Source organism: Aythya ferina, assembly GCF_964211825.1.
Source record: "Aythya ferina genome assembly, chromosome: 8".
Lineage (NCBI taxonomy): Eukaryota > Metazoa > Chordata > Aves > Anseriformes > Anatidae > Aythya > Aythya ferina.
In genome coordinates, this window is record NC_140304.1 from 15,700,462 (window position 1) to 15,772,550 (window position 72,089).

The following is a 72,089-nucleotide window of genomic DNA, read 5'->3' on the forward strand; positions in this document are numbered from 1 at the left end:
AAGTGAGTGTGACACCCAGAAGCCAAATGCAGTTGGCAGGCAGAAATGGCTGTACTCTGTCATTTTAACAGTCCAAGTCATTCACTCCAAATCTGTGCTCTGACAGGTAATCTCCTCTTTTACTCACTCCTCCTCTCCTCCAGAAAGAGACAATGAACAGAGTGGAAAACAGAGAGTTCCTGGCAATGTTCAACTTTTTTTTTTTTTTTTTTTTTTTTTTTTTTGAGTGCAATTAATAGAAATATTCCTTCTGCAAAGAGTAACACTGGTAAAAATATATGGCCCTGCTTTTAAATGCCATATATGACTTAAGTGCTTATTCAAGTGTTTCCTGCTGCGTTCTCCACTTCATATGTGTCTGGATCAGTGCACAGTATTGTGTGGCTGAGCTATGGTTTCCAGAGCTGTTTATTTTGGGATCTAGCATGCACAATGTAGGAATAGAAATGTTGTTTTTGCAGAGTTACTTTGTTTAGAAGGAAGGAATGTGGTACTGAGATATGCTTACAGTGATAAGATAGCTTAAGCAGGTGACCTTGTAAAATGCTGACAACCAGACTCCTTAGGACAATTAGGTGAAAATCACGGTGTTAAGTCAGATAAGTGAAGAAACATTACCACTTCAAACAGTAAAAATGGCAAAAGGAAATTGAAATTTGACAGGCCAGCTACTGAAGGCCATGCATTGTTTGTGAAGCATCAGATAGATTGTGAACCTGGATTACCCACTCAGTGGGGAAACAGGGGAAGGTCCTGTCATCAAAAAGTATATAAACTGTATTTTGGAACTAGTAGACGTGCTCGCTCCTGCTTGTGGGGCATCCACCATTGCAATCGCGAATAAATTACTACTTCACTGAGGTCCTCGCCTGAGCCTAAGTTATTGACTACGGAGTGTTTCTCACACAATAAGCACAGCAAGAGCTGCCATTTCCCCAGTGAGTGAGAAAACCTCCATGTAGCTTTTGATTCTTATGTATGATCACAGCAAAATTCATCTGGGATCCAGTGTTTGTATTTGACAAATTTCCTCTTATCAACAATCTTTGCATTGCAAATACAATATATGTGTAGATACATCAAAGATCAAAGTTTCTAAAGCAGAGGCTTAAATCTGAGACCTGCTATATTTTCCTACCTCAGGTCTTTTAACAAGGGCTCAGAGAATATGGTCAGGGGCTCCTTGCACAGTTTAAAGGAAAGTGAACATCACTGAAGCCATTGTAAAGTCTGTTATCTCCTTCTCAACCAGGGCTATCATCACCTAAAAGCTTTTCAAGCTAAAATAAAAGTAGCTTGGAAGAAGTTGCGAGACTGCTGTGAAAAAGCAGCTTGAAAATAGATTCTAGCTGAAAGAAAAATCTCTCCCGGGAAACTTTCATCTGCTGATCTCAAACAAATCCAGAGAATTTGCTTTCAATACCTGCTGAGACCTTAAAGGCATTGCAGGTGCTAATGATCTCTGTCACACAAACATGCTGATGTTGCAAAATAAACCCGGACCACTCCCCCACTACCATCTTTTCAGCAGCAGAAAAGATGACAGGTGAGGACAGCCCCTCACTACAACTAAATCCCAGTGGCAGGTGCCCAAGTGGGGAAGTGTCTTTTCATAACCCCCTCCTCCTGCCACCAGTCTCACAGTGTTTGAGGGCTTACGAGCACCAAATTCCTATTTACTGCCATAAAACTCAGTTGAGCCAAGCCCAGTTCTCCCCTCTAATCTTTCTACCCTAGGGCTGCTTTTTGGGAGCTGTGTTTCCTTCTCCTCACACTTTGTGGTCAAATTATCCCCTCATATATAACACATTAACCCCCACCTGTCAGCTTCATCTCAAGCTCCTTCACTGGCTGCTACTCCTTATCTCCTCCAAACCTAACCACACCAAACCAGCTGCTGTTCCATCTTCTCTCCATGCTTCTGCTGGCCACCAGATTGTGTGATTGCTAACCACTGATCTCAGCAGTGTCCAACAGTCTGGATCTCCTCTTAAAACCTTCAGGTGTATCTTGAAGGCTGGAAAAAAAAAAAAAAAAAAAAAAAAAAAAAAAAAGAGGTACCGACTTAATCTGTTAGAAACCTGCATGGATGGGGGGCCTGAAATGATACATAGGAAGCCTTTTGCAAGTAACTACCAGCAGCACTTACAGTGGGGAGTGTTTTCACGTGAAGATCACATTAAGTTAAAACAACATCACAACTATCACACTTGGAGCAGTGCAGAGGTAAAAAGCCAGACAGGCCCATACTTTTTGCCCATTTGCTCCTCTTCCCTGTTCTTCAGCCCCTCTGCATATCGAACGGCACTGAGCTGAGTTTTACTGGAGGAAAATTAGAGCTTCTCAAGGAGCTCATGTCGGAGCAAAAGCCACAAAGCTCTGAAGGAGCACAGAAGTTTGAGCAAGAAAAACACTTACTTCTCAAGCAATTTATTTCCCTGTCCCTTCAATGTTACCTTATTTCATATGTGTTTGACACCTCCTTTTCCTCTGCAGAAGGTGCAAAAAGTGTCAGGGCAGAAAAAAAAAAGAAACAATTTGTTCCAACTTAGAGGTTGTAAGTGTCACTTACTGCATGGAAAATAATTGAAACAGGACTGTGTTAGAAATGTGGACGTGGGATTCATTGCTTGGCTACAAGTTCACATGTCATTGCTGCCATGCATATAGTGCCCTTCTGCTACTTCAGGTAATGTATCACTTCTGCAGTCATTTGTACAGCACTTTATTTTTTTTTTAATATTCTCTTACAAACAAGGCTCTGCAAAACATGAAAGCAAAATAACTGTGATTCAATTCTTCTTACATTTTTGCCATGTGAAAACCTATATGTGGCTTAATTACTGAACCTGGCAGCATTATGGTTTTTGTCAATACATATGAAGTCAATAACACAACTATGTTGCTTCACCAGGCACAACACCATCAGCTTTACAACAGATCTTCCAAGTTCAGCCTACAAATAAGCTGAGTTTCATTAATTAGCCCCAAAATCAATGTAAGATCACACATAGGCACTACAGATTGAAGAGCAAAGTCATGCAACTCCCTCCAGCAATAAAAGGTCTGCCAATCAAACCTATGTGAACAAATCATATGAACCTATGTGTATTGTTTTTTGTTGCTCTTGTTTTTCTTGGACAAGGGTTGTTGTCCCTTCCTTCAGACAATCTGCATTCACACCACTACTCTGGCAGCTATCCATCAAAAAAAAACATCTCTTGCCACTACCCAAGACCCACCGGCTGCTGCAGCCCAGCCAGTCAGGCAGAACAAATGCTGTTGTTTCCCAAAGGACTCTCATCTCTGCAACCTGTGTGGATAAGGGTGGGTAATTTCAACCATGGGCTCCCACGGGAATGGCAGAGCCCTGTCAGCCTGATTACTTCCTGCTCTAAGTGAAAGTCCTGTTTCTTTAATTCCCTTGAACAAAGCCTTTCCTTGAATGTGTTCTTTTCCATTGAGAAAGGGTCAAGGATTACACCTATGGCAGCTATTGCTCATGTTGCTCAGTGCATAAGCAAGTGCCTGCTCTGCAGGCACTTGAATAAACAGTGTGGCAAACAAAGAGTTACAAAGTGTTGGCACGTGAAGTTTTGGAGGACTAACATGTTCAGCAGAAATTTGTCCAGCACATTGTCCGTAGTAACCTGCAAAAAAAAATATGAAGGAGGTTCTGCAGCGTGATCAGTGTTTATGTATAGAAAGAGGAAAGATACTTTAAAATATTCCCCCTCCCCAACCCCTTCTCGATTTTTTAACTTTTCAACCTGAAAAAGAAAATATATTTCTTAAAAAAAAAAAAAAAAAAAAAAAAAAAAATCATGTGGGAGGGATATTATTCCCATAGGACATATCTGTTAATTAAATATCATGTTTTCCTCTCAGAAAATCTAAGTTTTGACCACTGATTTCCTAACAGTATCTAATGGCCTCTGACCATGAAATGACTGTCATGGGATGGCTGCTAGTACAGAGGGACGAGAGTTTGAAAGGTGGTCCCTTCCCTCTTCACTGCATAAAAGGGAAAAATTGATACTGAGAACGATTGCATTGTCTCTTGTTTTCTGTCTGTTTGCTTTTGCAGTGTGTACACACAAACCAAACGCTGACAAAAGGGTCTCAAGAAGTCTTTGGACAGCAAATGAACCAACAGGGCATATCACAGGCTTTCCAATGAGCTTGGGAGGCCAGGGCTTGCTGCATGAGCTCCTCATTGACCATCTCTCCCCAGTTCCACTGGGGCAGCATCACCCCCAGCTGCAGGAGCCCTGGCTGTATGGTACAGGCTGCCAAGTGCTGGATCCACTGCTCCAGATCCACTGTGATCCTATGAGTTACACCAGATCCTATGAGATCTTCTGTGGAGCAGGAGGAGACATCACTATGGACTTTTCTCAACCTTGTTTTATTGTTTACTTCAGGATTTTTTTTTTTCTTTTTCTTTTTCTTCCTCTTCCCACCTCTCCCCTCCCTTTTCCTCCTCTCCCTCCCCCTCCCCAGAAAATCTTTCTTTTTGGAGTGATTTAAAAGTATTTATAATAACTTCACACAAAGTCCAGGGCCAAATTTCATTTATCTTTGAGATATAAAAAGAGGTTGTTTATTCTTTCACTTGAATCAAATATGCACAGTTTCTATAGCAACTCCAACACTTCATAGCTCTAACTGTTGCACAGACAGAAAGTGTTTAACCCTTTGAAGTGCACAGATCTGAATTTTTCAGAATCAATACCAAAATAATTGCCCTTCATGACATTGACAGACTGCATCTCTCAGCAAAGGATGAGACAGATTTTTTATATTTATTTTGATAAAAATAACCTGCCTAAGTATGTAGCTTATTAACTCATGTGAACAAGAAAAGCAAAGATCCATGACTAATGGCTGAATTCAGGTAATGACTGAATTTATGACCAGTGTGGTGCATCAGTGAAAAAGAATGTTTCAGCATTGAGAGTTTGCTGTGATAAGCTTCTAAATATAAGAATTTCATGTTTATGTGTGGGATTCTTAGCAATAGATATAAAACCCATCAGGATAACTTCATTTTTAGAATACCTTGATATAACACAAATCCCAGGTTTGATACTGCAATATGTGGAAATGCTGACCCCACACTTTATTTATCCTTTACCAAGTATTTATACTAAGATAACATCTTCTTAAAAACATGCTCCTTTCTTATTTCTCCTATCTTCATCTGCATAACCCCATTCTTCCAAAGCAGGATCAGGAGCACTTCATGGCAAATTCCATTTCCCTCTGGTTAAACCTTTCCTTATAACCCCAGCTGGGTAGTACAGGTGTAAATAGCTTCCAAAAAGATATTTAAATTTTCTTACCTTTTAGGATAGTTGTGTTCTGGATTTAAATGCTGTGATTAAAGAAATGGCTCAAATGTGTGGTATCATACAATATGTAGTGATGAGAAATTCAAGGCCAATCAATCTGAGACTTATGATGCTGTCTTCATAGTCAGAATTACCTGCTCTAGAAATCAACCTCATTACTATCCTTGATTTAAAACTGAAGGTCTGATGAAGTGGGAAATTTGCAATGTTTCTGTATATACCACTTTATAATTTCAAGAGCAAGGGTTTCCATCTACTCAGACTTTACTTTGCATGAATCGGGAACATTTTTTTATGAGGCATTACTAGAAAAATGCTTTAGTAAGAGCATGAAGTGAAAAAAGAATAAAGAAAATCATTAAAAAAAAAAAAGTTAAAGCAAGCTGTTATATATAACATAACAGCAAGAGTGAGTCATGAAGAGTCCTTTTGTTTCTGAGCTAAGCTAAATGTGTGTGTAAATACACTTGAAAATAGTTTCTCCCATAAAAGATGTGTGTTTCACAGGATATTTTGTACAAAACAGAATTATTTTTTTTTAAATATTAATATCTTGTCACTCATGTTGTATTTTTATTTTTATTATTATTATTTAATTGCATCCAGATCTAGGACTCAGAAAAGTTGTTGAAGTTACTAACAGTCCAATTCAATTCATGGCTAATATGTGAGATGCCAGAAAAGAAAGTATCAGTAAAAACCTATGTGGATTATAAATGTTATATCCACATCTTCTGCTATGTTCATACATACAATACAACTACAGTTCGCACCACAAGATGTTGATCTATGTAGGTGGCATCTAGACAAGTTCTCACCAAAGCAAACTCAAAATGGTCCTCAGCACAGATTTATCAGGAACTCATGCCACAGGCAAGAGACTATGTAGTCATATCATCAGTCTTGTTCAAGATACAATCCTGTTTGGTCTCCAGTACTCATTGGTTTAAAGCTAAACAAATAGGGATGGGTCCACCTGGCAGGCTCCACTTTTGCTTCGGTCAGCCACATGCCCATACCCCAGTAACTGCCCTACTCAGGTCCAGGAGACTATGTTGCTGCCTTCCCACATCAATAGGCACGTTTTGGAGACTGATCAAATCATAATCTGAAGGTGAAAATAATAATAATAAAAATGACAACAACAACAAAAACAGAACAACATGTTTGCTGCAAAGAAAAAAACATTATGATGAAAGCAAATGGGTTTTGGTTCAGCCTTTCCCAACTTTTTAGTCACAGTTTGAAGCTTCTAGTGTAAGCCGTTGTGCAGAGGGAGAAAATGCTGCAGAAACCACTAAGGACATGGCCTCTCTTATACTGATTTATAGCAGGAGTTATGAAAGGACTAAGGCAGCTTACGGATCTTTTCTATGAGGATTGCAGAGGTTTCCATGATATTTTTTTCTACTGGTCTATAGGTAGATGGCCAGAAGCCATAATATTGATTGACCTAATTTTCCCTTGTGTAAAACATGCCATACGCTGTACCTCACTAATTTCAGCTTAATTTCAGTTACTGCTCTGCTAAGGAAAATATAATTTTCTCAAAGCTAGACATATTTGGGGACATATGATTTGGGGAAATGATTTGCTTCCTTCAAAATTACTGGGAAAAAAAAACTTCATTGAGAGGGTCAAGGAAGAAAAAAAAACAAGAAATGGTGACAGTACACTCGATAGGAGCTTTGCGATCTGCTCTTTCAGCTCAGTTGTGTCATTTCTTACTCTTTATGCTCATAACTGGACTGATTTCAAATATATATGTGTATATTTTACATGGCAACTGTGATGTTTTAAATACCTTATATTTCAGAAATAAAGTAAGCAAGACAATGAGAACAGATATTCAATACACAAAAAACAAGCACTCCATGTCACAACATCCCAAATATATGTTCACATCATGAATATACCACAGAGCATAATTTTGATTATTAATTGGCAGAGAAATCTCCCACTGAGAATCACAGCACCAGTTGTCAGGTATTCCTGAGGCTTTCTTTTCCAGCATTCAGGCTGAGAAAGAGTTGAAACATATAAATTACACTTAGCAGGCCTAGCAGAAGGGTTCAGTACATCAGTGAGTGACCCTTCAGATTGCAATGCAGAGTTCGTGGCCAAGCACTGCCATGAATGTGAGGATTCAATCAATGTGCAGAACAGAATGATTCTGGATTTTGATTGCACCTGGCAGGGGTCATGATGAGAAACAGTGGTTGTTCACCCATGAGAAATTTGAGAAAAGCATCCTGTCCACACACCATATCTGAAGCCATATTATTAGCATTCATGGGAAAGCTTACAGGGAAAAGGGGAGAAAATGAAAGTAAAATGAATGTGTAAGTAGCTGCAAAGCCCAACAATGTATGCCTTTTTATGGAGTAAAAGTGAAACTGCATGTGGGTGCAGAGGTATTCATGAAGCATCCTTCACTTTCCTTGCCAGCAAAGAAATCAATGTGAGACAAATAAGGTGTCAGAGATTTAAATAAAGAAGATATTACTACCAGCCATCCTTAAAAGCTAACTAACTAAATAGATAAACAAATAAATGAAAAGCAATACACATACAAGCAGTAAAGTCACAATGCTAACACCCGAACAACAAAACAAAATTGCTTTCATCACTGAAAGTAGACTTGAATGTTGTGATCCTTAAGGATAATAAGAGACATATAAAATGAAGCTGGCAAGTCATAGTCATATTAATATAGCATACCTGTCTTTAAACAGTTTTCTGTATGAAAGTTTATCTCAGCCAAAACCTGTGCAAAATTTTAGATATATTGGTTCTCAGATGGGATCTATGCAAAATTTAGATATATTGGTTCTCAGATGAGATCCTTAAGATAGATTTGATTGTAATATTTATTTCTGTCAAGTTTAAAAAATAAATGGTTGTGTGCTAAGCATGTTTTATATTCTACCTCTGGGTTCATAAAAAAAAAAAAAAAAAAAAAGTTGATTTGATAAATAAATAAATAATGGTGTGTGACTAAAACATGTTGCTGCATTGCAATTTTTTCATTGAAACCAGACTTATTGAGCTTAACTATCTATACGCTAATTAAAGCATCCCTCATCCTGTCCATCTTATTCAGAATTACACTGCAAACTTAAAATGAGTTTCACAAGGCTAAGGCACTGATATGCCTTAATATTATTTTATTATTTCTCAGGTGTGAAGAAGATATTTCTTTGGCTGCTGCTGAGCAGCTTTAGGGACAAAGAATGCATTAAGAGTGGGAACATATCCGTGTAGCATCACTGCGTCACTGTTTTTGCTCTGAAGTCTAACTGTAAAGCTTTTGACTATCACTCATGCAATGGAAAGATGTCCATAAATGTGTCTAGTAGCTGCCTTTATGCATTGTATCCATCTACAGTGTATTTTGAGAGATATGCAAGCAGCTAAGTGAATTATTGAAAGATCATACAAAGTGACATAAAAGAATGGTCAATTAAGTTTATTCATTACACGATCACTTGGAGCACAAATAGCAAACATGGTAATTTTTTATATCAATAGGAGCTTTCAGAAGGAGGTGGTGGTGACTCAAGCAGATCTACATGAATGACCCCTTCTGGCTATGGAAAGGTGGCTGCCAGTGGAGCCTCAGTAACAATACTCAGAGAGGATGGAGAAACTCAGAAGGAACAAAAAGAGCTTTGACATTTTCCTTTCAACTTCATCGTATTTTCACATTTGGCTGGTCTGCATTGTGGTAGCACCTCTACTCTGCACAGGATATGAGCTGCTGGAGGAGGCAGAGGCCAGATTACATTGTTCCCAGTTCAGACTTTCTGGCATCTGTGGAGACCTTGCTTCATTTTCCACCACCTTGCTTCTCTTGTATCTGTAATAAGGAAGCAAGATTCAGTTTCTGTATGATCAGCTGAGAATATTGTTATATAAACACTAGACACTGACTATTAGAAATTTCATAAAGAATCACATTAAAAAAAAAAAGTCTCAGCAACTCCACTTCAGCTCCAAGTAAAGAATTGGAATATGACAACATCATATTATTTTCCACAATAATTTAGAAATTTGTTTTAATTAAAGCTTATGTTCTAGCTAGATTATCAAACAAGCACCTGGCAGTTACAGGGATAAGTAATTTCTGTCCATCTATATGTATGAGATAAAAGTCCTGTGTTGATATTTATACAGTGCTGTATATAAGACACAATTTGAGTTCAGACAGTTGCTGCTGGGATTTAATTGTTTTCTCTGCCAGGCCACTAGTTAAATCCAGATCAGTTCCCAGGGGACTCTAAGCAAGCTGTATAAACGGAATGATATTCAGAGACCAAAGCCTGATGCTTATAGAGTGATCCAAGACTGGATGGGTCTACAGAAATATTCACCTTGAGACTCTGCAAACCTGAACACCTTTTTTTGGGCCTGACATTAGTAAATACCAGAGTTTCTGAGATCCCTCTGTTTTTTCACTCTTTATGCTATTTTAATAACATTTCACCTATGAGTTTGTAAAGAGACATGTAAATGGTAAACCTGGACCTTCTGCATATTCTGCAAAATCCAAGCAGTACTACAGTACAAGTGTCCAAACAACACAGCTCAACATCTTCAAAATTAGATGCCTCAGTTCTGTTGCATGAAGAGCGGCCTCAGGCCCTACTGCTGTATTTTTCCATAGGTATCCGTCATGTTCCATAGCTGGTCTTTGTAGAGGAATGCTTACCAACTTCATGTGCACAAAACCATGCTCCAGTCATGCAGTTTGTTTGCTGACACAAGTCATGCATTAAATTCACCCACCCCAGCAGTGAGCTACTTGCAGCCAGGTGAAATCCATTTCCCCAAGAGCCCTCCAAGTGCTCTACACAACTCTCTGATACACAGACATAATCTACACTCAGCCTTGCTCTGTCAGACTCAACACTACTATGAATTGCAGAAATTTGCAGGAAAGAGAGGTCATCTTATGCTGTACAGGCTTAATGCCAAACTAATCGTCTACAAAGAAATGTATTATAATTCCTGTGCAAGACAAAAGCCATACCTTTGTAACAGAGCCAGAAACAGACTGTGGTTCTCCCACCTGCTATCTGAGCACTTCACCTATCTAGTCGTTTTCCCATCACATCCTGGAAATAAAACGGACATTGGTATTTGACTCCAAATAAATACATATTATTATTATTCCCATAAAAGTAAATGAGGCAAAGGAATAACCACAGTTCTGTTGCCTATAGCATATGAATCACATTTTAAAATCCTTCCAGCTCATACTAAAGGCTCATCATGACTTAAAATGGTAGAAGATGCAGTCTTTAAAACTTTTAAATATTTGATTTGCATCTTTTTAAGTCCAATGCAAAGTTTGGATTGCAAGGTAGGATGAGGAAGGGGAATATTTTTGTTCTGGTAAACAGAAATCTAGCCTGTTTCTAATGAGTAGCAATCAAGAGGCACTGCAGGGACACAGAACATAAAATAAAACAGCGAGAGAATCCAATATGCTGCTATTCCTGGCAGTTCTAAAAATTAATTCAGAACTGCATCCATTACAAGAGTAATGGAAAAGTAGAGTCCCATGCCTGAAAATATTAGAACCATGGCTGATAGCTTCATTTCCTTCCCCATCCCAGTTAAATACAGCAGCTTACAGCTAAATTACACAATGTGGCCACAGTTTGTAAACAGAACAATCAACATTATAAATGTATCTACCTAATAAACAGATATACTGTTAAAACTATGCCCTTACAATAGCTGTTCACTTCCAAATAGGTATATCTCTCGTTTGATTATTAATTTCTCCATTCCCAGTGCAAAATGGTATAACAGAAAGAAGCCTTCTGCTGTAATGTCTTTTGCAAATCACACCCAAAATCTTAATAAAGTAGCTCCCAATGTGTTTCAAATCTAATCCTCTCAGACAATAGTATTTTGTCAGCCTGACCTGGATGCTTAAAATGCATTAATGTTTATGCTTTAAACTGGAAAAAATAATAATTGAGTACGATAATCCTAGAATCAGCCTGTGCCCCATTGCACCTCAGTGGATTTGACTGCCTGATCTTTTCTCATCCTTGTGTAACCCCAGCATCCCTGGCTCATTTAATTCCTTAATCTTTAATTAAAAAACAGCAATGAAAGCCAGCAAGACAAAGCAGCTGAAAATTCCTTTATAGCTTGCAGAACAACTAATATCACTTCAAGAAAATACAGCAAACACCACATTCAAATACAAAGGTAGCTTACTGAAATTTAATCTCTTCTGTTTTTTTTTTGGTTTTTTGTTTTGTTTTGTTTTGTTTTGTTTTTTCCTGCTGAGGAATACTCTATAGAGTTTGTCTTTTTATTCATATTCTTGCAACAGGGGAAGAAATTTGTGCATCACATTTGCTATTTTTTTACCTTTTGCCTTCTCCTATCTTTGAATGGTGATGCAGCAGTCCATTTAATTTAGCACAGGAGAATAAGAACAAAATACTGCTAAGGATGAACGTTTATAAAGCATGACGCCCCTGCCTCACTGAAGGCTGCAGGGAGACTGTCATAAAGCAGGAGAGAAAGGGTGCTGCAAGAAGTGGAAATGGAAGAACCATGCCAGGGCAAAGTTTCCAGAGTGACCGATGCTAGGAGAGACCAGCTGACTATCATAATATAGGTGTATAAAGAGCAATGTGGATCAGCCAATAAACACCACCAGCAAATCTGGTGGTAGGGATTAAGACACCATGACTTGGGCATGTTACAAAGTCCTGTCTGCTACGGCCCCTTGTGCAAGAGTCTCCTTTGACAAACCACTCATTAAGCCATTGCTAATGTGAGCTGGCCACAGAGGTTCGATGCCAAGAGGGTGATTTTGCTGAGAAAATTCAATGCTCCAGTCTCTCTGCAGCTTATTGTGAAAGACATGTGAAAGATATGCTTCCTTGTCTGAACAAAGCCCTCAGAGCCTGGAAGGACCAAAGCATAGCATTTGCTCTTTCAATAACCATCAGACCAAAGACGTTCACACACTCTTCATGAAGCAGCAGCATACTCAGGTGCCAATCATTCCACCTGACACAAAGATGAACATCGGCACTTACATTATATGCTCCAGTTCAGCTGTTGTATACCTTTATTTAAAGCTCCAGGAGCTGGAGGAGACACTTTGATCATGCTCTCAGGGGTTTTCATTGTTTCAGCTGAAGCAGTGATCTCTAAAGGTGGGTGAGGAATGTTTTTCTCCATTTCAGGAGCCTTTTGATGATTTTAGAATTTGTCTTTTTATCTAATCAGACAGATATATTTTTATCATCTGTAAGTTCTCTTTCCAACTAACTTTAGGCCAAGTGAAAGGTTTTGTTTTAGTGTGAACCTTCTTTCATATACTTCTCGTACATGAACTAAAATGAGCTTATACTTTAGAACAAAAGCATAAGTGAATCAGAAAGATGTGTATTATTTTTTTTCAAATATTTTCAAGTAATTCTGAAATGTAAAAAAATATCATTAAAGATATTCAAAAGCAGACTTTGCCACAGAAAGTCTATTTTGATGAACTGGCATATTTGGATGAGAATAGATAATATAAATAGCTCCAAACAATTTCAGGATCTTTTTTAAACATATATGATATTACTCAGTGTGCTCCTGAATTTCAAATAAATAAATAAATAAATAAATTGTATTGTAAGCCTTTTTGGAAGCCATGATCTCCTTACCCACTAGGACCATTAGGACTAATCCTGTCTAATACATTAGAATCATAGAATCATTGAATCATCTGGTCCAACCATCACCCGACCACCAATGTCACCCACTACACCATGTCCCTAAGCACAACATCCAACCTTTCCTTGAACACTCCCAGATCCACCACCTCCCTGGGCAACCTGTTCTGATGCCTGACTTTTCTTTCTGAAAAGAAATGTCTCCTCATTTCTAACCTAAACCTCTCCTGGCACAACTTGAGGCCATTCCCTCTAGTCCTATCACTAGTTATCTGTGAGAAGAGGCTGACCCCCATCTCCCCACACCTTCCTTTCAGGCAGCTGTAGAAAGCAATTACGTCTTCTCTGAGCCTTCTCTTCTCCAGACTAAACAACCCCAGTTCCCTCAGCCACTCCTCAGAGGACTTGTGTTCCAGGCCCTTCACCTGCTTCATAGCCCTTCTCTGGACACGTTCCAGGGCTTCGATGTCCTTGTTGTATTGAGGGGCCCAAAACTGAACACAGTACTCGAGGTGCAGCCTCACCAGAGCTGAGTACAGGGGAACAATCACCTCCCTCATCCTGCTGGCTGCACTATTCCTGATACAAGCCAGGATGCTGTTGGCCTTCTTGGCCACCTGGGCAGGTGAGCATCAACCAGCACCCCCAGATCCTTTTCCTCTGCACAGCTTTCCAGTCTCTCTACCTCAAGCCTGTAGCACTGCTGCATGGGGTTGTTGTGACCAAAGTGCAGGACCTGGCACTTAGCCATGTTGAACCTCATCCCACTGGCCTCTGCCCATTGACCCATCCTGTCCAGGCCCCTCTGCAGGGCCTTCTTACCCTCCGGCAGATTGACACGTCCCCCCATCTTAGTGTTGTCTGCAAACTTACTGAGGGTGCACTCAATTCCCTCATCCAAGTCATCAATAAAGATATTAAAGAGAATGGGCCCCAACACTGACTGCTAGGGAATACCACTGGTGACCAGTAGCCAGCTGGATTTCACTCCATTCACCACTAGTCTCTGGGCCTAGCCATCCAGCCAGTTTTTAACCCAGCAAAGAGTGGTTTAGGTAATAAACATCTTTTGCACAATCAGAATTAAGATCACCAAAGCCAGAACTACACATGAAGACACAGTCTTCACTGAAAAGTGAATAATATTTAATGTCAAAATAAGAGCCAAATAGAGGAGAAGACCCCAATGTCTTAAATATTCTCATGCAAGCACAACTATGGATTACATTGGTAGATTCTGACCTTTGACCTTCATTCCATTCAAATGTTAGCCTTTCCCAGAAATTGGTGGCCATGCCTTAGATCTCCTCTTCTGGTGGGATTTTAGCTTTAATGTGCTGACATTGAAGTAAAGTATATTTCTGCATTGCATTTTTATAGAGTTGACTTCTTTAGTTCAGTAGTTTTACGGCTTTCAATTTGACTTTTTAAATACAAGTTTATAGCGTTTCACCTTTCTCTCAAATGGGTAAGCCTATAAGAACTTTGCTGTTTGATTAAGTTATCATGCATGAAGAACCAGAAAAATTTAAGACAATTGTTCATTTAAATGGCTGTTAATTACATCCTCCTGACATAGTTATTGTACTATAAGCACACTTTGGATAAAACTGCTATACTATCTAATTGAACTCAAAAATATTTCTGACATTTTAATGAACACACCAATTAGTTGTATTTTACAAGACTTTCAAATGAACCACAAAGGATTAGAAAATGACATTCAAGGTCTGCATATAATTAAATTGCATAACACAGAAGGGAGAAAAGTAGTGTTGTGGTAAAAAAAAAAAAAAAAAAAAAAAAAAAGAGGAAGAAGAGGTAAGCATTAGCATTCAGGATGTGTTAGAGTAAATAAGGTCGTTGAGAAACAAAAGCAATTCACTCTTACTACCGAAGCTCAGAGAAGTCAATGTAATGACACAATGTTGTCACCAGCCAACATTGTATGAGTATGAGCCTGGGAACTCCAGGGCAGTTATCCTTTTCCTTCTCTGAGAGCCCATTTTGATTTCAGTTTTATTAAATATCAGATAATTATTTGCATAAGCCAAGTGGAACATCAAAATCCAGTAGAGTTACACTGTAATGAACTAGGCATGAAAAGACAAATAGCTGTCTGGACTTCAAAAATAATCATGAGAGGTGCAAAGGAGTATTTCTACATGAGACACCAACTGGATAGAAATAGAAATTGAAGGCAGATAAACCAGTTAAATCAGACATATTTCACAGTTTTCCAACCATCTGGATGCATTTGACTAATCCACTAAAGAGAAGGGCTAGATCACACATTTTCCATGGAGGTAAAAAATTTGATATCAGGACCTCTCTCTACAGAAGTAAAATCACGTAAAAGGAAGGAGTAGATGCTCTTGAGCAGCTTGTTTTCTAATGATCAATAGCTCTGTAAAATAATAATAGGAATGAGGAAAGTAAATGTACTCAAGTGGATGTACACAATTTAGTATGCAGCAAATTCTGCACATATAAATCTTTCTTTTCTATAGTCAGCAGTTCTTCAAACTCTTTAAGCTTTCTGCTAAGCCTCTAGTCTCCCTAAGTGCTTTCCATGTCACAGACACTAACACCAAATGCAGTACTCCAGATACACTCTGAATAAGTGAGACAGGGAAAAAAAAAAGCATTGCTTTCCTGATCATAGAAGACATTCTTTGAATTTACCACAGACTGACTGGCATTTGCTTCCTTTATACGAGAATAACTAGCATGCTAATGTGGAGTTCCATAGAGTTCCTTCACTGTATTAGTCTTGCTTTCACCATGACAGGTAGAGACAAAATAAGGGAAGGGAAGGGAAGGGAAGGGAAGGGAAGGGAAGGGAAGGGAAGGGAAGGGAAGGGAAGGGAAGGGAAGGGAAGGGAAGGGAAGGGAAGGGAAGGGAAGGGAAGGGAAGGGAAGGGAAGGGAAGGGAAGGGAAGGGAAGGGAAGGGAAGGGAAGGGAAGGGAAGGGAAGGGAAGGGAAGGGAAGGGAAGGGAAGGGAAGGGAAGGGAAGGGAAGGGAAGGGAAGGGAAGGGAAGGGAAGGGAAGGGAAGGGAAGGGATATCTGTCTAAACAAAATTGTTTTCAGCAGCTTTTGTTTTGCATATTATAGGAAAAGAGATGAATGTTAAGTGATCTTTTAAAACTGTTTATCTACATAAAATGGGGATTAGAAAAATGAAAATTCAAATGGGGAAATATTGCCAATGTCAAAAAAAACTCTTTTCAATTGAAGACAGAACTTCCAACTTTTGCCCAGTGAAAAATACAAGCTCTTGTTCACGAAGATATGGTTTGTTTGCTTTAGACAGTGCCTCTTCACTTCCATCCCTGAAAATACAAAAGAAAGGGGAAAAATAAAAAACACAGCACTGCTATAATTTTATCTAATGGATGGATGGTTAGTATTGTCTCTCTTTCAGGTCTCTTTTTCAGGTTTTAGGGCAATATCATAGCCTTGAAAAATCTTAAAACTCTCACTCTCATCTGTCTGAACAAGAATTTAAAAATTAATAGAAATTTGTCCTTGAGGTAGTAGAGAGAATTTGGTACAAACCAGATAAGGTAAAATAAATCAATAGTTGAGTAATCTCAGAGAAACACAACTGATTCGATTTCTCCAGAATTTAGGCATCTACTATCATCTTTAATTTCCCAAATCTGATACAAAAACAAAATAAAAGTCACTAACGCAAATTCATATCTAATTCTGATAATTTTATATCATTATAACTATTGAGTTTTGTATCATTGCTCCCAGTCTCCCTCAAAAATTGGAGAACTAGATCCTCTATTTTAATAGTTATCTGCATTTACTTTCCTAAGTTGTTTGGTCATTTCCTGTGTGTGAAGGCAACTGTGTAAATTTAGAACTGAATCCTTACTCAATGTCAATCAAAATAGCACCACTGGGGGAGAAAAATTAAAAGTGTTAAAAAAAAATAAAAATTAAAAGCACCTTACTAAGGAAGTCTCTCTCAGTAGGTGCATCGTAATGTCAAAGACTGCCAACAATGTACTTATTAACACTTTAAAAAATTCAGAACTTAGTAAATATAACTGATGCATGGAAAACTGCCTATAACTTTCAAGATTCAGTAAACCAAATATAAGTTTTCACTTTGGAAAAACCTAGCTGCAGCCAGAAACAACAGCATTTCTAAAAACATTTCCTAAACTTTAAATGTTTTATTCTTTATGTGTGGTGAACAGATCAATATAGATTTTAAAGATATTTTGAATTCACTGTACAGAACAAAGAAACACTAAAATTAGATAATGTCTTACCTATATCAGCATATGCATATTTAACTTTATTTGGTTGTGCTTTGGCATATTTTGTCATTTTATATGCAATGCAACATCAGTTGCCTAAAACTTAATGTCCCAAATACATTTGTGTTTATTTCTTACGCTTATTTCAACATCTGCAATGGAGTAGCAGAACATTTAGTCTACTAGCAACTTAACTGGACAATACGTATTTACCATATAGAGTGTAAAGTCTATAAAATATTTCTTGACCCTTCTTATTCACTGCATAAAAGATGCTTATACCTTCCAAGAAAAATCTATCTACAATCATATTCTTTTTACTTGGTTACCATGTAACTCTATATTGATTATAGAATTACCATGTAACTCTGTGTAACTCATCACCAGAGATCTACAAATGCAATCTTCTCTCACTCTTTTCTCTTTACGCTGAAGACAGTCTCTGAGAATAATCCCACCCCACCAGGTTGAATACTGCTGTCTTCATTTTCATCCTGAGAGGAAAAGTATGGGAGTGCCTGTACCATGTTATTACTCCAGACCCCTGCCCAGCTTCCACCGCCATTTAGGGTTCCTTTGCAGGCTATATTTCACAGATGCAGAACCTGAGGTCTTGCACGAGCAACTCTTGCTCTGCACTTCAGGTGTTTAACAGTTCACACTGAGAAGGCTGACTTCATGTCTCACAGTAATGAAATCTGAGACTGACAGATTTTAGTTGGGTTCCATAGGGAAACGAGAGCAATTGCAAATTGCTAGAGGCTGCAAAAGTATCTTGGGAAATTGTCATTAAATGCTCTTTCTATTCTTACCTCCTTCCCCAGACGCCTGTTTTTGGCAGCAGTTGGAGGCAGGACACTGGGTTAATTGAATCACTGATTTGATTGGAGTTAGCTGTTCTTATGAGATGGTCATGTTGTGCCTTGTGCCTTCCACTGCACCCGATTAGTGCTTGAACACTTTGCCTGACTTACTCTGCTTTTGATGGAAGGTTCTCAAGGTGAAGTTTCCAGTCGTGTTTCATTCAGAACAAAAATAGGATTCTGAGGGAAAAAAGCACATAAGTATGGTTATATGATATCGAAGACAACCAGACTCACACAGGGCACAGGCACACACCAAGCTACCATTTTCCACACAGGTATTGGACTAACAAAGACACTCAAAAACACAGACATCACTAGGCTCCTGATCATTCTGCCTATGCTAGTGGTCATGAGATCTTACTGAGTCAAAAATACCACTTGACATAGAATCATTTAATGGTTTGGGTTGGAAGGGACATTAAGGATCATCTGGGTACAAGCTCCCTGCCATGGGCAAGGACACCTCCCACCAGACCAGGTCGCTCAAAGTCCCATCCAGCCTGGCCTTGAGCACTTCCAGGGATGGGGCATCAATGGCTTCTCTGGGCAGCCTGTGCCAGTGCCTCAGCATCCTCCTAACAAAGAATGTTTTCTGAATAGCTAATTGAAATCTAGTCTTTCTTAGATTAAAGCTGTTACCCCTTGTCCTGTCTCTACCCTCCCTGAGAAAAAATCCCTCCCCAACTTTCCTGTAAGTCCCCTTCAGGTATTGGAAGGCTGCTATAAGATTTCCCTGGAGCATTCTCTTCTCCAGGCTGAACAACCCCAACTCCCTCAGCCTTTGTAGGAGAGGTGCTCCAGCTCTTTGATCATCCTTGTGGCCCTCCTCTGGACTTGCTCTAATACTTCCATGTCCTTCTTCTGCTGAGGGCCCCAGGGATGAACACAGTGCTCCAGGTGGGGTCTGATGAGAGCAGAGCAGAGCGGGACAATCCCCTCCTCCACTCCGCTGGCCACGCTGTTTTTGGTGCAGCCCAGGATACAGTTGGCTTTCTGGGCTGCAAGCACACACTGATGGCTCTTGTTGAGTTTCTTGTCAACCAACACCCTCAGGTCTTTCTCCTCAGGGCTTCTGTCAATCCATTCTCCACCAAGCCTGTATCTGTCTTTGGGATTGCTCTGGTCCAGGTGCAAGGCCTTGTACTTGCCCTTGTTGAACCTCATGAGGTTCACACCATCCCCCCTCCCAAGCCTGTCCAGGTCCCTCTGGATTGCATCCCTTCTCTCCAGTGTGTCAGCCGCACCAGACAGCTTGGTGTCATCAGTAAATTTGCTGATGGTGCACTTGATCTCACTGTCCAGTTCACTGACAAAGATGCTGAACAGCACCAGTCCCTAATACTGACCCCAGAGGAACACCCATCGTCACTGATCACCTGGACAGTGAGTTGCTGACCGCAACTCTTTGAGTGTGACCATTCAAATAATGGCTTACCCACCAAGTGGTTCACCCATTAAATAAATGTCTCTCCAATTTAGAGACAAGATATCATGGGGGGCATAGGGACAGTATCAAATGCTTTGTAAAAGTCCAGGCAGATGATGTCAGTTGCTCTTCCCCCATTGAACAATCAGTATTGGTCCCTCTGTTGAAGACCACCAGATCTGTCAGGGATGATCTGCCCTTAGTGAAGCCATGTTGGCTGTCACCAATCACCTCCTTGTTTTCTGTGGGCCTTAGCAGAGTTTCAGGAGGATCTGCTCCATGATCTTGCCAGGTACAGAGATGAGACTGACTGACCTAACAGATGCACCCCACCTCCAGCCCATGGAGATGCTCTTGGCCTGGGCACTTTCCCTCCTGACACATGGGAAGGGTCATGGCTGTGGACACAGACCACTGCCCCTGAGGCCAAAGCTGTCAGCAAGAGCTAGAACAGCAAATTTGATTCACACATCTTCCAGGCACTCTGCCACAAGCCTGTTTCTTACCTTGTATAGCAACAGCCCAAGCTTTTGAAGAGAGGAAGGAGAAGCTGTGATGAGGACAAGCAAAAAAAAAAATATATCAGAGAGGAGGAGGCAGCTATGCAATGCAGAAGCAGTGAAGGAAGGAATAGAGTCCTTCCAAAGGAATGTGCAATGTGCTCTATCTAGGTAATCTTGCTCAGCAGGCAGTTTGGACTAGATGATCTTCAGAGGTCCCTTCCAACCTCATCTATTCTGTGACTCCATGATTCTCTGAAAATTAGGCTGAATAGCTGGAGATTAGAAGGGTCAGGGAATAGGCTTCACCCATTTTCATCAGACCTTGGAAACCTCCACACTCACCAGTCACCACTTGTATACCATTTTCTCTCCCTTCTTGGCATTTTCCTAAGCTCCAGTGCTTTTTTCCCAGTTTGATTCCTCTGTTCTGATGTGGCAGAGCCACAGTGACGTCACCCCTCCTGAAATCTGTCTCTCCTTCTCTGATATGCTGTAAAATTGAATTTTGACTATACTGCCAAGCAGCATTAAATTGCTGCTTCTAACAAGACAATAAACTGTCAGAAAGCAAGCCTCTTTTGTGATGCTCATAAAGCTATACATTCAGTAGAGAGCAGGAACAGAAGACAACGGCATGAAAAAATCTTGGCTCATTCAGTCCTCCTGAGTCAATCTCACAATTTTGAAGGGCTATGTCTATATAAAGATACCCAACTGTTACAGAGCAAAAAATCCAAAGACACACTGCTGTGAAACCTTGATAAGGAAAATAAAAATTCCCATAAAACTAAGTCACTGAATGCACACACAGCAATGTTGTAGCAACTCTGGCACTAAGGTTCAAAATAGCAAAAGAAAATTTATGCACTCAGGCGATCCTCAAGGGACATTGTAAGAGATGGAGTATCATTAATATGATATGATATGGGTAATTTCCTGTTCCACACTCTCATCCTGCAAGATAGTAAGGTCCTCGAGATTTGCTGCCAACTGAAGATTAGATGAGTCTGAGTTTTGGAAGATAGCACTCACATTGGTGAAAAGAATGGCTTTGTTTAAATAAGTGATCAGTGGTATCTCTCTTCATGCTAACCCACAAGAGAAGACAGTCTAGCTTTAACTTCAGGCCAGAACAATGATGGATATTAGTACCTGTGCTGAGCCCATGAATAGATGAATAAAAATACATATAAAGGTCAACAGATGTATACTTGTCAAACACTCAAATTAATAATACAAGAAGAACCAGGAAAAAAATCCTAAACCATACAGTGTACATTGGCAAAGGGTGGGAGGATATCTGATTCTTGTCAAACAATCCCACAAAAAAAAGATTTATTTAAGAGACAAAATCTGGAGGGGAGAGGGGAGTGTGATTCAATTGCAAAGGTACTGAAAATGGCAGTTTTTGAATACAGCCTTTAGTTAATGTTTAAGAAATCAAAGTTACTGTATTATTAATATGCCTTAAACAGCAGGTAAACTAGCAATTTCTTCCTCTACAAGTACCTGGTTTTCCTCACAAAATAACATTCTATTTTGACGTCTTTGTTATTTGGCACAGGCTGTCAAGAAGAGGAGCTGACAACAAAGGGATTCTGGTGTGTCTTGCACACCTGTTGTGCAAAACACAAAAAACAACAACAACAACAACAACAACAACAACAACAAAACCTTCATCTTTATGGATGCTGCCACCTTTGTTGCAGCAGCTACATGGGCTGTGGTTAGCACCACCCTCTGTTCTGTCTCTCTTTCAAAGGTACAAAGATCCCAAGCTAGCTACAGGAGTTGAAGAGGAGGGCAGGACTTTAAACCCTTAATCCCTGGCTGTGCATGTGTTCAGCAAAAAATAAAACACAGAAGCAGTGCACAGAGCAAGGAAAACATCTCCTAACACAATAAAAGAGAATTTTAAAAACTAGGATGCAGACATGCAATATTTTTTTCATCCCCTCCAGCACACTGGTATATCAAGAGACCTGGGTTTTACAGGAATAAAGTACCTGGTACTGGTACTCTCCAGTTTGCAGAACATATATGTTTGAACCTTATCAATACCAGGAGATCGCTCAAGTCAGACAATCACCTGAGCACTTAAGTTCAGCACAGAGAATGCACCAACAACCACTGTCTTTGTGAGTCCAGATCAGCATCTTCAAAAATGAACTTTCTACTCTCAAGAATAATTCAGGATGCCATCTGAAAATAAATAAATAAATAAATAAATAATAAAAAAATAAATAAATCAATATAGTAGTCTTTCTCAAAAAAAAAAAAAAAAAAAAAAAAAAAAAACCTCTATTATTTTTTCAAATAAATTTGCAGAAACCAGTGAGTTTCCCTAAACACTTCTCTGCTGGACAATACTGGATTCTCTATGAAAAGATTGTTCCTTCTGAGGATATTAACCTAACCTTTCAAAGGCACATGAAAACATTTTCAGATACTGTTATATCTTCACCTTCTTTAAGCATCTAACTACACTTTGAAATCATAATTTTCTTCTTAAATAAAATAAAATAAAATAAAATAAAATAAAATAAAATAAAATAAAATAAAATAAAATAAAATCTAGATGCAATTACTTTCATTTATATAAAAGCCTTTCAGAAATGGCTTCAGATGGGCATGTCAACTCACTAAGTGACAGCAAATTAGGCAATACAAATAACTGTCATGATGAAAGTTTTCCTTCCTTAGTGCTGAGAAATGCAACTATTAAATTAACAGGGGCTTTAACAAGGATACTTTTCAATTGCACCTGCATTTAATTCTATTAATACATTACAAAAGTATAGTCAGGCTAAACTAATATGAATTCTGCAGTGAATTGCTCACTGTCCTCTGGCACAGAAGTAGTTATCATAATAAGAAAATTCAGAGGAATTTTCAGTTAAAGACACAAAAAAATCATTGTTTCAGTTAGTGGCAATACACACATTGAGATTTATCCTGCAAGAGGCACCTTTCATTTTAACAATATACTTCTCCATTTGTACTACTACAGGAGAAGTGTGTTTTGATGCTTGAATTTGGTCAGCATGTTCCGACCCCTGCAGTGGCTGAAGGGTTGTGCAAGATGTAAAATTTGAAGCCTTCAAGGATGTTATTCTTCCCTTTGTTACTCACTTGGATTAAAATGCTAAAAAAAAAAAAAAAAAAAAAAAATTAAAAAAAAATCCATGATCCTAAGAAATCAACTTTTTCTTTGGTGAAGTAGCTGCCTTGCCTTCAAAATGGAAAGTTTTATGGGGGAAAAGAGAAGATGCCATAAACTGAAAATTTAGCTGAAAGAGTTTTCTCAAGAAAAAATGTTTTCTAATTTCTACACCAAAAGTAGAATCAGGAGAAGAGGTGCAGAGAGTCAGCAGGACTGTATTGTGAAAAAAAAAATGGAACCTGGGCAGTTTCAACAGGTCCGTTTCTACTATTTACTCAGATTATAATGCTTGTTCCTGAGAGTCAGATTCCTTTTTCAATTCATCACATCTAATTGTTACACTCCAAACAAGTGAAACTACAGTAGTTTATTCTTCCCTTTTCTTTCATATTCCCCTTTCATCTCTGCAACATTTTTTTCTATCTATATTCCTTTAATTGGAAACATTCATTTTTATTTTGATTTGCACAGGAACAACAGTTTGTCTTTAATTATGATGGGACAGCCTCCATTAAAGCCTGTAGAGTGAAAATATACAAAGCCTAAAACAATTTATCTTATCTGAATCCCTTTTCAGTCACTCATCACCTAGAAATTTGGAACTGTAGGACTGTGGAACATCGGATGAAGATAGATAGTTGAATTTTTAATAAGCAGTCAATATTTACTTGGTTAAAGACAGTGGATACTTTATCTTGCCTGCCATAACAAATATGTTCCTCCTGCCAACTCAACTTCTTGTGTTTAACACTACTTTGACAAATGTACATCTTCCCCTTTTGTGGTAAATATGGACATATTTTTAAGGATACAGGTCTTGCTTTTTCTCTTTTTTACTTTTAATTTTATAAATGCAGTGCCTATCCTAGAGCCAAAGACAACTCTAGCAATTTAAATTTAAATCGCCACTTCAAAGTCATGTCAATACTCTCCCTATAAACTCAGGTTCATGTACTGCTCAACTGTATAAGTCAATTGAAAAATAAAGATCAACGCAAAGGTCCTGAAGGCAGGAAATAAGGACGAGCTTCTCACCCAGCCTTGCAATCCAAATTATATTTGTCACTATAATGATGAGGAAAAAATGTGCTTTCCTTGTGTATTGGGTGTATCAAAGGGTTTCTCTATCACATTCCTCAGCACCATCTTCCTTGTAGACCCCTCCTAAAATGACCTGAATGGGCTAAGAATATGTAAGGATGGTAAAGGAAAAAGAGATATGTCCTCACTTTACTTCCTGTTCTCCCAGAAAGTTTCTTCTTCCTAGTGTAGTGTGTTACATGACCTGGAGTAGCTTGGTCATACAGATGTGGCTGCAAGAAAGGACAACAGGAAGTGTTCTCTGCTTTTTTGAGACGTCTGGACAGTGATGGAAGGGCGTCACATTTCTTGGTTTATCTCCCAATATTTCACATGGATGTTACTGACCAAGTCAACAATTAGAGTAGAATCAGTGAACAATGTTTTCTCCTTTTAAAATCCATCTTAAGATCATAATACAATCTTCATGTCAAGAGAAAATTCTTAAATTATGGAAAAGTCACAAATGACGTAATAATGTATATGGGACATGGCAGAAGAAGGAAAGGATCTGGTATAGGTTTTGTGGATGAGAGACACTGGATATGACAGAGAGAACAAATATAGTGTGGGAGTCACAGTGAAGCCAGGTAATAGTGTGTTTGCTTGTACCCAGCTGGCTCTGCTTTGCTAGCAGATCACACAAAAATGTATAGATATTCACTTCTTCAATCTTCTGACAGCGGTGATAATATAAAAACATATCTATGAGTATTCCATTTTCCCTCAGTCAAAGTCCAGCCAGATTCACTATTTATCATCATTTATTCCCATAAATAGAAACCACACCCAGGGCAATTATCTCACTGTCACAGGTTGTAAATGGTGTTTTGGTATCATGGGATTACAGTACCAGAGCTTTGTTTTGATTCTGAGACGTCTAATCTTTATCAGATATTACACACCACTCATCACTGTCAGTATCCAAAGCAGCATCAGCATCTGTGGCATTGCTAAGAGGACCATCTTCAGCATGTGAATCATCCTGCAGCTTATGCTCTGGATTCACATTCACCCCCAAAATCAACTCTGAATGGCTCTTCAAGCTCCTTTGCAGCTGTTCACTACCCTCCACAGAATATAAGAGCCAGGAACAGTTTTATGAGTAATAAAAGTAATTACTGAGATGCCTTTAAAAGGTTTTCATAGCAACAGCATTGAGTGTGGCCCAACAAACTCTAAACATAGTCGATATGCAGAGTGCAATTCCTGCTTATTCATGAAAGAAACAAACATATGACAGTTTTGGAAATATGCCATAATGAAAATTCCTACTACGTCACAGATTTAGGTGCAGGGTGGGAAGTAACCACCATGCCTGGCAAGCTCTCACCTTGCAAAGTAATGATCTCCCACACAGTTCAAATGCACTGAATATACAGTTCTGCTTTGCAAGGCAAATTACAGTGTACAATTCAAAGTCTAAAAGCCTTCATACATCCTGCTTCAATAAAATAAAACTCAATGTAAATGACTCCTTGCAAACATTTGATGCAAATACATGCCAATTTCCAAACCACCTTTCTTTGTTTCTGGCCATCCCTTAGGCTTTATTTCCGCATCAAAGTAAAACTGCTTTATTAAAAAATAAGTGATAATTACAGCAGTGCCAAAGACTGCTGAAGCACAAAAAACGTGAGATTAAGGTGACTGCTGGCAGAAGGTATTTTTTGTATAGGAAATAAATATACTTCAGATTTTAAAAAATGAAAATAAATTAAAAAAAAAAAAACAACTGTCGATAAGCATTTTTCACTTTAATATCCTTTAGTAAATGAGTAAAATTTACTCATTTACTCAATGAGTAAGATCTACTTATTTACTCAAAACAGGTGAGGGAAGGGAAGGGGAAGGGAGGGTAGAGGAGGGAAGGGGGGAAAAGTCCCAGGTTGAAAAGAAAATGATAAAATATATTTTCAGTTCGAAAAATATAAGCCCATAATTCTTGCCTTGGATTTAACAGGTTAACTTTTCCCCATCTTTTTCTCACTACAAGAAATACCAATGGCCAGATAAAGTCTCCAGGATGACAAATAAGTTTTAAAGTAGCACCTTAAATTGACAGATTCTTCACTGATTATATGAGATTTGCAACTGCAAAAGTGTCTATGAATTATATAAAAGAGAAACAATACAACATAGACCCCTTGGGCTTTTATTTCTGTAGTACTTTTCCTCTTGATAGTGCATTATGATCGCTTAATTTGATCCTATTATCACATGTAGAGTAGACCTGAATGCAAATAAGCAGCAATTTCATATGAGTAAAACCTATGTACTGACTCAAATCACCATTAAACAAAACTGAGCCTGAGATGTCTGCTATAATCAGATCAAATTGGAGGGTGATATTGAAGGTACACAGCATGGCAGTCCCAGGCATTATCACTTTAAACTACCTAAATGTAGCACCAAAGTAACTGTTCAGTAGTGAACCACAATTTACACTTCGCCATTGTATTACCAACACAGATTGGGTTTGTAGGATTGCCAAAATGGCTCCCTAAATTACAAGCTTTCTCATATCTGATTGTAAAGCACTAGTCAATGGAAGAACATTAAGATAATATTTTCCAGCCATATTTACTTTATGCAAATTTTGTAGAAACATAGCTCTATTTCTCATCCTTCTCTTGTGGCAATGCAATTCCTGAATCTAATTTCCACAGCCTGCCTAATACCGGGTACCCTTATTTCAGATTAAACTTTTCCAAGCTATCTTTCCAAGTGGAAACTTCCAGTCCTTGCCCTACCTCTCCTTCTTTCAAAGCTAGAAAGTTCTGTTTGTGTAGCATAGAGGAACATTGCCCTTCTAAATCACCTAAGGTGGCCAGTGCATACAGGCAGTGCTTCTTCACCTACCACCTCTTGAAGGACCTCTCCTTTTGGTCAGTGTCATCTGACCAGTGAAAGTGTCATTTGGCCAGTGAAAGTGTCTCCAGTTTCCTGATGCTCCTCTGATATTCACACTCATGTACAGGTGCATGGATGATTATTTGTTGGATAATTACATCATCTTTTATGGACATCTTACACAACTAGAAGTAAGAGGACTAGAAGTAAGGGAGGCTGTAGATTTTATGGGGTATAATGGACCATATAATGAATCCTCTTTGCTAGCAATTAGCAGTGCGGCATTGAGGCCATAAAACTACGTCTGCTCAGCTACACAACTTGTAGGGCTATCCTGATCTCCCAGAAGTGTTAGCCTCTCTGCAGCATGCACTTTTACAGGTGCCAGCTCATGTTCTCTCAAAGCACAAAACAGAAGGTGCTGCCAAATAATCAAAAAGATTTTTAAAAAGGCTTAAAAAAAAAAAAAAAAAAAAAAAAAAAAAAAAAAAAAGAGAGCAATTCTCCAAATTCTCCGCAGGTAGGAAATCAAAACAAGAAAATATTTTGGTGGTCAAAAATTTAATCATTTCATAAAATTTTTAGAGTCGGGGACAAAAACCCTTGTGCGTAACAGCTGTGCAAGAAATCACTGATTGTGGGAAGGCAACAAGGTCCACCAAGAGAAGGAAAACTGTTAAACAGTTGCTCTGCAGAAAATTGATAGGATGCTTTGTTCTCTCCCACTCTTGATGTCTCCTAATTTAACTCTTCTAAACTCTCCTGGCTGCAAGGACATGGGGGAGCTCACGATAACCTGAAGCTCACAGTGTCACAGCCATCAGGGTAGAAACAATTATCTTTTGATCCCATCAGTTTGGCCAAGGAGGAGCCCTTCATCCTCCCCACAAGAAAGATGATCTCAAGACACACAGCTGCAATTTATATTTCAGTCACATCAAATTGTACATTTTCACATTAGAAATATGAACTATGGAAGAGGTTTTTAGAGCCATTATTTATTAGACAAGTTCTCTAGATTTTTATCATCCATAACTCATACCTTTGAATGGATTTGCTACTGATTCCCCTAAGTCATGTACAGAAGGTCCTGACGTACAGTATTTCTGAGATACCATTTTTAAAATTTCACATTTACATGCATTCCATCTGCACACTGAGAACATTAAATATCATAAATGTAGAGTTAATGTCTCATTTTTTAAAATGATGTAGTTTTGTAATTACATTAAATGAGCAGATACTGACTTTTAGAAACTAAATTCCAAGTCTCTTTCTATTGCCAAAGCAGTCAGGAAAATCTTTAAATAATTTTATGCTATAGGGACCCTTTAATGATCCATCTGCTGAAACTAGGAAGAAAAGAAAAAAAGTAGCAGAATCATAAGAAATGAAACTTCAATTCACCATACATTAATAAGAAGCTCAGCTATTGATAATCTGCAAGACTGTAATGAAGTTTTTCAAAGTTATATCCATGTACACTCAAGAACAGTCTTCCAATAATTCTATTCGACACAAAAAGAGAATTAAATATATGAACTAATAATTTCTTACACAAGTCTATCATTCATGCCTCTTGTCTAGAAAGCCAAAAAAAAAATAACAGAAAGCATTTTTTTGGTGATTTACATTAATTATTTTTCAGTTTTCACCTAATCGTATTAATTTTCACAGACACTAAGACTACATGGATACCTGTGCTTGACTGATTTTACTTAGCTTCATTTTTCATGACTTTATATGTATCTACTGAATTTACAGTAAACCAACGATTGTAAATTGCTTATCTCTTGAAATCTTCAAGAAAAGTCTGGATACAATGCAAGTATGTAAGATTTAGCTAAAATCCGGTTACTGGGGTTAGTGCAAGGGTAATTGGTGGAAGTCTGTAGATGATCTTAGAGTTATTCAGAGACTGCCATACATAGTCCACTTTAATGCTGCAGCATAATTTTTATGCAGAGTTTATTCACAGGTTAAATATAGTTCATGCTAGATATGCAGGTTTGTACTAGATATGTACTATATAGATAGGTACCGGTTATGTACTATGTACTAGATATGTACTAGGTATGTACTTCATGTTACTGTATGAACTGTTCCCACTCATTCTTCAAAATAAAGCTTCACTACAAAGTAAATGTTATCTCACAACTGTGGGAAGATTTACAAAGCAGCAGTTTCCCCTAACTGTTTCTCTACCTAAATATATTCTCAGACCAAAAAGAAAAAAAAAAAAAAAAAAAAAAAGTTCATGCCATTTAGCAATGCTGCCATGACAAAACAACACATTTGACTAAAAGAGAAATAGTGACAATCAGTTTTGATAGTGAAGCAACAGCTGATGGTGTCTTAGCAATGTCATAGCAATCTCATTGCAATGCCACTGCTTTTTATATTACTAAGAATGCAAGTTACAACCATCAAAGATGAGGAAGATAGAAAGGTAATTCAGAAGGTTAACAGCTACCACCAGTTGTCAAGTTGTCAAGCAACCTTACTTAATTGGTAGTCATATGTCTTTCACATGGATGTGTATACATTCGTGTGTGCATGCATGTCAATGCCAGCTAGAAGAAACAGACATTTCAGCTGAGCTGTATTTACCAACTATAGACATTACATCCCCAAAAGTTCACTGTTCTGCTGAAAGAATCACATGTTGTAGCCACTCTGTAGGTAGATATCTAACAAGGCCAACAAAAGCAGTAACAACCAATTCCAAATACTACAAATATATTGAGCAAGATAATGGAATTAATGCTGAAAGTGTTTGAGTTGCATTTGGACAAAAGGCCTGGATTTCTATGCCAGAACTAATACAAGTCTAATATTTAATGCACTGTAAACAAAAACTAGGCTACAATCGCTGAACTGTATGTCAAAACAAACAAACAAACAAACAAATGAATAAATCAGGTTTTGTTGTGTGTACCTCCCATTTCCCCGTCCTTACAATCAACCAAAGTCCTTAACATCACTTTTCCAGCTCTTGCTATTTTGTTTTTCTCAGTGCTGCTGCCAACATTACCAGGAATATTACCTACAATTAAAGGATGGAAAATACCCAAACTGGAAGTTAAGATTAAGATAATGCTTTTCATTTAAGAGTAATTAAGAAAACATCACTTGTTACCATAGACAGATGAATAGAAAAATACAACGATAAAACAGAAAAAGTTCATTTTACCGAAGAGCAAAAAATGTAGTGTGCAAGGACAAGAGAGGACTGCTTTTATGATAAACAAAAGCAATTTCATTATTTTTAATGAAGACATTCTCATTCCAGTTTTACAACCTCAATTTTTTTTTACATGTCACACAAAATGGTGCACACTGAAGTTATCATTTTGCCAGGTCTATGCCTGGAATGTGCTGTGCCATAAAGAGTGCTTTTAAAAGAGTAAAGAAATATTATTTATTTATTTATTTATTTATTTTTAACAGGGAGAAATGAAAGTTTTGTAGCCATTTTTCTAAGATGTTTCGTATCTGCAGCTCTCAATGAAGTCAAACAGCAGCAGGTACCTACCACCTGAGGAAAGACAGGAATGGAGACAAAGCCCCCCCCCCCCCCCCCCCCCCCCGAAACCAAAGAGGGCCTTTTCACAAACTTCAATGGCCCCACATCAGGCAAGTTCTTTGAGTGTGAACGGTTGATGATCTGCCATTGAAACAAAGGTTTGTCCCATTTTGAGATGCACTAAATATACAGTGTCAGCAGTACACTGTAATCTTTCCAAATGGCCCCAAAGCTCAAAGGCCTGCACAGACAAAGGAAGCTGTCTTTTCTGTTCTCAAAAATTTTGCTGTTAGAGACTATTGCAAAAGCACTGCTCTAGGCTAGTTTGTTCACATCTGTCTTATGTTTTTGACTCGGATTCCCCAAAAGTGAGGCACACACTTTTAGTGTAGCACTGAAGCTGGTACAGGAGAAGCATTAAATTATTTGCTTCAGGTTTTTCAATGAGTAGATGGCATGGTCAGGACCTGGCAGGATAAGACTTGTATAGAGCTACAGGGTGTTTTACATATTGCTTCCAGGCACTGAATAATAAAATAGGCCACTTTAATTATATTGTTTAGTACATATGTTTAATACATAAACATGTTTAATATATAAACAGCCAAGATCTGATCCAGACTGACAGTAAACCACCATACAATTATCATTCAGGTTACTTTATACTAATGCTCCACCTCTGGTCTTTTGGTTTGTTAGTTTGTTTCTAAGTTAGATCATTTCTTTTGAGAAAGAAGCCTTCTTTCCCACTCTACGTTCCTTTCCACATGCAAAACCCATCTCACAACCCTTTCCTAGTCTTTTTAAACATTTTGTTGATTTTAAATTCATAAAGGAGCCCAAATCATAAAACCTGTCTGAATTAGCTTATTTTGTTAAATACCACAACACTACAGTTAAGTGGACAGGAAAAATAAAAAATAATACATCCACCTTTGGAATAAATATTTCATCTGTTGTTGAATCTACCAATATCAGTAATGTCTTCCAATGATTAATAAACCTGCCCATGAAAATAAATTAATTAAAAAAAAATACTAATTGCCACCCAGAGACTATAGTTATTTATAGTGTACATTGGTTATTTAGCTTCAACTTTGAGACATCAGTGCCTGGTATATGTCACCTGTGAAACAAAACTCTTTAAAATTGCTCTTTTGTGTTGCAGGTCACAGTTCACAGACTACACCAGTTAAAGAGAGAAGTGGCTCTTGGCTTTATTTCTGTTTTACAACAACAAAAGACTTTTTATTATTTTTGCATGTTACATATTATTAGAGTCCTTTTCTAAGGCATTCATGAAATTCATGGCTCTTCTTTCAACTCTCCCGTTTTGCTGCTGCACCTTGAAATGCCAGCACTAGAGCTAGCCATCAGGAGCAGACGCTGATGTAATGCCACTTCCTCACCTCCTCACCTTTCTCTAAGTATTGCCTCCCAATGCTCAGACCTTTCGCAAAGTCACTGCTTCCCAGAACAGACATCACCTACATTTTTTATTGCTAGATGCAAGACCTTTCTTTTGGATGTGTTAAAATGCATATTGTTTGCAGTTGCTCAGCCAACTAAAAAATTAAGGTTACATTTTTTATCAGCTATCAGTCATCTTAAGTACATAATGCCCTTTTCTCCATTACTCTTTGTATTAACCGCCAGTTTTTTTCATTTACCAATCCAGGCCTCTCTTCCAAGTAGTTGATAAAAGTAATTAATTACTGTCACAAATTGAAGCTTCCCTGAAAGCAGCACTCAGATGCCTGAGACCTTGGCTACAACTGCTCAGCTCAAAACTCATTAGCTGATTCTGGAAGCAAAAGCACAGATAATTTTCATGGGGAAGCACTACCCAAAAGCTCTGGGGCACATCTGCCTTGTTCTAATGATTCAGGTAGGTGTCAGAAATTTTACACCCTCCTAACACGTAATGTGGGGGAGGTTAGAAGGTGACAGTCACCCAAATAATAGCAACTAATTCTCTTTATGTGGGAAAGGAGATCAAAGAACTTGGCCCAGGTCAATGTGGTTAATATGACCACTACCAGTTTGCACCAGTCATCTGAGCTATAAAGGACTAAACAGGACAGACAACAATCTCTCTGTGAGAATATCTATACAGAGGCATCCAAAACCATGAAGGAATCCAAGCCCATGGTGGGACCATTACACACAAGGACAAGGCTGCCAGCCAGGACAGGACAGGACACGTTGAGTCATCAGATGTGAGTGTCTTGGCCCCTTGGCCTGTGGTGTTGATTCTCACTGGGGCACAGGGTAGGGCCAGGGTAGGGAGTGTGAAGTCTGAGACTGTCAGAGAACAAAGATCATACAGCAAAACACTTAGCACAGTAATCACTAACCACCCACTACATATATCCTACCTAATAAATGGTAAATATAATGTCCCTGAGCGGCGTGGTTCTGTTCTTTGGGCTGTCTCAACCCTAAATTCCCTCAAAACACCAAGAGAGATCAAAATACAATCCACTTCATGCCCTGTTCAAATATGGCCATTCTGCAATAAGCCCGTTTGTTTGCAATTTTAAAAGTTATTTGCAATAAGCCTGTATGTTGTGGATGCTTTGCTTTCTTTGTGTTGCCTTCAGCTCCTTTTTCTCAAAATGAGACTGAATCAGTAGAAAAAAAAAAAGCAAACAAACAAAACAACAACAACAACAACTATTCCTAGGAATATTTTTAACTGATTCCAAGTATAAAGAGCTAATTTAAAGTATCCTTTAGGATTTTCAACTTTAGTCAACTACAAATAGCATGCATGATGCAAAATAAATAAATAAATAAATAGCCAAGTGTAAAAGACATTTATCTGAACAGCTAGACCACATATGGCACTGAAAGAAAATCACCTGTGACTTCAATTGCCAAAATTCTTTCCTGTTTTTTTTTTTTTTTTTTTTTTTTTTCACAGCCCTGGTGTGAAAGCAGGAAAGATCATGTCAGATACTAACTCGGTTCAGCACATCTGTCTTCAGAAGTTTTTGTAGCAATGACAAGATTGCTACAGTTAGTTGTCCATTGTCCCAAAAAAATAAGATGCAGTATGCAATACAGAGAGCCCTTAGAAATGTTCTACCTTTGTTTTAGATAAATGTCCAGACATTTGCTGTATGACCTCGCTTCCTTATATTACAACAAGAGGAACATTTAGGAGTACTGCAAATGAAGTGCTGAGTTATCCAAGGTGTTACCTACAGCAATTATAAAGACTTTAAGGCCAAGTGTACATAATTCTTAAAGCTGAGAAAGGTGTTTCCATGAGATAAAATGGCATAGTTCAAAACTGTGGTGGTTTTACTCAGGTGGGCAGCCGAGCTCCACCACAACCACTCTCTCACTCCCCCTCTCCTCAAAGAGGAAGGGGGAGAAAATACAACACAGAGAACTCGAGGTTTGAGATGAGAAAGGTTTAATTAAAGGGAAAGGGAATGGGGAGGAAAAACAGAAACAAAAGAAACAATCAGTCCGCGCGGAAGCACAGAGAGAGGAACATCCTAGGAAACAGGGCCTCAAACGTGTAGTGGTTGTTCAGAAGGAACAGCCCCCTCCCCCACAAGAGCCCCCCCTTTTATTGCTGAGTGTGACATCAGGTGTTATGGAATATCCCTTTGGTTGGTTTAAGTCAGCTGCCCCAGCAATGTCCCCTCCCCATCACTTGCCCACCCCCAGCCTGCTGGCTCTTGGGGGCTTGGAAGGAGTCCTGGTGCTGTGCCAGCACTACGCAGCAATAGACACAACACTGGAGTGATATCAGTGCTGTGCCAGCTACAAGTGCAGAGTACAGCACTGTGAGGGCTGCTGCAGGGAAAAGGTGACTCCAGCTCAGACAGACCCAACACAAAAACATCAGAGGTTATCACACAACTGGGTGTTAAATCGCTAGAACTCTTTTTAACATCTTACATTAGCTGTACCTAGAGACAGCAAAGCAGTATTTATTGATTTAAAGTAGTGCTGTGTGGGACTAGAGAGCTTTCTAATTCTTGTTTTGCCAATACCGTGTTCCAGGTCCTTACACCAATCACTTGACCTTCACATATCTATTTTTTCTCAAGCATTCAGTGGCATCACCAACTTCAAAATCATTAAGACAAGGACCAGCTATCTTTTCTACTTCTGAAAATCCTGCACATGGTGATCTCAGTGTCTAGGGCCTGCCTGTAGTTCCTGCTGCTATATAAATAAAGGCACACTAAGCACCAAGCAGAAATTTCTCTTCAGACTGGGGTTGTTGTGCTTTATTTGTTTTCCAGAGAAGTTGTGGAAAGAGGTGCTTCAGGTATGGCAGGGAGGGCACTGTGGTCATCAAACATTTCAATTTGAAGTGGAATACTTGTTTTAGAGATACTTTAACCTGCCAGGATAGTCAATTAACATGAGTGGATGGCATTTTAAAAGCATTTATTTCCTTCTTAAGGTAGGAAAGCCATGTGAATTGTTACCATCTGGATGCAGCTAACCTCCTGGAGAATACATCAAGTCATGGGTATATGCATATAGCATATAGCATTTGTTCTTTTTAATCAGTTATCCTAATTTTATTTCATTTCCCATTTGACCTGTCTCGACTAGCAGCTAAAAATTTCATTTTAAACAAATGCTTGAGATTCATTCACTGGAATTCATAAGCAGAAATAGCATTCTGATTAACAGTGAGGCTCTCACCCTCCAAGGAATAGAGAAAAATCAGTTCTGAAGAATATGAATATGTATACAATACCAAACTTGTTATACAAGAACCATACTATTTATTTAAGTTACCTTCAGTTATTTATTATGCTTTTAAAAACTTCAACAGTTTACAAGAGAAGGCAAGCTTGCACAAAGTGCTGGTGTCAGGCAGATAGCAGATTTTATGCATACTTGGTAATGCACTTAGCTAGTTTACAAGGTTGCCATTCTACTGTTCATATTCACCTTAACCAGACATGGTGGTTATGTCTAATACTAGCATCTCTCTGGTGGACATTTTTCTAGCACATGTTGTTGGTTTCAGATATTACTATGGGGTATGCAAAATAAGTTAGAGAGCAGGAAAGGTGTCACTCTAGACTTCAGAAGTTCTTCTTTAGAAATTTACATTGTCCAACCACTAACGAGTGATTTTGTTTTAAGTCAGAGCTCTGATTTATAGCCCTCTGTAATATTTTAATTTACTAGTCATCAAAAATATATATATGTATAAACTGCATTAAAAATAGGTAGATGAACTCAGAATGGAAATCAAAACCAACAGCAGGGCAGGCTCCAAACAAGTTGTTTCTAGCTGAATCATTTTTCCTTCCCCTTTACTCCAGTGGCCTGCTTTTACAAACATGTTATTCCTGACATTTCTTTCAAGTTGTTGTGATAAAAATAATTTATATAACACCGAGTGCATCTCTGTCTGCCCATGTACCTCAAGCCCCCTTTGTTCTCCTGGGACTTTCCTCCTTGGTATCTGAAACTATTGAAGTGAGTGATGTCTTTGAGCAAGGTAAATTATAGAAAGAAGATAAAACTGAAATCACAATACAGCAGTTTAATTATGTTCAGGCTATAAAAAATAATTTTCAGTTTGGAAATACTGCTATTCATGTCGAATTCTTACATCACATGAATACATATATTCATATAAAAAGCTTGCAAGGCATTATATGTTATTGGCAGTACTGAATACGTTTTCCCATTGGAATTTTATTTTGTCCAAAAAAATAACATTTACTAAAACAGACATTAAAAGGCTCTAATTGGAATAGCTGACAAATGCAATCCTGTAATATTAAGACTGATATTGATTAAATGTTATTATGAAAATTGGTTATGTTCCTGTTTAAAAATCAAACCTCCAGCCGATTTCCAATGCAAAGTGACTGCACAGAGACCTGGACAAATAGCACCAACTTGAGCTGCCACCAGAGCAATGTTTTTGTTACTCAGCCTCACAATACCTCCTTCAGCAGTGTTCATTCCCCTTCTTGTTTGCTAGCTATAGGCATTCAAGCAAACAGCCTGTTTGCACAATTGCTTGGCCTCAGCCATTTATACAAATATCTGTATCCCCATGCAAACATGGTTGTACCTGCACAGACTGTGGTTCAATAATCATTATTTTCTATTCACTGTTTGCTATTTGTTGTTTTAATTATCTCTGGTTATAATCATTTCAACTGTCTGACTGGGGAGCAGTCAAGTCACTAAGGAGACCACATGCCCTGAATGACAAACACTCCACACAGCCTGGAGGCTGATGTGACCATTGTGACCAACAATACAAATAAACACATTGGGGAAAAAAATAAACTAAAATAAAAAAATAAATAAAAAGTGACCTTCAAAATGTGTGAAATCCAGATTAAAATACATTTGACTAACTAGCACACCTACATCCGCACCACACATCTACAGCTATTCCAGGTTTAATTAAACAAGAAAAAAAAAAAAAAAGAAAGGAAAAAAAAAAGAAAAAAAAGTTCCGTACTTTTCCTTTATGATTGTAAAATATTTAGACAAAAGATTAAGAAGCATTTTGAATAGTGCTGGAGCCAGCTTTCCAGCTGTCAGCACCATAGAAAAGTCTTTGATTTAACTACTTTTCCTCACTTCCAGTTTCTTACAGTTGTGAATATCTTTAAATCTCTGCATGCAAAGGAAAGAATTTTGTCTGTTACTTATTTATTTTGTTTTGTTTCTTTGCATGTTTAGTTGTTTGTTTTTGTACTTGTTCACTTGTTCTTAAAAAAAAAACAAAACAAAAAAAAAACACCATTTTTCACAAGACTGCTAGACAGTTGCTCCCTAGGAAATAGAGAGCTAGACTAATGCCTCAAATACAGCATCTATTTTTAGCTTAGCTGTAGAAGTCTAAAGGACCAGAATGACTAAATCATGAAAAGGGTGTCCTGAAAGAAATATCGAAATATTGTCCCAGCCAAACCAATGTGCGTGGTCATGTTCTCTGATCTAGAAATCCAGCTTTGCCCTTGCTTTCTCCTGCAGCCTGGAGTAACGCCAGCAGGAAAAGGATGGAGCAGAGCTGCCTCAAGTTCATTCTTTTCCATACTCACAGTAATTGGTATATCCACAGTTAGAAGGACAACATTAAATCACAGTTAGAAATACTACATTAAATACTGCCAGACAATTGTTTGCAATTGATTCTCAAGGTTTCTCACTGTTCTCACTGTTATTAAATCAACTATTTTTATTTTGGGGGAGATTAAGATTGAAGCCTATTTGGTGCCAATGCATATTCAGTACCACTTAAACACCATAAATTAGATCTACTTCTTTGAGGAACTGAAAAGTAAGGAATTGCAGGTGTCTGCATATGTAATTACAGGGAAACACATGAATTTATTCAACTTTAATCTCTTGCAGGTGAAACTGAAAGTATGTAATCAGCTCGATGAGCTGTCTGTTAAGTGCATTTGTCTTCTTAATGAGTGTTTTTCCTGAGGTAGTCTGAACAATTCATGTGCCTGAGCTCATTATCAGAAACCTTAAAAAATAAAAGTTAATATTTGGGGAAAAGATAAAATCTTTACACAGCTATGTAGGAAAACTTAAATATGAAAATCTCTGTAGTGACACTTGCTAGTTGATGACTGGGCATGTTTGACATATTGTTATATAAATAGGATTGAGCAAACAGAGGAAGTGATAGGAATGCATTTAAAAGTTCCCTTAAGCAGGAAAATTCCTCAATATTTTCAGGTGTTAAATCATTCTGATTCTTCATCTGACTGTTGCAGATCAGCTCCTGCAGTCCAAATATACTAACAAGACAACTCACAGGGACAAGGGTACAGAGTTGAGTTTCATGTCACTTGGCAAAGCAAGTGCAAATTACATTCACAGGACCATCTGCTGAGATAGCAATTCCTCTTTGTCAAAGAAAGAGCACAAAGCTTGAAGCTCTGTTAATACAGTGTGCTTTTTAAATAAATCACTCTATGCATACGCAGATCATGTTGTGATATTTTTCGTTTAGGATGATGTTTCTCTGAGGGCACTGAAGTAATATAAATTTTGCAACCATATGGAGTATAGGGCTGTTTGCCCCATTAATCAGCAGTCAGTGAAAAGTATGTCTGCTAATAAAGCCTTCACAATATACAGACAAGTGTCTTGTGTTTCTATACCTTCTCCTTGTAAGAAGCAATCTGTCCTGATGGATAGAAAAATAAACAAAAGACAAATCTGAGAAGGAGGCTGGAGTTTTAACTTGGCTAGACAGTGACATGCTGCATGCCTTCCTGATGTTCTGCCAGCCAACAACATTTCCATCTTAACAGTCTTCCCTTGAAAATCAGTGATTCAATGAAAGCACAGCATTTTGTAAGAGTGTGTCAAGTATGTCAAGACATTTGACAGGACGAGGCAGATTATTTTATCTGCTAATCTTTTCCTTTGCCCATGAAAGAAATGCTTCCAGCCCAGGGATCAGATGAAGGAACTCAAATTCCTGCAGTTCTGCAGAGGATTGCAGTCCACATAGAGGGCTGCATCATTTTTAGCACCAATCCTATTACATGTGGGTTGCCAGAGACGTGGGACTGCACTATCTGGGATCTGTTCTTCTATCATTTTAGACCAAATTCTACAATGGGCTCTGATTGCCCTCCTGCCTTCACAAAGTTGTAAGATCAGAGAATGGGTGACCTTAAGATATGCTGTATTGGAACAATTTCTCATGCCCCTTTGCCTGTAGAGCCGAGGATGTGAGTCACCAAGGCTCTCCTGCTGTGCGTGAATCAGAGACACAAATGTTAAAGCAATAAAAGACGTCTAGAATAACTTCCCTACTCATAAAACTGCATATTGAGGGCACTTCCAGTTAGAAGCAAGTGAGACACAATGGAAAACAAGGAAGGCCCAAAGAACTAATCCATTTCATTTAAGGGTAGCAAGGTAAATATTCATAATACTCATACTTGAAAAGAGTGATAGTAGATAGTCATTTTTATTTATTTATTTATTTTAAGAGTCAGCAAAATCCGAAAACAATATCTGACAGATATTACTCAACCTTTGCATCTTGGGAAAAGAATTAATAGCATGGATAGATTGTTGCTGTTATGATAGGTATTTTTCCTTAAATAAATTTTAATTAAATTTTTTGTTTGTTTGTTTGTTTTATATTCACAGCCTAGATAAAGGTAGTTATTTCACTGTTCCCCTCCAGTCTCCTTTGCTGATATTTGACAGCTTTTGTTTATCAGCTGGTTGTATTACCAACTCTAACATGCTCCAGTAGCCTCAGTGATCTGAGAGCATTGAAAAAATAAACCTTAAGAATGACAATGCTGGCAGCTTAGTGGAACAGAGCAGCCAACAAGCTACATTTTAAAATGGCAATCAATATTAACTTACATCTCACTTTAGAAACAAAATAGGTTTGACAAATGGTATCAAAAACCTACCTCCAACTGACATTTGTAAAGGAAAGTTTCTCTTATATTCCATTTATGTTTCTAGAGGTTATTGAAGTTTTTTAATAATGTTTTCTTGTCATCAGAGAATTTGTTATTGAAGCTGTTTTTTTTTTTTTTTTTTTTTCTTTTTTCCTTGGGGAAAGAAAACTTTGTGAAAAAAAGACAAAGATTTAGAAAAGGTATTCTAAATAGCTTAATAACCTATGAGTAACCTTAATAACCTAATGAGTAACCAGAAGACATGAACAAATTATTTGCTGTTATCATAAGATAAGATTCGTTTGTGCAAGTTAAATTATTTATTATTTGTATAAAACTCTTTCCTATCAAGACAGCAACACAGAAACATATGTGTGCTTGATTCTTTACTAAATCTGCATGTCATTACTTTATCATGGTAGTACAATAATACAGTGTGCAAACAGAAAAGGCCAAAGCCCTCCACCAAGAATGTGAAATCCAGTTTCTCCATCTTTCACAGGCAGCTGGACAGGTAAATTCCTATGCCTAGGACAAACCTTTATGAAAATATCACTGAGAACATTTTTTAACTGAAAGGATCTCTCAGCTAAGTTTATGAAGCACAAAGAAAAGTTACACATCAAAACTGAAGAAAGAGAGAGTCAAAATACACATTATTTTTGTGTGTACAAAGAGGTATGTATTGGTTGAAGAATGAGATGTGTGGAAGCCCTCAATAAGGGCTGCAAAATCATCGCCCTAAGCCAAGGAAGACCACTTGCACCTCTGCCGCATTTCCCTGATATATATGTCTTGGCCTTAAAAATGTGCAGTGACAGAGAATATATAACCTTTTCAGATGATCTGTTCCAGTGCCTATTTCAAACTATTAGAAATCATTAGTCTTATGATTAGCCTAAATTTCCCTTGCTGCAATCTTAGCCAATTAACTTTTTGCCCTGGCATGGAGAACATACTACTCAGCAGCACTTGACATCCTGGAAGATTGGACTATCATGCCTCCCTGATGTCTTTTCTCCTTGAAAGTTAACTAATACAATTAACTCAGTCTCTTCTCGTAGGTCATGATTTCTAGACCTGTAGTCTTGTTCTCTGCCTACGGACTCCCTCTGATTGGTTCTCAACATTCTTAAAGCATGGTGCTCAACAACTGCCACTAAAAGTGAAGACTTACTCCACTTATCTCATGAATAATTGTCCTGTTTCCACATCTTCCTATAATGTTTGTAAAAAAAAAAAAAAAAAAAAAATTGATCCAGCTCCCTTTCTGAAGAACTGCTGCTAGTTTGCTTGATCAACCTGAAGCAATACCGTTGATCACTCCTAGTAAAGAACAGACTTTTTCAGTGTCTTTAATGAGTGAAAAATTCTTGCTCAGAAGAGGGACACTGTGTGCAAGATATGTACAGGCCACAGGCAGTGACAAAAGATTAGCAAACAGAAATCAGAAATGACAATGAACTTCTATGAATTGCAGCAGTCAGAGACTGGTTGACCTCAGGGCCTTTGCATATTTTGTGAACTTCTCCAGCAAAAAAACAACTGAATTAGCTCCTTTGATCATCATGCACAACATCAGCACAAGCTGTGGTTAGCTGCTGCTAAATCCAGGGACAACATGTGCACTGGCTCAGTTCATGTTTTGGCCGGGATTGGCTTTTGCATCATGCAGATAAACTCCAAGTGTCCTTATTTACAGACCTCCACCTGTCCTACTCCATTTCTTGGCTCCAGCTTCAGTCAGCACCTCCAACAATTTTGTTACCTGCCAGCCAGGAGCCTTGCTACCCTAAAGATACAATATTAATGAGCAATCAGGCACAGCAGGCCTTAATGCTGCATACCCTATGGAGTTGAGCAAGAGTGCCTCTATTTCTGCTTGATGCTTTCAGAAGACACAACCACTGTGCCAGCAAAGAGACAGACATTAATGGAACAGCATAGTTATGCAAAGAGGTGAATACCTGGCAGTGATGCACAATATGGAGGTATTTCTTGTTCAGGAGACAGAGACAAAGCTGCAGAAAGAAATAGCATGCAGTCTTTTTCTTTCAGGACCCTTCCCACCTCTTCTCTCAGTATAAAAAGCCTATAAAAATGTAAAGAGCAATTATTATTATTATCCTCGCACTGTAAAAGGTAGAACAGGGTTTGTTCACCAGGGATAACTATTCTCTTTACTTTGCTTTTCTTTTCCAGTTAAATACTGTTTCACATGTTTCTCAGAACAGCACTTGAATTGTATTTATCATAACAATTTTAGTCCAAATTCTTGTATTTTCCCTGTTAATTAAAATGTTATTTTGCTGAGTTATAATAAAATAATATTGGTAGCATCTATTACAGACAAATGTGGCTCTGGATCTATTAGTATTTTTCTTATAGTCAGTAGCTGTTGTAGATTCATTGTTCTCCTTCATCCAGGGTTGGAGAGGTTACAAAAGGCTACCTAAAACCATGCATGCCATGTCCTGGCATAAACTTTTGAGACTTTGTTACTGGGTTTTCATGTGCCTGAGATAAACTAGCAAAGCTAGAGCCTAATTTTGTATCCTGTTAGCTGGTTACAAACCAGAAGAGGAACTGAGTGGGATATAACTGAGAGACAGGGATATAACAGCTGGGTGAGACTGGTGGGGATTCAGAGTCAAGCAGTCAATCTAGTTTATGAATGTCAGAAAATGAATCAGGAGATTAAATAAATAAATAAATAAATAAATAAATAAATAAATAAATAAATGCAGAGGTCTATCCTGGCTTTCAGTTATTACATTTAAAACAGCAAATATGGATGGGGCAGCCAGCATCCCATATAGGGTGGGAAGCAGCATCACCTGTAGAGCAGTAATTAGCTCTTCAGCCCCTTCTCTTCTGCCACAGAGTCCCTGGCTCATCCAATTTTGTCACTTCTCATGGCAAATCCCACAAAACACTCCATCCACAAAATCTCTAATGCATCCCAGGGAAAAAAAAAAATAATATATATATATATATATATATATATATATATATATATATATATATATTGTTCCTCAAATGCTTCCTGACATTCATCTTGCTCTAGACTCCCCCTTATGCAAATGTGTCTCTCAGAGCCCTGAGCTTTCCTGTGTCTCCTGGCACAGTTATCCAAGTGGAACCCTCTAGACAAGGGAGGAAAGAATATCTTTTATACAGTCCAGATAGATGGTAGCCACAATTTCACAGCAGAACTTCAATCTAGGTTGTCAGCAAGTAGCACCTATAAATTACAGTACCTCTTTTTTTCAGTGAAATTCAGGAGAAATGAAACATACATTGGTGAATAATGCTTTATATTATTCATCTTTCCCAAAGAAGAGTGACCAAGAAAGACTCCCCTATACTTCCCATGTGCATTATACTATTTTATTCATATATGTCTTCACTATCATCTAGCAAAATTAGCAGAGGATATTCCTTCCTAAGCAGACAGCTGAGTGCAGCCTCTGCCATGACACTTCTTGCTGCTTGCCACAGGAGTCATATGCCCAAGGCTTGTAGCTGTGCCTGGGAAGTTACACCGCCTGCAAGCTGCGTTATCTGCATAATGCACTATCACAAGGTTCAAACTCACATCATAACTGAAAGCCATTCTGTAATAGAGCACTCCTGTTAACAGGCAGGGCTAGAAGTGATTGCAGGTCTTGTTGATCCTCTGTACACACCAAGTATTCCAGTTTTGTTTGTTTTTTTCTCATTCAACACCCATCTCATCTGCAGGAATCTGTGCTGCAGGCAGAAAGCACTTACTTCCTGCCTATAAAAGCTTGCTCTGGGCATATTACCTTCTGCTCAGGAATGTGCTGGCCTTTTTCTTTTGTTCACCTACCACCACAGGTGGGACTCATCCTGCTTTAGATAACATGTACTTACAGTGGGGTTTTGCTCCTCTTCTCACATTTTTGGGCTTTTGTTTAAAGCTTATAAGCATTAAAGGGGTTCTTTCACGGCCCAGAGCAAACAGTTGTCCTAGTGTAGCCCCAAAGATTTTTAAACTGAGTTTCAGAACTTGCTAGGACACTTGGGGACATTCATTTGGCCTGATGGAGTTCAGGTCAAGACACTATTTGTGCCTCAAGTTGTGAGTTTCTAGGTCTCAGCCAAGAGTGGTTTCTTGGTGAAGCACAGAAGCAACGAGACTATTTAATTAACCTCAAATCTCCCACTGGCACAAAATTAAAGTTCTTTTGCCAGAATCATTAGTAATTTGCAAGCTCTGTTCAGCAGGAGAGTAACAGATATTTGATCAAATGTGCCCTTTCCAGGAAATGACAGCCGTTATGATGAAGGGGGAAAATAAAAGCACTTCAAAATTCATTCAATGAAGTAGAGTAATTTGGAATACATCATGCTCAGAAGTCTGTTAACCCTCACTTTTATTTCACAGAACGTGTTGGAGGATAAAGATACTGCCCTCTCTTCCTGTTCCCCCTAAACTTGACATAGAGCTTGATTTAAAATGTTTTTTTTTTTTAATACACACACCTAACCTCCACTCAGAGGCAGTTGTCAGGAAGGAAAAGAAGTGGTTCCCTTGCCATCATCCTTGACTAGGGCATGCCCTAAACCAAGAAAAAAGCTATTTTATACAGCATATATAATTTATATCAGGTTTAGACAGTTTTTAGGTGGTACGTTTTTGTTTCTTGGGGTTCGTGTTATTATACAATTAACATGTCAGATAATTGCACTCTTTGTACATTTGAGCAGTCATTATTTTATCATATTGCTAGGGAAAGGAAAGGATGTTGGTAAAGCCCCAAGGATACTTGTGTGAGCTGCTGCTTTTGTCAGGCTACGTTAAGCTTCTCTATGGGAATGAGAGCAACACTCACAATACAGCTGATGTGTCCTAGGGAATCTCTGTAGAGAAGTGTACAACAAAGGTAACAGACCATGGAGCTGTGCACAGGAAGCACAGACTGCAGGGAAGGAGCTAAGTATCTACAGACACAGCAGAGGCAGCCCAGGAAACATGACCCCAAGGAAAAAGCTAAACAAAGGAGGGTTTATCTGCACAGCACTGGCTGCAAGAGACAGTCTGGTGAGCAAAAAGTACTGTCTCTTGCTGTTTTATTCTACCCGTGTTCAAAGACAGAACATTTTGTATCATCCTCATAAATAAACGGGATTACATCATAGTATCTGTTATCCAAACAGCTCCAGTGCTGCTGCAAAATGGATAACTACCTCAGTCAGAAACAGCAACAACGTTGTTCTTGTTTCACTCAAACTAAAAAATTGGAGATTACCGAAGTGGATACTTTGATAATTGCAAACTGTAATTTTCAAGCCTTTCATTTCTATAGCAGAATATAATGTTTGCTTTTGTCTCTCTTTAAAAAAATAAAAAACAAAAATAGTGTTCAACATGCTGGCACCCTCTGCAGAACAGAAATTCTTTTTTAGAAGGGGAAATTTCTGAAATTAGGGAGCAAAAAGACCTCTGGGGATGCAACTCAGAATGAGAGGAGAGGAGAGGAGAGGAGAGGAGAGGAGAGGAGAGGAGAGGAGAGGAGAGGAGAGGAGAGGAGAGGAGAGGAGAGGAGAGGAGAGGAGAGGAGAGGAGAGGAGAGGAGAGGAGAGGAGAGGAGAGGAGAGGAGAGGAGAGGAGAGGAGAGGAGAGGAGAGGAGAGGAGAGGAGAGGAGAGGAGAGGAGAGGAGAGGAGAGGAGAGGAGAGGAGAGGAGAGGAGAGGAGAGGAGAGGAGAGGAGAGGAGAGGAGAGGAAATCATTTTGATTAACTTGCCCAGAGTATCTTGAAGTAATATAAAATATAAATGTGTCTGTTTTAAACCTGTAATGTCTTAAGCACATTGTCAAGACAAAGAAAGATGTGGATGAGCTGCCAAAAGACAATATTTGTCCTGTAGTTTTACATAGACCAGGAGTTTCCAGTTAACTAGAGCTTAAGATAATTGAATTAAAAACCTATATAAATGACAGATCTGTAATTTGAAGAGGAAAAAATGGGCTGATCATTCATGCAGATTTTTTTCCCTATAATTTCACTTTGCTCATATGGACAATTTTAAATAGAAAGCAGACTGCTTTTCAGTTTCTGACAGCTCCCTGCTAGGATGAGTATGTTCACATGCATCTGGCAGCAGACTAGAAAAGGCATCCCAATGTGATTGCAATAGCTCCTGACTTCAGGAGATTCTCCCTGTTGGATCAGGTCACCACAGCAATGTAGAGACAACCGCTGGATTCACAGGCATATCAGAACCAATGCCATCTATATATCTGCTCGTCTCTAATAAATAAGTGGCATACATAGCTGTTTGATTATAAGGGAAATTATTATTTTTAATCTGAAACAAATTTTATCACGGGTTTGTTTTGTGATTTTTTTTTTCTTTGTTTTTTTTTCTTTTTTCTGTATATCTTTCAACTTGAGCAATTAAATTAAATTAAAATCAACTTCTCTTTCAGTATTCGGACCATTTTTTCATAAAGATCATAGGATAACTTAGGCTGGAAGAGACCCCAGGTCCATCTCTGGTCCATCCTCTTACTCAAAGCAGGGGCAGCTCAGGGCTTGATTTGGTGAGGACTTGAAAACCTCCAAAGATGGAGCTGACAACCTCTCTGGTCAACCTGTGTCACTGCTGGAGCATCCTCAGACAGAAGAAGCCATTCCTTACATCCCATCCAAATCCTAGGTCCCAGGGGCTTTTCTGCAGAGACATCCCCAGCTAGACAAGCCCAACCTGGGTGCTTCTGGGGCTCTGCCTGCGTATAGCAGGGCTTTGCACTCATAAAGACTTCTACTATTCCCACCTGCATCTTCTAAAAACCCATAAAGTTTTTAGAAGAACAAACAGAACAAACAGCTAAAGCCCAAATTCTGCCAGGTATGGTGTATAACTCCTACTAACTTTGTGTAACTAGGGCAGAGAGATTTACAGTCTGTCCAAACCTGGAGATAATATCAGGTTCATCTTAAAATGAAGGAGGGTGGCAGCTTCAGCCTGGTCTTCACAATCTTCATGTGCAAAGAACTTAAATCCTTAACAGTGGCTGAAGAAATGGTCTGCATAATCTGGGCAGCCTCAAGTGCTTCTATGCTAGATCATCCCTGTTATCTAGAGATTTTCTCTTCCAAAGTTACACTTGGGAGGTTTGGAGTGACAGCCAGGTAGGGAACCAGCAGTACAGCAGGAGCCCTCACAGACCCACTTGCCACTCCACAAAGTAGATATGGCTGAATTCTGGATCAGAAGAAGGTCCTCAACCAGTTTTCTTTGGGCCATAGTAATGCAGTAATTATCCAATTATTTGTCCACAAAGCTTTTCTTCCATAACATGTACCTGTCCAATGTTTGAGTTGTAAAGCAGAAAGCTGATGCTCCAAACCACCATTCAATATTGTGTTGGTACATTTTTTCCATTGACACTTTTTTCAGGCCAAAACTTGGATCTCAGTTCAATGAAAATTCCCTCAGAAAAATGTTTTAACTCTGGCACAATTATAAGAAAAAACATACCTATTTAGTTTCAGACAGTAAAGGAAACAGATCTGTTTTTACTACTTTTGATCACAAATTACAATTTCAGATATTTTTAAATGTGAATTCTTTCTTCTATTTTCCTCCTTCCCATTCTGTGCCCTCCATTTTTAGATGGTCTAATAGGAATTCCACATCACCAATTTTAACCTTACTACTTCTTTCAATGTGCAGTACAATATAGTCTACAGTCTAATGGATACAGTTCCAGAAGAAAACATTTCTCTTTTCAATTTTTGCTCCCCTCCCTTTCTTTCTAAATTCTGTACTTTTCAATAGATTTTTTTTTTTTTTAATTTGTATACAAGCAGGGAACAACATCAGCCTCCTGAGAAAAGGAATATATCCAGTACTGTAGTTTTTCCTGTAACTTGCGCTTTATTCAAAATGTTGCTTCTTTCAGTAAAGTAGCATTAAAACTGTATTTAAAATATATATATATATAAAAAAAAGTAAAAAAAAAAATATCTCTCTCCAACTTTGTAATATACTGAGATAGAGATGCAGACACAGCTTTGAGGCATATACTTCATCTATCCCAGAACTGCATACTTAGTCCAGTTTCACCCCATTATCTATTTTCACCTACATTTAGTTAATAATAGTAAATATATATATAAAGTATTTTTCAGTTTGACTGCAATATCTATCTCTACTTTTTTCCATTTTTCTTTCTTTGTTTGTTTTCCTAACCTAGCCTTCTTTCGACACAAATATAATTAGTACCTCATTATCTAACTTTGTAACAGGTTGTGGTCTTTACTAAAGAGAAGACCCAACAAAACCGAAAAAAAAAAAAAAAAAAAAGTTATTATTTTTAATAGACAAAAATTAATATTATATCTTATATATTTGAAAATAGGCATGATATTTATCTGTTTCACTGACTGAATGTGGGGACATGACATTAGTACAAGAGATAAAAAAGGATACTTTTATGCATATGTTATGAAATTTATGTATGTACCTTTGCTCACATTGTTCCAAAGGGAAAATTTTTCACAGTAAGCATCAGTTGCTTAATTAGCATAGAATAATTAAAACTTACTGCTGGGAAAATTCCATAGCGCCACAGCAATTATATAGGGAGAGTTCTTGGCTATTGCATGTACAATTCAAAAATAACTTTTAGGTAGGTTACCAAAAAAACACCAGCTATTCAAAATTGCCTTGTAACAGAAAGACTCCTCAAGCAATCAAGAAAATTAAACCATAAAAATAGAAACAAAAATAAAGAGAGAGAGAGAAAGAGAGAGTGAGAAGGATCTGTAACTATAGTAGCCATCAGTAAGATCCAATTAAACTACCTTCACTTCATTTTTAGGATTGTTTTTGTCTATTGGTCATATTGATTTATGTAGATTCCTGGACCTTGAGAAACTCATTTAGAATAATTTGACAGCAATTCAACAGCAATGTTCATTACTAATTATGAAACAGTTCATTCACTACCAACAAGAACTTGTTTACAATATGCTTTTTTCAGTACTCATAAACATATGCCTATCAAATTTCAACAGATCTTAGACTTTTTAAATTAATTTAATACCTTTGTAAAATAGAATAAGGTCTCTTGTTTGATCCAGAAAAGGTCAAAATTCTCTATGTGAAAGTATTTTTAGAAGGAGAATTGGACATATTTTAACAAAAAGTGACTGAAAACACTAGTGATAAATTTCAATTAGAATTTTATTGGTGAAATTTTAAAAAATGTGTCAAAATGAACCACTTATTTTAATCTCAGTTTCCCATTTTATTTTGGTGGAAATATTCTAACAAGAGCTTTCCTTTTCATTTTGTTTTAGCCTTAGTATTTCACTCCCTCTCCTATACTGTGTCAACCTGATACTTTTCTGTAAATTCTTTCTTTTGTATGGTGCCCATTAACTCCAATTGCTTTCATATGGCCAATTCACTCTCACTTGAAAACTATCCTCTTCTCATGACTGAAAATCTGGTAGATGCAGTGCCAACTACCTCATTACTGAAAGAAATACAGTAAGCCATTATGCTGTTTGTGCAGAGATCTGAACTGATATATCTACGTCGCTTATGCAGCTGCATGTAGCACATGTTGCTGCATCCAGATTCATCTTTCTCGCTCCTCTTTTCTCAGAAAGGTATTATCTGAGTGATTTTTTAAGACTGCATCAGGCTCAGCTCAAAAGAAGGTAGAGAGGGACCTTCAGTTATCTAAATGACATGGACTAGCAAGTGGATTTAGTACCAGAGCCACTGTCTAGTCTATGTAGCTAATACTGCTGTATTTTGTGTGATGCTTAATCCATCAGAACACAGTAGAGGTAATTTAAGAAGAATTTTGTGGGTAGGACAGAAAAACTTTTCTTTTCATCTTCTTCTATGTCCCAACATGTATGGCCTTGATGTTTTGTATGGGTCACAATGACATAAAAGAGTTGCAGAGATTTTTTGGTGGAGAAGCTGCCATAAAAGCAAATGAAATCACTGCTTTAGGAATGTTAATAGTGAACCATCAGGAAAATGCCACAAAACTGCATAGTCTGCAGGTGGCTGTCCTGGTTTCAGTTGGGATAGAGTTAATTTTTCTCCTAATAGCTGGTATGGTGTAGTATTTAGATTTAGGATGAGAATAATGTTCATAACACGCTGCTGTTTTAGTTGTTGCAGAGCAATGCTTACACTAAGCCAAGGACTTTTCAGTTTCTCACACCATCCCACAGTGAAGTATCTGGGGCTGCACGAGCAGCTGGGAGGTGACAGAACCAGGACAGCTGAGCCCAACTGACCAAAGTCCATACCATATGGCATCATGCTGAGCAAATATTATGGGGTGACTGGTCAAGGTAGGGGGGCAGTCAGCAGGTGGTGTGAAATTGCCCTGTGCATCACTTGCTTTGTACATATTACTATTATTATTATTATTATTTCTTTCTTTTCTGTCCTATTAAGCTGTCTTTATCTCAATCCATGAGCTTTTATTTTTTTTTTCTTGATTCTCCTCCCATCCCACTGGGCAGGGGGTGGAGGGTGGAGGTGGGGGTGCTGAGCTGCTGGCTGGGTTGAACCATAACAGCAGCAGAGAACATTTCATACATGTTGTTTTGAGAACAATCAAGTTCAATAAAATAAATGTTTGATGAAGACCAGGAAGTATTGATTCCACTGCTAAATTGGTTTCAGGAGCTTAGAAAAAGAGGAAAAAAAAAAAAAAAAAAAAAAAAAGCACACAGAATCACAGAATTTCTAGGTTGGAAGAGACCTCAAGATCATCGAGTCCAACCTCTGACCTAACGCTAGCAGTCCCCACTAAACCATATCCCTAAGCTCTACATCTAAACCTCTTTTGAAGACTTCCAGGGATGGTGACTCCACCACTTCCCTGGGCAGCCTGTTCCAATGCCTCACAACCCTTTCAGTGAAGAAGTTCTTCCTAACATCTAACCTAAAACTCCCCTGGCTCAACTTAAGCCCATTCCCCCTCGTCCTGTCACCAGGCACGTGGGAGAACAGACCAACCCCCACCTCACTACAGCCTCCCTTGAGGTACAGAAGCAATAGAAAGCATTAAGCAAAACTGAGTTGTGTGTGCTGCAGTCATGACAGCTATATAAACCCTGTACATGTTTATATTCCAGCAGAAGGTGGGAAAAGGTGGAGGGAAGGTTAACAAAACAAAACAAAACAAAAAGTAGATCATTCACCTCATCTTCTCCAGAAAGTTGGCCTCAAGGGAGCCCCAATCCCTGAGGTCGGCTTCAAGCATGAACTGAGGTCTTTGTCAACCTTTCATAAAGATGTCCCTCTGCATCTCAAAAAAAAAAAAAAAAAAAAAAAAAAAAAAAGAGAGAGAGAAAAAGAGCCTCACAGGTCAGGGCTTGTGGTCCTAAAAATTAACTTAATCCAGATAGGTCAGTTAGGCTGACTGCATTTTCATGCAGATAAAAAATCAGAAAAAAAAAAAAAAAAAAAAAGGCATTAAAAAGTCCTATTCATGTTATTTATGAATGACAGCCACATTACACTCCTGTCATGCTAGAGTAAATTAATAACTACACAAGGTACTATACAATGGAGATTCTGCCTGCTGCAAACATAACATAGAGAACTTGCTTTATTAACTCCTGAGGAGCTTTCAGAGAGTTGAAATGGGAAACAAATCTCCTTTTTGTGTCACTTAAGCCAATTTATACAGTACAAAATTACATCAAGACACCATAAACAGATTTGTACAGGTGTAAGCAAAATAGAACCTGTTTTACTGTGACATTTTAAAACTCAATTAAATGACTGAAAAATTTCTTTAATATGAGCCACCAGGGTTGGGTATATTACGCTGTGGAATGTATTTGTTGCTGTATGTAGAGATTGCTGCAATACATAATCCATCCGAAAGTGTGATAGATTATAGGCAGAGACTCTTTCCACTGGTCTGGTTTCATTAGCTGACATGGAATTGCTCCTGCTTACACCACAGTTATTGAGACCTAGACAACACTTTAATTCTGAATATGTTCTCCTCTGAGAATTCAGGATCCTTAAAATGACTTTCCTGTACATTTTATTAAGTACTATAGTAATGACTTGGGAGACATAGGGAAAGTAATGACAGAGAGATTTGCAGACACACTAAAAAGAGAAGTGGGAGTAAGAGCAGAGTTCAGTCAAGGAAAATGCCAAGATGATATACAGTGAAGATAAAGAGAAATTCTGATACGATAGAAAAGTTAAAACTACTGGAATAAATCTTCTACCATAGAATAAAGTAGGAGCTTACATGATGAATGAGTATGATCTCTATCCCTGAATGTGACATCAACTTTTGACCCACCCCAGACCTATCTTTGGATTATTTAGTATCACACTCAACATTTTTTAAGTGGAAAAGCTGTGGTCATTTTGTCAGCTTCACTTATTTTGTATATGGCATTCCCAAGTTTACCTCCAAGTCCTATTTTGCAGACCATTCTATGAACATATGGGAAGCCATCCTTAGTGATCAGTAAAAATTAATCTTCTACTCTTTGTACTTCCACAGCCACTAAAACCAGCAGTCCAAAGAAAGACAGACCTATCAACTCTTACAGAATGATCAGTTCTGGTCTTGGTCTGGTAAGTCACCCATGAGATTATAAGCTCATACAAGTGTGCTGATGCATATATAATTTGTCTGTAAACCATGTTGAGAAGATTTTCAAAGGTAAATCTTCATAAAGCACACAAATTCCCACTCACTGTCAATGGAATGTGCCTAACCATCATTCCAGCCTTAAAAAATTGAGTCTTTTTTGGCTCTGAAAGTATGAGGTAGTTACCATAAATGAAGGTGCGATATTTCCTATCTTTATAAAATAGATCTTTCTAAAATCCAGAATAAACCTGTCCTGAAAGAATAAATTACTGGACCTTAGCACTCCACCAAAAAAGAAGCATCCCATATCACACCAACCATAACCAGGTTGTCTGCGTGAGACCACAATCTGTGTTGCCTAAAACAGAGCAAGTAGTTATACAGGCAACTCTGAATACATTTATCTATTTTTTGGCCATTCTGTTTTCTTTTTTTTTTTTTTTTTTTTTTCTCCACCTCATTTATACAAAGAAACAGGTAACAGTTTCCAGAGATGATAGTATCAATGATGCAAAGGGCAGAAATAGGCTTCCCTCTTCCCCATGGCTGACCATGACTTGAAGATATCACACAGCAATGTCTGTGAGGGAAAAACACTAGTGTTAGGCTCTGCCAGAAACACATGGGTAGTAGTGAGTGACAGGAATGACACTAAATTAGGATTTCCACAGAAGTGATTAATTTTAATAATTTAATGACTTGTCACAAGAAGTGTCCTGTGTCCTATCAGGCTGAACCATGGTCACTCATCCCAAAAGTGGAATCTGTAACTCCTACATCAGGCACTGAATAATAGAAGCCAGGTATAGTCCCCTAGATCTCATCCCAAGAGTCAATCCCCAAGTCAGTGAAATTGACTACGTTCCTAGTATCAGGTCTTTAAGCATATGTAATTTCAGTGATGCCAGCAGTTCAATTAGCTTCAACAGATATTATCCATATGCTTAAGGGTTTTACTAGATTGCAGTCCAAGCTATTAGCAGCAATATCATTTGATGACTGAAATAGTTTTTTACGTTATAAATATTGACAGATGGAAGGCCTCAGCTTGGTTTTGAGCAGGAGAAACATTGGCAAGGAGAACAAGATACATATTCCGCAGCAGTTATTCTATATTGCATTATGCAAAAGAAAACAACCCATGTATAATATAACAAAGCCCTAGTTGTCTCATACTGAAGTAGCTGGATGGTTAATTAAGCCTTTATCAAATACATAAGCATACTATAAGCAATATATTGTGGTAAGTAAACTCTCATTATGACATCTCCCAGCCAAATTTCTGTCCAGTATCTTAGGGGAAATAGTGTCTCTTAAGCAAATGTGCCTTTCTAGCTATGAGCATATTTTTTTTTTATTATAAACATATCTGCAATAAGTAGAAGCTTCAACAAAATATATTCAGGAATAAGGAGAGGAAGGGTAGAGGTTAGTATTTAATTTTAAAAATACTTAAAATACTTTTTATTTAAAAAAAAAAATAAAGTCTGCTTAATTCTGAAATAGAAAACAGTAAACTGTGATTATCACTTTCTAAATATCACTTCAATTTAAAATATGTTTGTTGGCTGGTTAAATGACTGGAGGAGAAATATTTCAAAATATTATGGACTGACCTAAATCGAAACATTGTTTTCTTTGTTTCTTTGTTTCACTGGGAACAAAAAATCTAGATTTCTCCCCCAAAATTTCAACGTTGTGAGAGATTCACAAATTTTGGCTCCAGTGGTAATCCTTTATATCTGATGTGCATACCAGAAATAAAGGTACCAAATTCCCTATTAACATGAAATAAATCTATTAAAAATAATAATAATAATTAAAAAAAAAAAAAACAGCCATGTCATAAAGAACAACTGCATGCACCTAGCATGACTTTCTATACAACACAAGCTTTCTGCTTTTAATCTAGAGGATACTTTTAGGAGTCTCAAAAACAAAACCTAAAAGCATACCAAGTCTTGATTCAAGCTCTGACAGAATCAGGGAAAATGCCATAACCCTTGATATGCAATTCCTATACTATTAAATATATACATGCATATGCCTGTCTCCAGTGTGAGTTTATTTGGTTCACAGAGGGAAGAATTAGATGCAGTCATGCCTTTCTTAATTTCCTATTTAGAGGAAACATTAGTAAACAGTGCTACAAAACACAAGTGAAAGACTTCCCATCTGATCTGGCCTCCAAAAATTGAACTTGCACCTTAGCTGAACACAGACAGAACATCTTTTAAACATCCCTGTTCTCTAGCAAAGGTTGTTAAAAATGTCCCCATAAAGCATATGTTCAAGACTATTAACTGTATTGCAGGAAATGAAATCTCAGCAATGACTCCATTACACAGAAGCCCCAGATGTTTCTCCAAAGATACTGTTTTCACCCATTGCTGGTTGGTGTAACTACCCAAAGGAGTAAGGTGCAGGAGGAAAGCCTTTGTATTATGTATTAACTGAGGCAGGAGATTTCACCAGCTGAGTGATGGGTTAGTTTGAAGACTACAGTGGTAAGGAAGGTTTCTGTAAGACAAAGAAGCTGAAGGTGGTCATTCCCTAGTAATAGGGAAACCCATGTGTGAGTCAGGGAGTATAGTTTGTGTTTGTATGGCTGCATGTTACCATTCCAGACATCAGGTCAGATATTGGTTCATTTGGTATTTGTAATTATTAACAATAGTGGTTGTAATATTGATTTAAGTAATCAAAATAATGTAATACAATCATCGGTGTCATCAGTCCCTAATCGAGGGCTTTGGCTACTCTGCAACACAGCCAGTATATCTTTTAAAGACCAGGCTAATGAAAGTAGTACTAGCAACATGCTTTCACCAGTACCCAGACCTGGCTTCCATATACACACAAGAGCAGAGGAAGAGCCCTGCAAAGAACTGAACAGGATGAGCTGGGATAGGCTGCACAACAATTCAAACCGCTGCCTTGCCAGATGGTAAGAAGAGTTGTGACAGATTATCACCTCCTTCTGCTGAGCTAGGCTTGCTTCCAGATGCATTCAATAAGAAAAGAGCCACAGAGACACTTTTGCACCACACAGTTAGGAGCAAGTGCAGCGACCCTTCCAGTAATACGAGAGTTAGGGGTTGTTGCATCCACATTAGTATCCACTAAATCCACACCTGGCTCTGTGCTCAGTATGGAGCTTTATTTTTTTTTTTTTTATTTTTTTTTTTAAAGTTTAAAGGGCATTGAATCTTATACTTTAGCACTGAAAGCAAGATCATACATATTTGGAAATGGGAAGAGACAGAAGAAGAACTGGAAGCACAACTACTAGAAAGGTCTGTGTAACAAACATGCAAGACACTGTAATCAGCAACAGATAGGATTACAATGTACTGGGAAAAGATCAATTTTAATAATAGGCTAAGTGTAGATTACTCATTGTTTGAGGAATACATTACCTGGAGAACATGTGGGCTAGAAACAGGATTGAGATGTATTTTGGGTGGTTATTCCAGTCCTGTAGTGCATGTGGTCAGTATACCCAAGTGGGAGCTTTGAGGGATCAAAAGACTCTTGTCAGTAGGGATCTTCATACAAGGCATCTTCCACTGCACAGATAAAAAGCAAGAGGGATATGGAACCACCATTAAAGACAACAAAAGGGAAGGCACAGGTTTTGTGTGCACAGAGCCTGAAGGCAACGAGAGCTTTACTCAAAAAGGCCTTATCTTTTTGGAGTATTTTTAAATGACTCCATATCTTTTAAAAATATGGAGTCTTCTCAATACATTAGGCATGCTCTGAGAACAAGACGTTTACAAAAAAAAAAAATAAAAAAAGGGAGAGAGAAAGAGGACAAAATCTCCCTACAGCTGAAGTTTAGTCGCATAGTTAGATTATTTCATTTAAGTCCACATGTTGGAATGGTTATATTAACTTACATAGCAGCTGAATTAGCATTTATTCCTATTATAAAATTGTGTTTGTTCTGCCTCTTTCTTGGACTTTCTGATAAATATGACATAAAGTTCTAAAGTGCAGAAGTGGCAGAAAATAAGTGCACTGACTTTCTGAAAATATGTGGCTTTCTAATTGCAGATTTTTCCTTCTCAAATCAGAGCTGATGGATACAGCTGGATAAATACTGCAATCATTACCCTTGCTATAATTATATATTTCAATAACAACCACAATACTTGATCCCCATGGATGGTTTTACAATGATCATGGATTATGCTGAGAAAATGCTATTCCTAATTTTATTCTTAATGGAGTGTGAAAGTCTTGTTATGTGGTAGAGACTAATTGTGACTTTAAATGTAATTTGCATCACTCAAAGAACATGTATGCTTCATGATATTAATTATAATATACTGCAAAATGTTTGGTTGACAAAAAATGGTGGATTTCACACTTCAGGCCAAATGAAGCAGTTATTTCACTAGAAAATTTCATATTATCATTTAACAAAAGCTCATTTTATCATAGATAGCACATGGCCATGAATGAGCATGTTTGGGTTTCAGAACATTTGGTATCTGCATAATTAAACTAACTAATCAATTGCAGAGCAGTAGTCAAAAGTCAAATCTTAATGAACTGCAAAAAATGATTCTTCAATTTTTTGTCTCAAATACACAAATTAACATAATAAACACAACATATTTCTAATAAGCAAAAAAAAAAAAACAAACAAACAAACACAAAAACAACAAAACACTATCTTTTCTTATTCTTAGGTGGTTATTGTGTATTAAAGACATTAACTGCAGTGGTTTTTCAATCTAATTGCAGTGGTTTTTCAATCATCAGCTATTTTTGCCTAACAATAAAAATAACATAAATACACTACACGAACAATAAATAAATAAAAATCAGAATCACAGAATTATCTAGGTTGGAAGAGACCTCCAAATTCACCGAGTCCAACCTCTGACCTAACACTAACAAGTCCTCCTCTAAGCCATAGCACTAAGCTCTACATCTAAAAGTCTTTTAAAGACCTCCAAGGATGGTGACTGAACCACTTCCCTGGACAACCTATTCCAATGCCTAACAACCCTTTCAGTAAAGAAGTTCTTCCTAATACCCAACCTAAACCTCCCCTGGCACAACCTTAGCCCATTCCCCCTCATCCTGTCACCAGGCATATGGAAGAACAGACCAACCCTCACCTTGCTACAGCCTCCTTTAAGGCTACAGAGTGTGATAAGATCGCCCCTGAGCTTCCTCTTTTCCAGGCTGAGCAATCCCAGATCCCTCAGCTGCTCCTCATAAGACTTGTTCTCCAGACCTCTCACCAGCTTCGTTGCCCTTCTCTGGACTCGCTCAAGCACCTTGGTCTTGTCCTTTTCTGCATGATGTTGTTTTTTGATGAAAATATTTTCTTCAAAATTATTATAAAACTCCATTTATGCTGAAATGTAGGTATTGCATATGTATGCATGTTACCCAATGGTTAGGTACCTACTGGGAGAGAATAAGTATTTTCACAAAATCCAGTTACCCCTAGAGAGGCAGCTGCAGAGCTGACTGGTTGAGGTCAGAAGCAGCTTTTCATTCCCTTTGACCCCATCCTTAATGTATTGAGAGTGATTTGACTGAGATCAGTATACCAATAAACCTAAAAACAATCAATATTATTCTCCATCCTATGGTCATGTACATCAGCAGTCAAAATCCAAGCCCCATTTTGCAAGACTCTAACTAGCATGCATGTCCCAACCTCAAGAGGGCTGACAGAAACAATTAAAATTGATTTTTAACCTTATCTTACTTATCAGAAAATGAGACTTATCCGTTATACTAAGATATAATGGAGGTCAGGGATATCATGAGAATCTGTACTTAGGCATCCCAAGTTCCAGTGCCTTGTCTGAAATTGCAAAAGCATGGAAAGAAAAACATGAACCAAAACTGCTACCACAAAACAACAAAGTATTTTTTTTTCTTTCTGAAACATTCAGCCAGCTCATCAGCATAATTTGTTACATATAACTATCAAAGGTACTTTAATTCAGTCAAGAGAAGGTATTAGCTAATGAAAGGGTGATGGTGGGGAAGTATCCTAAACCAATTTATTGGGACAGATTCATACATGATTGTCTTCCAGTCCATGAACATGTGAAAGAGTGAATATTACCATTAGTTCCCAACAATAAACCTAATCCATATTGCACTGTTGCCCTACCTCATTTTAGCACTGCAAAATAGCCAAAGCTTTAGAGAATAGATCAGCCATCTGTGCCTGCAGGTGTTTACAATATAGAATAAATTAAGAAGTGACAAGGCATTGAGAAGGTTACAGTTGAATAATTACCATGGAAAACTCAAAATCTTATGCACCATTTCAACTACTGAAGATGAAGTATCTTCTTCTGTCTTTTTAAAATCAGTTCCCATTCTTGTTTAATTTGCCCTTCTGTCTGAAGGACATCTCCTTTCTTCAAACACAAAACACTTGCAGCAATTAAGCCATGTCTATACTTGCGCTAACAAGGAGTTTTTTTCCTTTTGATTTAATTGATGAAACAAATTCATTTACCAACATTGAGCGCAAAGACCTCTGCTTACCTATTTCCATTTAAAATAGACTGCCCTGTGAGGAATCTTCTGTCTCTAGCTATTTTCTTTCCTCTCTGAAAAATTAAAATAAAATAAAATAAAATAAAATAAAATAAAATAAAATAAAATAAAATAAAATAAAATAAAATAGTTCAGACAAGGTAACAGGAAATATGTTGAAATATATGGATTCAAAGATTACTATCCTGTTTCATGGAAGGCATTGGCATTTTGCATCAGCTTCTTTGAACTGAATATCAGCCTCAAGTTTTCATACACATTATGTCTTCAACATGGAAGCTGCAGATGTATTAGATGTACTGTTGTAATAGGAACATAAAGACCTTAGATCTCATTAGAACTTGTCCAACCTTTAAAAATTATATATATTTTTTAATCCGTAAAATAAATAAAATATTGCTATAATTGTTGAACACTGAAACAAAAGAAACGATTCAAACAATGAAGTTTTCCCAATTTTGAAAACTGGGAGTTTCTTAATGTTTTGTTTCTAAATATCATGTATGATAAATTCTTCGTAAGTGCAAGGAAAAATAGCTACAGAATTTTGTTACAGAAAATATTGTGGGTTATTTTTAGGGCTAGAGAAAGGTTTCACCTTTTCTGAAATTGTTTATGATTTTAAAAAGAAATAAAAAATAAGTTTAAAAAAAAAGTTATAGCACATTAATAAGGAGAGAACTATCAGAAACTTTTACTGAATGTCTCTTATACTGAACTCTGTCTTGCTATAGCAATAACATATTTCAGGATCTTTAGAGGCAAGCTATGCACAAGAATAAACAAATACAAATAATTAAAAATGCTAGTATCTTCTTCATGTGGAATAAACTCTGTTTTGATATTCAAAGAAGACTTTGAACAGATACGGTCACAAACAGCTCAGATGCAAATACATCTTCCAGGATTTTCAGTCTAAGTAACAGTGTTTGCTCCCAGATGTAATTTTTCCTCTTTGACTGTCTGGAAAGAAAGAAAAAAGACAAAGAGCAACTGAGAGTTTATGGATAAGGATTAAAGGGCAGGCTACCAAGGCTGACACTGTTGTGGGTGTTTGCTACAAGACACCTGATCAAGAAGAGGAGGTAGACAAAGCCTTCTTAAGACAACTCCAAATAGCCTCTCAGTCACAAGCCCTGGTTCTCATGGGGGATTTCAACCACACTAATATCTACTGGGAAGACCACAGAGATTGCACAGTCCAGGAGGTTCCTGCAGCACACTGATGACAACCTTTTGGCACAGGTGGAGGAGAAGCCAACAAAGATGGGTGTGCTGCTGGACCTTGTACTAACAAATGTGGAAGGACTAGTTGGAAATGTGAGGGTCAGAGGCAGCCTTGACTGTAGTGACCATGATATGGTGGAGTTCAAGATCTTGAAAGGAGGATGCAGGGCAAAAATTAGGATTGTGACCCTGGGCTTCATGAGAGCAAATTTTGGTCTCTTCAGGGATCTGCTTGAAAGAATCCCATGCGTTAGGGCCTTGGAAGGAAGGGAGGTCCGAGACAGCTGATCAGTATTCAAGTATCACTTCCTCCAAGCTCAAGATTGGTGCATCCCTAAGAGCAAAAAAGCAAGCAAAAGGGGCAGGAGACCTGAACAGATGAGCAGGGAGCTCCTGGTGAAGCTCAGACAGAAGAAGGAAGTTAATAGCATGTGGAAAAAGGGACAGGCCACTTGGGAGGAATATAGGGGCACTGTCAGAGTATGCAGGGATATGACAAGGAAGACCAAGGCCCAGTTGGAATTAAATCTGGCAAGGGATGTCAAGGACAACAAGAAGGAATTCTTAAAGTATATCAGAGAAAAATGAAGACTGGGGAAAATGTCAGCCTGCTGTTGAATGGGGCGGGTGCCCTGGTGACAAACAATATGGAGAAGGCAGAGTTGTTGGAAGCCTTTTTTGCTTCAGTGTTTACTGCTAAGATCAGCCCTCAGGAATATCAGACTCTGGAGACAAGAGAGAAAGTCTGGAAAAAGGAGGACTTTCCCTTGGTCGAAGAGCATAAGGTCAGAGAACATCTAAGCAAACTAGACATCCACAAATCCATGGGCCCCAAAGGAATGCACCCATGGGTGCTGAGGGAGCAGGCCAGTGTTATTGCTAGGCCACTCTCCATCATCTTTGAAAGGTCGTCGAGAACAGGAGAAGTACCTGAGGATTAGGAGAGAATCAATATCATGCCAGTCTTCAAAAAGGACAAGAAGGAGGACCCAGAAAACTACAAAACAGTCAGCCCAACCTCCATCCCTGGAAAGGTGATGTAACAGCTCATTCTGGAGGTCATCACCAAGTACATGTATGTGGAGGATAAGAAGGTGTTCAGGAATAGTTAGCATGGATTCATGAAGGGGAAGTTATGTTTGATGAATCTGCTATCCTTCTATGATGAGATGACTGACTAGATAGATGAGGAGAGAGTGGTGGTTGTGTATCTTGACTTCAGCAAGGCTTCTGACACTGTCTCCCATAAAATCCACATAGACAAGCTCAGAAATTGTATCCTAGATGAATGGATGTTGAGGTGGGATGGCAATTGGCTGGATGGCAGAGCTCAGAGGGTTGTGTTTAGTGGTGCGGAACCTAGTTGGAGGCCAGCAAAATCTAGTTGAGTCAGCAATGTGCCCTTGTGGCCAAGAAGGCTAACAGTATCCTGGGCTGCATTCCGGAGAGTGTTGCCAGCAAATCAAGGGAGGTGATCCTCACCCTCTACTCAGCCCTGGTGAGGCCACACCTGGAGTATTGTGTCCAGTTCTGGGCTCCCCAGTACAAGAGGGACATGGAACTACTGGAGTGAGTTCAGAGGAGGGCTACTGAGATGATTAGAGGACTGGAGCACCTGTCATATGAGGACAGGCTGAGCGAACTGGGCCTGTTTAGCCTGGACAAGAGAAGACTGAGGGCAGACGTCATTAATGTATATAAATCTCTGAGAGGAGGTGTCAAGAGGATGGAGCCGGACTCTTTTCAGTTGTGCCCAGCAGCAGGACAAGAAACAATGGGCACAGACTGAAGCACAGAAGGTTCCTGCTGAACATGAGGGGGCATTTCTTTACTGTGAGGGTGGCAAAGCACTGGAACAGGTTGCCCAGAGAGGTTGTGGAGTCTCCTTCTCTGGAGATATTCAAAAGCTGCCTGGATGCCATCCTGTGCAATGTGCTCTAGGTGATCCTGCCCAACAGGGGTATGGACTAGCTGATCTTCAGCAGTCAACCTTCCAACCTCTGCCATTCTGTTGTTCTGCAATTCTTTGAAAAAAAAGATAGAGAATGCTCTTCACGCTGCTTGCCACAGTGGCCCTAAGAAACATGCAATGTTGCTAAGCTGGTGGCAATGTGTTATTATTTCATAGTCTGAGCAGTACTCATACACTAAGAAAAATCTTGTGGAGACAATTGGCTCCGAGGGCAGACGCATTCTGCAGTGGAGGGCAGGATCAAGGTGGGCATCAAGGTCACTCAATGCAGCCGAGGGAGCCGCCAGGACCCGGCAGCCCTTGAGATGGAGGCTGATGAGGCATAGGCAGAGCCAGTAGTACCCCCTCTTCTGCCATTCAAAGGCAGCCCCTAGGGAGCACGGAGACCAGGGTGGGCAAACAGGCCATGGCATGGCAGTTTGTGCAGCAGTTTGCATGGGCAGGGCATGCTCAGACAGGGCAGAGCATCTCTCTTCAGTCAGGAGAACAGCTCGTCTACCGGCTGTCTCCCTAGCTAAACCACCATGGCCTCCACTAGGCAGAAAGCTCTTTCTAGAAATTCCTGATGGGGGATTTCAACCACCCAGATATCTGCTGGGGTAGCAGCACAGTGGGTCCCAGGCAATCCAGGAGATTCCTGGAGTCTGTTGAGGATAACTTCTTGGTCCAGGTAATAGACAGACCCACCCGAGGTGAAGCCTTACTAGACCTGGTGTTCACCAATGTGGAAGAGAGCATTAGACAGGTTAAGACTGGAGGCTGCCTGGACTGTAAGGGCCATGCCCTGGTGGAGTTTGTGATCTTGAGGAATATTGGTCTGGCAAAAAGCAGTCAGGATCCTGAACTTCAGGAGAGCAAATTTCCTGCTGCTCAAGGAATTACTGGCTGGGATCTCCTGCGAAACTGTTCTTAAGGGCATAGGAATGGAACAGAGCTGGCATCTCTTTAAGGACACCCTTCTGAGAGCACAAGAGCTGTCCATATCCCCCAGCGAAGAAATTGAGCAGAGGAGGCAGGCGACTGGTCTGGCTGAGCAAGAGCCTGCAGCTTAAACTGAGGGAAAAGAGGGAAATGTACAGGAAGTGGAAGCAGGATTGTGTAGCCAGGGAGGAATAGAGGGGTGTCGTCCAGATGTGTAGAGATGGCATCAGGAAAGCCAAGGAACAGATGGAGCTGAACTTGGCAAGGGATGTGAGGAATAACAAAAAGGGGTTCTACAGATACATATGCAGGAGTAGACAGGCCAAGGAGTGTGTTTCCCCTCTGATAAATGAGACAGGAGAATAGGCTTGCTCAGACATGGAAAAAACTGAAGTACTCAATAAGTGCTTTGCCTTAGTGTTAGACTGGTGGTCAAGTTTCCTATGTCTGTCAGGACCCTGAACCTCAAGAAGAGGGAGAGAAGTGGATTCCGTCCCACTGTGACAGCGGAACAAGTCTGGGACTGCCTAAGGAAATTGGATGTGTAAAAGCCCATGGGGCCAGATGGTATACATCCCAGGGTGCTGAGAGAGATGACTGACGTGGTTGCCGAGACACTTCCCATCATAATTGAAAAATCATGGCTATTGGGTGAAGTCCCCAATGTCTGAAAAAAGGGAAATATTACTCCCATTTTTGAGAAAGGGAGAAAAGAAAACCCGGGGAAATACAGGCCGGTAAGATCATGGAGCAGATCCTCCTGGAAGACATATTAAGTCATGCACGAGATAAAGAGGTGATATGAGACAGCCAGCATGGCTTCACCAAAGGCAGATCTTGCCTAACCAATTGGTGGCCTTCTATGATGGAGTGATGGCACCAGTGGACAAGGGAAGGGAGATAGATATCATCTACCTGGACTTAAGCAAAGCCTTTGGTACGGTCCCTTAAACCACATTCTTCTCTCTAAATTGGAGAGTTATGGATTTGAAGGATGGACTGCTAGGTGAATAAAGAACTGGTTGGCTGGTCATAGACAAACGGTTGTGGTCAAAGGTTCTATGTTTGGGTGAAGGCGTGTCACAAGTGGTGTCCGTCCAGGGAGAGGGAGATGATTGTCCCCCTCTACTCTTGTGAGACCCTACCTGGAATACCGCATACAGGCCTGGGGCCCCCAGCACAAGAAGGATATGGCGCTCTTGGAACGGGTCCAGAGGAGGGCCACTAAGATGATCAAAGGCTGGAGCACCTCTCCTATGAAGAAAGGTTGGGAAAACTGGGCTTGTTAAGCTTGAAGAAGAGAAGGCTCTAGGGAGACCTCATTGCGGCCTTCCAGTACTTGAAAGGAATGTATAATCCAGAGGGGGAACACCTGTTTACATGTGTTGATAGTGATAGGACAAGGGGGAAGGGTTTTAAACTAGGACGGGAGATTTCAGTTAGATGTTAGGAGAAAGTTTTTCACTCAGAGGGTGGTGAGGCAGTGGAACATGTTGCCTAGAGACATTGTGGATGCCCCATCCCTGGAAGCATTCAAGGCCAGGCTGGATGCAGCTCTGGGCAGCCTGCTCTAGTGGTTGGCAACCCTGTCCAGAGCAGGGGGGTTGAAACTAGATGATCTTTAAGGTCCTTTTCAACCCAGGCCATTCTATGAAAAATAATTACCAGAAGTGTAGAAGAATTACATTTACTGCCAGTTGTAGATTGGTCCATGGCAGCAAGCAGTGCAAGCTACAGTGTCTTGCAGACACAAAAGATGAGACTATTCGCTGCCAAAATTTCAGAAACCTCTCTAAGAGATAGAATAAAAACCCTTGGGCTTGTAATGTTATAAATCGGTAGTGTTGCAACTGAAGAAAAGCCATATGTCATCCGCAGAAGAGGGAAAAGATCTATAGGGTCACACAAGCTTCTGCAGAGATGCAGACTCATTCCCTGGGTTTGAGGCACTGAATCAGGAGTTACAGCATGTCCAAGCTTCCCACTCCTTTATCCCAGAATCATTAAGTCCATGTTTTGCTCAGACATAAAAAACAAAACAAAACAAAACAAAAATAAATAAAAAAAAGTGTCACATTTTTGTAGTACTTGAAAAAAAAAAAAAAAAAAAAGATTAAAAAAGATAGGCTTCTGACTGGGATAGCTAATGGCTAATAAGATTTAGTTAGGTTAGTAGCACAAGACATGCAAGCAGCAGAACAGGTTGCCTTCCAAAATAGCTAGAAAAATAAATAAATAAATAAAATAATAATACTAAGAATCATATGTATAGCAGCACAAAAATAGCAGCAAACCTGGACATAGGTAATCTCTGTAGAGCAGACATTATTCATATGTCATATACTGGCTGGTGTGCAGAGAAACTAATAAAATGATTTACAGCTCTAATTATTCTTATTTTATTATATGGAATGAACTATACTATGATGCAAATCTACTAGCCTACTCTGAATTTTCCTCATAAAGGAATTTAATATTGACTTTGAGCAAGACTGATGTGTCAGGGCTGGCATACAGAAGGATACTTTTTAATAAGATTTTACATTCTCCTACCCATGAAGCATTCAGTTACAGTAGCAGTTGCTGAATCTGGTAGCACAATAGATGTGACACTGCTGTGGCTTTGTGTCCTCAGCTTCAGCAAGTAGCGAGACTAAGCAGACATACTCAGTGATACATATTTTTATATATAATATATAAATATATTATCTATATATATATAATATATATATATATACATATATATTAATTAGCAACACTTGATTATTTGACTTACTGCTCTGTAGTTTTTGGTGTTTTTTTTTTTTTTTTTTTTTTTTTTTTTTTGTAATTTTAACAGAGTTTAGCCAGTTTTACCATCAGGTATCAGGTTAATGTGCTAGAAAAGCAAAAGATACTTTTACTATATATATTCTGTTTTTAGGTTTTTTAGTGCAGCTTTGTTTTCTGAACAAATCTAAGCAGAGTAGGTCAGCTACTCATTTTATTATCACTCCTAGGCAAGACTGATTTGGGGGTAACTTCCTGTTTTGATATTTCTCAACTAACCTGGTAATCTAGACCTTACCACAGGAGCAATCTCTACAGTGAGTAGCAAAAGACACCTCCTTCTTGTAAACGTTTAGTGGTCCAAGTGCAGAACTATCTCCTCTTCCAGACTAGTTAAACAAACTAATCAGCTCTAGCTGGGACTTTGCTGATGCTTCTTCTTATCCTCAAAGCCATCTCCTCCAAACAAACATTTCCTCCCTAACTCCATCTAGCTTCACCCACAGTATGGCAGACAGATAAAAGCCAAGACAGATGTTTCAGAACTGGAATGAAAAAAAAATCAATGACAGGAAAATGTACTACAGACATACAGAGACAAATTTTCATTCACTTGCCCAACTGCTAGGCCAAGGGTCCTACAGACTATTTTAATACTTTTGAATCATGCATACTTGAGCAAAATTGAGCATTTGTAGGATTATCTAATTAAAATGTTAGCAAGCAAAATGGACAGCATAGAATTACTCCACAGAAAATGTCAGAAGTTTTTTTAATGTAATATGCTCATCTGTTCAAAGGCAGATTGTTTTTTCCTTCCATTTTAATTTTTAAAACACTTTTGATTTAAGTTTTTGAAAACTGAAAAATGGATTTTTACCCAATGCTTTTCCTCCTTTCAGTAGTTTTCACTAAAAATAGGTGGGTGAGGGAGGCAGTGTGAGAAGAGAGAAACCTCACTTTTATTTTTACAATTCCACAGAAGTCAGGAAGCTAAGAGCATATAGGATATTGAGGAAGAATTGGAAACATGACAGTTTAGCAGTGATAATAAGTAAAAAGTGGGGACAAAGTTTCCTTGCAGTGAGTGTTTAAACAGTCACAACCAACACCCAGCACAAAGCCACAAAACATTCCCAAGGAGCACATGTCAGCACACACTGTCCACAAAAAGCAAGGGTAGATGTTGATAAAACAACTCATATCCAACACTTGTGGACAAACTAGAAACTCCATTATCAAATTTGACAGACAGACTGGCTGGCACTAAGGAAGATCTTGCACTCTTTGACATAGGTGCTGGAGAATATCAGTGAAAATTAACACTATTGTCACATTTAATTATATTCAAGAGCTTTATCCCACTGCAGAGCAGCTCTGTATAAGATGTCACAAATATTTACTGCCAGTATTTTGCAAATAATTTTAGCAATTAACCTTTTGTTCACGGTTACTGGAAAACACTAACTAGGGCAACGAAGACTTGCAGCAGGCTTTCAACTTTTTGAAAGCCTGACTGTTGATATTTTAGCAGTAGGCGATAATGTTTACCTGGGTGAAAGGGGTTAAATGGAAACAATCATTTATTTTTGCAGCACAAAGATGTGCAATTCATGTGAAAAGCAAAATACACATTTTCACATTTGCTGCTCACTACTATGAGTTGGGAGACAAGAATACCTCTGCATGAGCAAGTTTTCATATTCTCTCATGCTGGTGATTTCGACTGCCTGCTTCATCATCACTTTAGCTTGCCTTGCCCATCTCAGATCAACATAAGCTTGAAATTATTGCGAAGTACATGTGAAATTTAAAGAAGGATTGTGAAGAAGGTATACTGAGGAATGGGGTGTGGGGACAAATCTTGTGGTATACTCTGGCCTGGCACAGAGTATTTTAAATATCACCATCACAGAGCATTCTGAAAACAAATAAAGCAAAAAAGAAAAATTTTTGTGCTTTCTGGCACTTTGAAATTTTTACATTTCATATTTCACTGCAGCACAAAACATACAGGCATTCCTAACTGAACTTTCTAACTGAAATATAACTGGATTTGGCCAGTTTACTCCAGTTTTACACAAATTAAACCATTAAAATGTAGAATCATGTATTCACTTACATTTAGATCTTGGAGGGAAGACATGTCAGAATTATTCATCTCACATACCAACCAGCTTTTTACTCAGAAATAGCCTAATTCAGTGAGATACTGTTCAGCAAGAACAAAGATATTGGAATTTTGCACTTAAACATTTAGCTCATGAATCAAAGATCTGTGGGTTTGCTATTGACTCCCTGGGTTAGCAGAGCACTAGAATGAAACACAGGAAGACTGATGGCTGTCCTCTGATCTGCTGTCACTCTGGAGGGGTCACGCTGGTCTCATTGTGCCTGCTCCCTGAAAATTAAAGAGAGATAAAATGTTATTTACCACCTTAGCTACTATAAATACAAGAGAAAGTAGTACACTGTGCACATAATTACTGTCTTGTGGTTCTAAGGCACCATATTTTTATTTTTTTTTTCACAGATAGGAGAGGAATAAAAGTCTATATTCTTGCAAGAGATCAAACAAAGAACAGATCTATGGCAGAGAAAGGAATGCACACAAATAATTGGACTTAGCAGAAATGTGGTATCTCAAACAGATACAGGACGGAAATTGTGAAAAATAAATGAAATGGAGACACTGACACAAACCAAAAATAAATAAATAAATAAACAAAAATACATGGCATAAATCTAACAGGCTTACACCTACCTAAAATTCTATGTATTGAAAAATAGTGATTTTTTTACATTTAGAAGAACTGTGGGACTTACACTTTTCAAATCATAGTCATGCAGATCCACACTGAAGTTACACTATAACCATAGGCACTAGAAGATTTGGTTACAGGGTTTAGTGATGCTAAAGCTTGGACATCATTGTTGGATTGCTTTGGGGCTGTTTTGAGCACAATAATTTCAGGTTGTGTTATCACAGCACCCAAAAAGTGCATAGTGAAAATGAACTCAGATCTCCAAAATTTTTAAATCTTGTCTGAAGGATTATGTACAGTAAGAATACACAAAGCTTAGGAAAAGAAAGAGAAAAAAGCATAGCAATAATGCATTCGGTAGTTTACTTTACGAAAAACAACAACAAAACAAAACAATAACAGGCCTATTTGTAGAACCTTAAAATGCAGGAATATTACGAATATTACAAACAAGATTCTAAAATACATTTGTAAAAAAAAAAAAAAAAGTTCATGTTTCCATGTTTCTTTTCCTTCTGATTCCGGGAAGGATAAATGTTTGCAAATGGTATAGGCCTCTAGACAGTTGATCTTGGAGATTGTCTTCATTAGGTAAAAAATGACACCAAAGAATAAATAAATAAATGACTAAAATCATCTGTTAAAGAGGATGGGCTCATTTATTTCTCGCACAAAACAGTGAGAAAGAACCAACAGCCATTCAGGCAGATCACGCTGCTTCTGCAGATCTGTTGTCCAGGCCTCCTCAAGGAACTCACGTAGGATCTGGTACCCAGCTACCTTGCTCCTCATGTTCTTTTTGAACCTACGTAGATATCTTCCGTCTGTCCTTATCTGTTCAGCTCAGGTATAACTTACATCCTGCAAATGTCTGTGAGGTGCAGAGTCGGTGACAATCCCCAGCCCACCAGCTCCTGGGTTTGTCATTCATTAAACTCCCTACAGATATGTTTGCAGCAAACCAGTTTTGCTAAGTTTCGGCTGTCTTGCTGCTTGATGAGAGCACCGTCTGGTCTGGCACAGACTACTTACAGTCTCTGTCAAACAAATGACAGATTCTGCTTTTGCACAGAAATATTTTCCAACACAGCAGTGTTCATGATAACAATCTCATAATGTTCAGAGGCAGATGCTCTAAATTAGCCCTGCTTTACAAATGGGAACAGCAATGGGGTAGGGGGAAGGGAAAGAGAATGATAAAGACCAAAGCATTTTGCCAAAGGTCACATTTCAAACAATTTAATATAACTTAGTTTTAGAAGGAAGGCTTCTTGCCACAAGACTGCAAGACTCTCTCTCTCTCTTTTTTTTTTTCTTTCTTTGTTTTTTAGCATATCAGGGAAATGGAAACATCAATAGGTAGGCACTTTAGCTTATCATTTTAGCTCTTCTCTATTTTCTTTTTCAGTGAGAACAAGAAAAAAGAAAACACTTGAAATGAGGCAAATCTTTTGACATCAGCCCCGAGAAGAAGACTGCTTGAACTCTAAAAGCATTTAGTTTGTTTAGTTCTTTTGCACAGCAGAAAGCACCACTTCTTTCAAACCATTTTTGTATAATTTTGCTGATGTAATTCACTGGTGCTGCTATAATTACACTGATAATAAAGTCCTTCTATCTCCACAATTAGCTGACAGAGGAATTAAGGGGACAGGATTTAACATGCCTAAATTTTGTCACAGGAAACAATCAATGAACACTATGTAAAGTTTTTAAACAAGATGGTGAACTTTTGAGAACAGAAGCAAACACAACTGAGAAGTGCTTTCCTCTTTAATATGGAAAAAGAAAGACTGTACAACAAAGGAAATGCCTGCAAATCCTAACTCATTTTGCTCTGTCATTTCAAAATGTTTCCCTTACACTTGTGTTCTTTTCCAGTTTGTATGTATCATGAACTGAATTCAGTCTAACTAAAAATGAAAGATTTTTAACGGGAAAGTCAACAGAAGTTATTTTTCTAAAATTTCAATACATTTTGGAAGTTTTTTGATGAAAGATTAACTGAAATTAATTCTCCAAGCAATTTTGTTTTACTGAAAATATATCCTGATTAAAAAGAAATCTGAATTATTGGCATCTAATTTAAAATAGATAAAATAAATAAATAAATAAATAAATACAGTTTTAATAAGGGTGCTCCCAGGAAAGTGGAACAATCTTCAAGTAGTAATAGTATAAATGAAGAGGCACAAAGACAACATCCTTTTAGCTAGTGTGAACATGGTCTTCTACTAAGAAAAAGTAGATACCTCTTAAATATGAAACTGAGAAAAATAAGATGTTTCTAAAATGACAGATGAGTGTTGAGAAGAGTCTGAATGGAAGGAAGTAGGGGATGCACATCATGCACGTTTAAAAAATGATACTGTTACTTGATATAAAGATTGATGCCCTGTTACAAAGAGACAGCTAGCTTTCACTTCCAATGCATAAGATGTTATTTACTTCTAAGACTCTGTGGTTATAAGACAGAGGAGAAGTAACTGCAACTACACTGAAACACATAAAACACCTCTCCACTTTAGGCAAGCATTACTCAGTTAAAGTAACAAACGGTCTTTATGAAGAAAAAAAAAAAAAAAAAAAGAGTTTTCAGATATTACAATAGACACCTTTTGTTATTCTCGTGATGCTTAGCATGTTTTCTCTACATCTTTCAATTGCTAAGTACAGCTGAAGGTTGCCAGGTGAAATCCTTTAGTTTACACAATATGCAGTTACTGGAAATCAAAGCAGTTTGCAAGTGAACTTAGTGGGACAATTGCAAGCCCCCCAGTGGGGCAAAATGCCAGTGACAGCAGATATATCCCCCCTGGTCTAGAGCCTGTATATCTTTCTGTGTGATAAATTAGTGTTATAAATGAAGTCTCAGCTCAATCTGAATTTAGTAATATTTAAAAGGAATATTTATAAAACGTATAAAAGGCAAGTAAACAACGCTGGGTGCGCAGGGAGTCTATGCTCTACCAACACACACACACGAACATCAAGCATTCTAAATATATAGAACATTGCTTTTACATACTAAACCCGAGTATGCCCATACATATGTACAATCAGAAAAGGTAACAAACTATCCTTT

At 38.4% G+C, this 72,089-nt stretch overlaps 1 long non-coding RNA gene across 1 annotated transcript; it reads right to left on the bottom strand.

Annotated features, from left to right (window-relative positions):
* Window positions 1–53,158: 53,158 nt before the first annotated feature.
* LOC311441057 lies at window positions 53,159–56,369 on the bottom strand. The gene is made up of 2 exons (XR_014695773.1): window positions 56,224–56,369; window positions 53,159–53,384 (listed from the first exon to the last, which is right to left on the bottom strand). It is a non-coding gene; the product is annotated as an uncharacterized lncRNA (long non-coding RNA).
* Between the last annotated feature and the right edge of the window lie 15,720 nt (window positions 56,370–72,089).